The 69,368-nt window shown below is 33.7% G+C and overlaps 10 protein-coding genes and 1 pseudogene across 14 annotated transcripts; 7 read left to right on the top strand and 4 right to left on the bottom strand.

The window, feature by feature from the left end:
• Positions 1-8,978: 8,978 nt before the first annotated feature.
• LOC120199392 (E3 ubiquitin-protein ligase RHA1B-like) lies at positions 8,979-9,846 on the top strand. Its single transcript, XM_039200488.1, has 2 exons — positions 8,979-9,635; positions 9,679-9,846. The coding sequence occupies exon 1, from the start codon at positions 9,111-9,113 to the stop codon at positions 9,615-9,617; it is 507 nt and encodes a 168-aa protein (XP_039056419.1). The 5' UTR covers positions 8,979-9,110; the 3' UTR covers positions 9,618-9,635; positions 9,679-9,846.
• Positions 9,847-11,684: 1,838 nt separating this feature from the next.
• On the bottom strand, positions 11,685-12,227 carry LOC120199449. Its single transcript, XM_039200520.1, has one exon. It carries the CDS (start codon positions 12,225-12,227, stop codon positions 11,685-11,687), a length of 543 nt encoding a protein of 180 aa, XP_039056451.1.
• Positions 12,228-18,592: 6,365 nt separating this feature from the next.
• On the top strand, positions 18,593-20,690 carry LOC120199448. The gene is made up of 4 exons (XM_039200519.1): positions 18,593-18,689; positions 18,852-19,162; positions 19,442-19,510; positions 20,031-20,690. The coding sequence occupies exons 2-4, from the start codon at positions 19,016-19,018 to the stop codon at positions 20,688-20,690; spliced, it is 876 nt and encodes a 291-aa protein (XP_039056450.1). The 5' UTR covers positions 18,593-18,689; positions 18,852-19,015.
• A 1,233-nt stretch (positions 20,691-21,923) lies between these two features.
• LOC120199596 lies at positions 21,924-23,349 on the bottom strand. 2 transcript variants are annotated; one of them, XM_039200636.1, is made up of 3 exons: positions 23,084-23,349; positions 22,724-22,788; positions 21,924-22,524 (listed from the first exon to the last, which is right to left on the bottom strand). In XM_039200636.1, the coding sequence occupies exons 1-3, from the start codon at positions 23,231-23,233 to the stop codon at positions 21,930-21,932; spliced, it is 810 nt and encodes a 269-aa protein (XP_039056567.1). In that variant the 5' UTR covers positions 23,234-23,349; the 3' UTR covers positions 21,924-21,929. The 2 variants fall into 2 exon arrangements, with proteins under 2 accessions (XP_039056567.1, XP_039056569.1); XM_039200638.1 differs by having other exon boundaries at positions 21,924-22,519.
• Positions 23,350-26,334: 2,985 nt separating this feature from the next.
• On the top strand, positions 26,335-33,335 carry LOC120199591. Its single transcript, XM_039200629.1, has 14 exons — positions 26,335-26,639; positions 27,274-27,332; positions 27,494-27,596; positions 27,695-27,804; positions 28,085-28,153; positions 28,687-29,280; positions 29,891-30,420; positions 30,570-30,634; positions 31,121-31,200; positions 31,501-31,605; positions 31,823-31,962; positions 32,053-32,181; positions 32,644-32,793; positions 32,892-33,335. Exons 1-14 carry the CDS (start codon positions 26,456-26,458, stop codon positions 33,028-33,030), a joined length of 2,457 nt encoding a protein of 818 aa, XP_039056560.1. The 5' UTR covers positions 26,335-26,455; the 3' UTR covers positions 33,031-33,335.
• Positions 33,336-38,799: 5,464 nt separating this feature from the next.
• Positions 38,800-39,839, top strand: LOC120199447 (annotated as a pseudogene).
• A 666-nt stretch (positions 39,840-40,505) lies between these two features.
• Positions 40,506-52,309, top strand: LOC120199592 (signal peptide peptidase-like 4). Of its 2 annotated transcripts, none has more exons than XM_039200630.1 (14): positions 40,506-40,752; positions 48,591-48,749; positions 48,893-49,004; positions 49,571-49,687; positions 49,839-49,990; positions 50,083-50,265; positions 50,415-50,449; positions 50,629-50,791; positions 50,981-51,034; positions 51,159-51,251; positions 51,367-51,509; positions 51,663-51,733; positions 51,816-51,899; positions 51,980-52,309. In XM_039200630.1, exons 1-14 carry the CDS (start codon positions 40,618-40,620, stop codon positions 52,093-52,095), a joined length of 1,617 nt encoding a protein of 538 aa, XP_039056561.1. In that variant the 5' UTR covers positions 40,506-40,617; the 3' UTR covers positions 52,096-52,309. The 2 variants fall into 2 exon arrangements, with proteins under 2 accessions (XP_039056561.1, XP_039056562.1); XM_039200631.1 differs by having other exon boundaries at positions 40,618-40,752; positions 50,635-50,791.
• A 1,498-nt stretch (positions 52,310-53,807) lies between these two features.
• LOC120199595 (putative recombination initiation defects 3) lies at positions 53,808-57,145 on the top strand. The gene is made up of 11 exons (XM_039200635.1): positions 53,808-53,883; positions 54,299-54,449; positions 54,549-54,696; positions 54,832-54,966; positions 55,422-55,474; positions 55,584-55,778; positions 56,009-56,074; positions 56,169-56,218; positions 56,295-56,451; positions 56,636-56,714; positions 57,036-57,145. The coding sequence occupies exons 1-11, from the start codon at positions 53,819-53,821 to the stop codon at positions 57,143-57,145; spliced, it is 1,209 nt and encodes a 402-aa protein (XP_039056566.1). The 5' UTR covers positions 53,808-53,818.
• Positions 57,146-59,132: 1,987 nt separating this feature from the next.
• LOC120199594 lies at positions 59,133-62,311 on the bottom strand. 2 transcript variants are annotated; one of them, XM_039200634.1, is made up of 6 exons: positions 62,228-62,311; positions 60,952-61,940; positions 60,725-60,783; positions 60,445-60,573; positions 60,039-60,174; positions 59,133-59,559 (listed from the first exon to the last, which is right to left on the bottom strand). In XM_039200634.1, the coding sequence occupies exons 2-6, from the start codon at positions 61,654-61,656 to the stop codon at positions 59,305-59,307; spliced, it is 1,284 nt and encodes a 427-aa protein (XP_039056565.1). In that variant the 5' UTR covers positions 61,657-61,940; positions 62,228-62,311; the 3' UTR covers positions 59,133-59,304. The 2 variants fall into 2 exon arrangements, with proteins under 2 accessions (XP_039056565.1, XP_039056564.1); XM_039200633.1 differs by lacking the exon at positions 62,228-62,311 and having other exon boundaries at positions 60,952-62,018.
• Positions 62,312-64,148: 1,837 nt separating this feature from the next.
• On the bottom strand, positions 64,149-64,841 carry LOC120199597. Of its 2 annotated transcripts, XM_039200640.1 has the most exons (3): positions 64,525-64,841; positions 64,348-64,451; positions 64,149-64,265 (listed from the first exon to the last, which is right to left on the bottom strand). In XM_039200640.1, exons 1-3 carry the CDS (start codon positions 64,655-64,657, stop codon positions 64,230-64,232), a joined length of 273 nt encoding a protein of 90 aa, XP_039056571.1. In that variant the 5' UTR covers positions 64,658-64,841; the 3' UTR covers positions 64,149-64,229. The 2 variants fall into 2 exon arrangements, with proteins under 2 accessions (XP_039056571.1, XP_039056570.1); XM_039200639.1 differs by having other exon boundaries at positions 64,149-64,451.
• Positions 64,842-66,377: 1,536 nt separating this feature from the next.
• On the top strand, positions 66,378-68,088 carry LOC120199598. Its single transcript, XM_039200641.1, has 4 exons — positions 66,378-66,520; positions 66,605-66,666; positions 66,750-66,879; positions 67,900-68,088. The coding sequence occupies exons 1-3, from the start codon at positions 66,463-66,465 to the stop codon at positions 66,876-66,878; spliced, it is 249 nt and encodes an 82-aa protein (XP_039056572.1). The 5' UTR covers positions 66,378-66,462; the 3' UTR covers position 66,879; positions 67,900-68,088.
• Positions 68,089-69,368: the final 1,280 nt, after the last annotated feature.

The raw sequence follows: 69,368 nt of genomic DNA, 5'->3' as shown, positions 1-69,368 counted from the left end.
ATTTTTTTTGGATTTGTCAAAATGACCAACTAAATCGTAATGTGATCGATAATTCGCAACGCGATCTCCGATATCGCAAATCAGTTTCCAGAAACGCAACGCGAACTTCGACTATCGCAATGCGAACTTGGACTATTGCAATGCGAACTTGGACTATCGCAATGCGAATATGTAAATCGCAATGCGATAGTCGAAGTTCGCATTGCGATAGTCCAAGTTCGCATTGCGATAGTCGAAGTTCGCGTTGCGATTTTCCAAATTCGACAATCGCAACGCGAACTTCGACTATCGCATTGAGATTTACATATTCGCATTGTGATAGTCCAAGTTCGCATTGCGATAGTCGAAGTTCGCGTTGCGATTTATTCCAAATTCGTTGCGATAGTCAAAGTTCGCGTTGCGATTTATTCCAAATTCGTTGCGATAGTCCAAAATCGCAACGACTGTTTCGACATGTATTACCACGACCACGACCACGACCCGACCCGAGACGAGACGGACGGCGGCGGCGACGGCGCGCGAGAGTCTCCCTTGTTCTCTATCACTCAACAAGGAAGTGAGAAAGCCAAGCCTTAAATACCATTCCCAATAGTGTTTCCAATACTATGTGGGATTGAGCATTACCAACACTTGTTTCCAATACAATGTGATTATTCAGGAAACAATTAACAATCATGCACCTTAAAACAACTGAATCAATAACCAATTGCATTAGTATTATACGATTAAATATATCATAATTAAAAGTCAATCTAAAAACAATCGCGATTATTGCAATTTTAAGCAAAACATTCAAAAATAATATCACTATTTAAGGCTCAATTCCACATAGTATTGGGAACAAGTGTTGGTAATGCTCAATCTCACATAGTATTGGAAACACTATTGGGAATGATATTTAAGGCTTGGTTTTTCCACTTCCTTGTTGAGTGATAGAGAACAAGGGGGACTCTCGCGCGCCGCAGCCGTCCCGTCTCGTGGTCGTGGTAATACGTGTCTTCGACAGGTCCGCGCGAATACTATCTTTTTAGAGAAAATTCTTAATAAACAAATGCAATACCGTCGTTGTGATTTTGGACTATTGCAACGAATTTGGAATAAATCGCAATGCGAACTTCGACTATCGCAACGAATTTGGAATAAATCGCAACGCGAACTTAGACTATCGCAACGAATTTGAAATAAATCGCAACGCGAACTTCGACTATCGCAACGAACTTGGAATAAATCACAACGCGAACTTGGACTATCGCAACGAATTTGGAATAAATCGTAATGAATTTGGAATAAATCGCAACGCGAACTTCGACTATCGCAACGCGAGCTTGGACTATCGCAATGCGAATATGTAAATCGCAATGCGATAGTCGAAGTTCGCGTTGCGAATCTGGAAACTAATTTGCGATACCGGAGATCGCGTTGCGAATTATTGATCACATTGCGATTTAGTTGGTCATTTTGGCAAATCCAACAAAAATTGATTAAAATTGTATATTATAAGGCATTTTTGGCCACTGAAATTATTTTCTCTTAAATCAAAAGAAAATGGATGTTAAAGAAAACTAAAAATTTAGGATGGTACAGAACTAATTAGAAAACTAGCGATATTTTAACAACGTAACTAAAGTTATCGACAATTAAATTAAACTTTAACAGAGTTATTAATAACTGTCAACGACTTTGATAAAATTATCAGCGATTAAAAATGATTTATTTTATTCTTTATATTTTTAAAATAAAATTAAAATTAAAAATATTAAGACGAAAGTCAAATTTTATAAAAAAAATATTGTAATAAGTTGACGTGATTAGTTTAGAAAAGGAGCTTAAAATTCATATAATGTTGATTTATAAAACAAAATTGCTTTAGTCTTTTATTTTTATTTCTTTATAATTTGTTATTAAAATGCAAAAGAGAATATTAGAATAAATTCCTTGATGATTTTGCTAAAGTTGTCTTAATTTATTGATAAATTTATCAAAGTCGCCATCATCAATCGATAATATTATTAGAATATCATTCCCAGTTATTTCCAGTTTTCTTAATTTTACCTGACTTAAATATATTCATAGTGTTCTGGAAAATTATAAAAAATATGATGAATCTAAAACAATCTTAGAAAATAACATTCCATGATACACTGAGATGATATTTATACTTTTACAAATGACTTTAGTCTATTTTCATATACTATTAGTTATTACTTAAATATATAAAATATAAGAGTAAACATATTTGATCGATTGATTAAGATATTCATCTTTATTCTCTTATATTCGTTTAGATTATGGATTTTAAATCCATTATGAACACTCAACTTTCTCTCTAGAATCTCATTTTTCTCGTCTCTTCCAAGTAATATTAGATTTAGAAAATATAAAATATATGTGTGTGTGATATACGATAAATGTGTAAAATAGTTTATGCAGTTAATTTTTTATAATTAGTTTAACATTAATACAAAAATAAGTGCTTAAACTATATCTTGAAATACGATTTGGTGTCTAAAAAATTTTTCACTAAAAATAGGTGTATAAAGTTTTCAACATTATAAGTTTAGGTGCCTGAACCGTAACGGTCGTTACATTTGACCGTTATTTGACAAGTGTCTTGCATATAAAATTTCACACATTATTTTCTTTAAACAAATTAATATTATAATTAAACAATAATAATAATAAAACTTCAAATTTTACATTTTTCGTTGCAGACCGGCCACTGTCGGTCCGTGACCAACAGCGTTGACACCTCAGAACTGTCTCGTCACCGTAACCAAAACATATTCATCCACTCACCATGAAATTGTGTCGATCGTCATAAAAAAACGCCGCGGAGGATCATCAAATTTGTAGGTTTTTCGTTAAAGTTTTTCTGCGATTTCAAAGCCTACAACCGCCCGTACGTTATATGGTCACCATCATTGTGTTTCTCGTCATGTTCCGAACCAAACTCAATCGATATGATCGTTCGCCATCAGAGGTGGGACAACAAGAGGGAGAGGGACGACAAGGGGAAGGGTTTCCTTTTCCTTTTTCCTTTTTCCTTTTGAAAAAATTAATAATTTCATTATTAAAATTTTTAAAAATATAACGGTATGCACCTAAAAGTATAACGAAAAAAACATTTGCTATCTAATTTTAGCAAAAAATCTTTAGGTACCGAAATATAAATAATATAACGTCATGTTCGTCATGTTCCGATTCGCGTCGTCTTCCCCTCTTATCAACTCTGCAATGTCCCACATTTTATTATCATTTCCCCGAATTCCCTCTTTACGTTTAAAAAAACTCGTTAGAAAAGGAGAGGAAAATGTGATGAATCGGGGCACAGCTTTTCCTTCTTTTTGTCCACAATCGAGAAACATAGGACCTGAAATTAAGCCACGCATGTTACTTAGATATAAATAATTAGAAGAAAAAAAACAACGTAAATAAATATAAATCAATGCCCTGTGGGGGCATTGTTAATCATTATAGTCCTGAGATTTTCATTGTTTTAGTACCTGACATGGCTATTGGCAAATTAGAGTATTACTCTATAAACACACACGCACGAATCACATGATTATATTGATAATCATCTAAATCATTTTATTTAATTAATAAAATATTTATATTTTAATTCTCACTCGCTTTTTATTAATAATGTTTTAATATTTGATTTAATGGTTAATTCTTTTATTTTTTAAAAAAATGTTTAGGTTCATTATTATTATTTTTCTAAATCAAACAAGTCATGGGATTATATAATTTCCTACTTTGTAAGTTTTGTTACTGCATATCTTAAAAGCACTTTACCTCATGTCTGGAAATGATTGTAAATTACTAGTTGTAGTACTTAATTAAATTTAATAAGTCTTTTAGGGACAGTAATTACAAAAAATTATTATTATTTTAATAATAGTTGTTAATTCATTGAATAAACATAGGATATCTAAAATGTAAAAAGAGTATATAAAAATAATAGTAAATCAATCACTGGATAATAAGGGTCTCCAAAGCAGCTAGAGTCATGGTTTTTAGAACCGGATCGGTTAGCGAACCGGTCATGCTACCGGTTCATTAGTTCAACAGGTCGAATCGATCCGACCGATCGAAAGAATCGGACGACGTCATAATTATTTAAAAAATTAAATAAAAATACAAAAAATATTTAATAAAAAATAATTTTTTATATCACAAGTCATATTCAAAGCAAGTCATAACATATATAAGTTAAAAACCATAAAATCAAGTGAAACAAAATGATTCAAATTAACTACAACATAATATTTAATGTAAAACATATTAAATAATAAATATAATTACATAACTATAATTAAAAAATAAATTTGAGGTTAAAAAAATCATAACAAAATGATATTGTTTGGTTTAATTTTTTTTTTAAAAAACAATCTCAAATGGCTAAGAAACATAAAAGAGCATCCCAAAAGTCTAAAGAGTAAAAATATGAGAACAAAACAATCTCACATTGCTAAGAAACATAGAAGCGCATCACAACTAACTTCTATAAATAATAGAGGTAATTTGGCATTCAAAATCATGGAGCCTTTGGTGAGCATTGAGTGAACTATTCTTTCACTTCAATCAAGCTCAAATTTTAGGCTTCAATCGAGCTTCTAATTTTTTTTTTGAGTTCAAGCCTTTTTGAGTTCAAGTTTCAATATTATATTTCGAGTTTGAGTTGAACTTGATAATTTTTAGCTTATGAGTTTGAGTTGAGTTGAGCTTACTTTTAAAGTTTTTAAGTTCGAGTCGAGCTCAGCAATACTCGAGTTCGACTTGGCTCGTTTAACAAACGACGTTGTTTGGTTTAATTTAAAAAAAAAATTCCGGGTTTTCCCTATTTTTCTCGGTTTTTTCCGATTTTCAGCCGGTCCGGTTCGAACGGTACAGCGGTTCTGGCCGATTCACTAATAGCGGTTCAACCGGTTTAGATTAAACTGGACGAAGCAACGGTTTCCGGTTGAATCGATTGAACCGACCGGTCCAATCCAATTTTCAAAACAGAGGCTAGAGTACGATATTTTTATTTTTTTAATAAAAGAATACTCTCCTAAAAATCGAGTGAACTGTGATGTTTAATTTCAAAAGAATTAAGCCTATACCTACATGGACAATGAGGTGAACTGTTAAGTAAAACCCTAACTTGTCTTAGAAATAATGAGTAAGTTTCAACGAATAAAAGGAGTAGAACATAAATGATAGTATCTTGCTAAGGTTTACCCTGAGAGATAATGCTTTAGCATTATTCGGTTAGGTTTTTGTTATAGATAATTTAGAAGCAACTTAGAAAATTTTGTCGAGCATAATATCATATTCATTAAGGATAAGACATAGGATCTCAAGGTAAACATAGTCATTTAGCCTTGTTGGTAGTTTCATTTGTGTGAGGTCGAATTGTGGTCTTATTTGTGCAACTTTTCTCAATTTACAGTTTTGTTACATCATTTCTCATTTAATCTTTGCTACAACATTTTCTTATAATTGATACTTTTTCAATTACAGTGTGCATCTTATTTTAGTTTGTTTATATGCAAGTTCACGATCTTTACTCGAAATCACTATAATCCTCGTGGGAACAATTACTCACTCACTCTTTATTACTTGTGCGAAAATTAGCACACTATCACACGTAATATTAATTTTGATGTTGGTTATCAATCATATGTATTTTTTATTGTCATTTCATTTTCTTATATTGTATATTTATTCTATTTTTATTTTTTTTATCTTTAATAAGTCTTCCTTTATGACAAGTTTTTATATGCCTTTTATGTCATGTTTTTTTAGTTGTGTGATTGTTATTATGTTGATCTTCATTGTTTTGGACCTTCAAATTGGATTTGGATATTCAATTTGCATGCATGATTTATTCTATTTGTATCTATCTTTGTTCGAGTTTTTTTATTAAATTTTTAATATTTCTTTGTATGGTTCTTATGTAATTTTAAACGATTACTTTTTGTGTAAATAATTATACGAAATTATCCTAATTATATTCTTGCTTCACAATTATAGTTGTAAGTTTTCATTGTAAGTCATAGTATTTCATTTTTTTAATAAAACTAACGAATCTATAAAAAAGAATATCATAACTCAAAATTAAATTTGAATTTTTGTAGCTTTAGAAAAATCGAGACAATACATAATTAATAAAATATTAATTTTGTGTGTTGTGAAAAAGTCGAAACCTCTCTCTCCTTATATATATTTATTTTTTTCTCTAATTGTTCGGAGACTTTCAAAGTTATATTTATCAAAAATAAAAAACACGTATTTCTGAAAATTTTATCATCAAGTTTTATACAGTTGAAGGGGACAAAAGATTCGAATCCTTAACAATAATTAAGGGGGTGAAGCGTGAAGAAAATTGATTAGTGACTGAATGGACAGTTTGGAAATTATAAAAATAATAAGAGTGTTTGGTTAGGGAATGTGAGATTGCTATTAGAATAAAATTTATATTCTCTCGTTTGGTGTCATTCTCGGTAATTTTACATTATTAATAGTAAATTTTTTGGGTATATTATCGGGAATGTCATTACATCTCTTTCCTTAGGTATTGTTGATTACCGATGTTTTGGACTAAAATGCTCTTAAAATTATTTTTTTTTCAAAAATATTCTTATTCTGTCATTGAATAATAAAAATTTTACGAATGTTAAATTATAAATTTATCCTTAAATTATTTTAGATTTATAAAAAAAATCTATAATTAAAATTGTATATGAAGTTCAGGAGTTAAAATAAAATTTTACCCTTTCATTAAACATTTTTATATTTTCAATTTTGTAAAAAAATTATATAAATTTTATGAATTTAATTTTTTTTAAAAAAATATATAAATATTTTTTAACTTGTTAAAAAAATAAATATATAATAAAGATAATTTGGTTAAATATATATTCTAATAATCTTTTATTCTTTTAACCAAACACGGTAATCTTACATTCTTGCTAAACAAACTAAACACAAAATACAACATTCCCAGTAATCCTATTCTCTGATAATCTTTTATTCATACTGATAATTTTATATTTCATGAACCAAACACACTCCAATTATATAATTAGTGAATTGCAGCTTTAAAATCCTATTTTTACTGAGAAATTAATTATTGCTTTTGAATTAATGAATGAATGTTAGTAGCGGCAGTGGAAGCTGAGCTCAGTAGTTAATGCCTTTTGGCGGTCCATTTATTAACTAATATTTTTATTCATTAAAAATAAAGCTGTTTCCTTTTATTTTACAACCAACACATTGAAATATGTTACTTATTTTACAAGCCAATTCTTCTTTAAAAATAATTATTGAACTGTAATGGGATTTTAAAAAATTTTATCTAGATTAGTCTATTAATAAATTAGATATCAATGATTAATTAAAAAAATAATATCAAGACATTGCAAAAGTAATTGCTTACTTAATATGATAATTATTATCTTAATAATTGTTAAGTTACACATTAATGATAGTATTTTTTTATAATTTCATAAGAATAAACACAATTTCTTTAAATTTATATAAATTGAAGGGTAAATTATGTTGATAGTCTCCTATGTTTTCGGTCTGATTAATTTTTGTTAAAAAAAAATTAAGGGGAAATGGTCACTCACGCCATCAATCCTTCCGATTTAAGTCCCTAACATTATCGATTTGTACGATTTTAGTCCATAACGTTATCAGCCCATTCGATTTTAGTAATTCAACTATGTTAGTGACTTCAACAAAAGGGACTTAAAATAAAAGGGTTTAAACAAAATTAATAGCATAGAAATTTAAAATGGACGGACCGATAATGTAAGATACCATTTTCTCTTAATTTTTTTCGGTGGCCAAAATCGATCAGACCGATAATAAAAAGGACTATCGACATAGTTTATCCTAAATTGAATTATGTGAATAAAGCTTTTATTGACTAACCCTAGTCACCTCTCATTTCTTTCTTTTAACCTAATTTTCTTTTAATATTTTATGTCATATTTTTTTCTCTTTGATTTTTGTTTAGTCGGTTGCGACACTCATCTTATTGTTGATTGTCGATCGTCAGTGACTATTGGTTTATATAAATATATATATATATATATATATATTATGTCTTTTACTATTTTTTGCTTGAGTTTTTTTTAAAATTTTGAATAAGATTCTCTATCCTTGTAATATGAGTTTTTTCTGTTTTTGTGACATGTGTTTTCTCTGCTCTTATGGCACGATTCCATGGTTATTAGAACGTTTTTCGCATGCCTTTGCGGTCGTTTTGATTCTCGTACAAAAATCATCACGACATTTATTTTTTGATTTGGTCAGTTGATGTTTAAGTATAATTAAATCCCCTCTTTTGGTAAAAGGTTGTTGGTTGATTTAATCAAATTGTGTAACTAAAGAGGATGTCAGATTATTTAATTCACTCTTTAGTTCTTTATCACTTCATCAAGCGTTTCATTCGACAGGAATAATAATTTTTATGAAGATTATTGAATTTTGATGTTGATCATCATTTTCATTAGAAGGTTTTAATTTTTTTCTTAATTTTAGTTTTAATTTTTATTTTTGTACGAATATTTTAATAATTATTGTTTCTAAATTTATCTTTATATTTTGATAAGTTATAAATTTGATTGGTTTCATTATTAATAAAATCATGTTACCATTTCTAAAATAAATAAATAAAATCTGTGATGATTGCTAATTAGGCGGACCCACACTTCCACTTCCTCACCTATGTTTCGAAAGATTCCCCATTTTAATAAATATTTTCGAAGACTGCCCCAAACGGCAGCGTTTCCTATCACCTGATTTCACCGCCAGCTTACTGCTTACCCAACCTCACCACCAATCACAATTTGTCGATTCGTGTCACAGACAGTGACTGTATCACTCGCGTCTTAAGCATGTAGGATGTACTATAAATAATTGAATTAGTGTATTTCCATACAAAACCCATAGGCCATAGCTAGCTGAGGGCAGGAGCTTCCTTTTCTTCCCCAGCTTGTTTCCAGTTTCCCACTTTTCCTATCTATTAATCGTACACAAAACCTTTCTCTTTATATAATTTAATCCCATTGTTCTTCATAGAATATATATTTTCTGTTGTTGATTATACTTTAATGGGGTTCCCGGTTGGTTACACCGAAGTTTTCTTGCCAAAACTCTTGTATCACACACTTTCCTTTCTGGGTTTCATCCGAAATCTGATTTTCACGCTTTTGAACTTCCTCGGCCTTCCCGACTTTCTGGAAACAGACCCGGTCTGGCCGGACAACCCGACCCGAACATCGCCGGAGAATCCCCCCGTATCGGCTCTCTTGATCCGGGAAATCCTTCCGGTCATAAAGTTCGAGGAGCTTGTCGTCGTGGGGGACCCACCGGAGAGCTGTGTCGTTTGTCTGTACGAGTTCGAAGGAGGGGAAGAGATCAGATGGTTGAGGAACTGCAGGCACGTTTTCCATAGGGCGTGTTTGGACCGTTGGATGGACCATGACCAGAAAACGTGCCCGCTGTGTAGAACGCCGTTCGTGCCGGATGAGTTGCAGGACGAGTTTAATCAACGGCTCTGGGCTGCTTCCGGGGTTGCTGATGTTTACACCGACTACAGTTCGGTTCCGGGATTGTAGATTTTTTTGCATGGCCGACAAAGAATGGTGCCCTCTTGTCCCCCCCTCGGAATAGTGTTCCTTTTTTCTTTCCGGTAATAAGCTTATGAAAATTGTACATATTGCATGGCAATTGGAGCACGACCAATAAAAATGGAGGAATTGAAGTTTGAACGTTGCAATTATGCTTTGTTTGATGAACCTGTAATTATCCCCACACCATAAGATTAGTGAGACTGAATTTCAATTTTTATGTTAGATGAAAGAGCTGAAGCTTTGTACTTTAACAGTGGGATCATATCATCAAAGGTGATATAGCTTAATTACAGTATAAGCTTTGAGAATATAAACTATATTAAAGAGAATTTTTGAAAAGTTCTAGCATTATATATACAAACTATGACAGTGATGAATTATTGATAGGGAGAGTGATCGTATTCCAAAGACGATGATTGATCTTATTAAGAAGAAGAAGAATTTGAGTTTGAGTTGCATAAATATTTAACAGGGTGGTGATGGTCTGACAGCGGTGGCATTCATTATTTGGGTTTGGTTATAGTGAAGTTGGGTTCTGTGCTCGACACATCTTTTTCTCAGGTACTGTTTAATAGCAAAAAAGGGCTTAAATTCAAACTAGGCTGTGCAACATCGACGTAGAAAATAATCTGAAGTTCTGAATCGGTCCCCGTTGGTTGCCTCAACCCTAGGGTCCCCTGCCTGCGATCTTCTATTCCCTGTATACAACACAGAAACATCATAAAAGTTAAATGGGTCCCAAGTGAACCTAACTTTCTTTATCTCAACCCTTTTGTTAAAGAAAATGGACCCATAAAAAAGATTAAAGTGACGTGATCGGTGCAGATTTTACTGTTCAATGGGAAAGAGAATAGGGTTTTGTGTGTGTGTGTGTAGAGGAATTGGGCATTTGGGCTAAATAAAACTTCGGTTTTTTTGTCCATTAGATTAGGCGAAAAAATTAATTGGTCCAATAGTTAATTCAGAATTTATTTTGTAATCTACTGTAAGGGTTACAGTACATGATAAATTTATCTCATCGACGTGATGGGTCTATTTAAATAATATTTTTTATTTAAATTTATTATCTCGAAGTGATGAGTTTTAATAAAATATATTTTTTTATTAAAATTTATTATATTAGGAAAAAAATTAAATAAAAATATTTTTTTTATTGAAACTGATCATCTCAAGATGAAGTATTCTCATATACTATAGTATTTGCCGTAGATTATAAAATAAAATTTAAATGATCCTATTGAGTCAAAATTTTTATGCCCTCGTATTGGGTCAAAAAAACCTAAAACTTCATACAAGTTAGGTATATAGCCCAATATGTTGATAAACTGAGAGTCCAATTGGGTTTTATTGGGGTCATTTGAAAGAGATTACAGTGACGGGTCTACTACTTTTGTGAGAGCGAATATTGAAATATATATTTTTTAAGTTTATTTATTTTATTAATGATGTTAATTATAAAAATTATTTATGATTAATTTATTTAAAAATTTATATTGTTAGTATGTATATTTATCTTGAAAAATAAATTTGGATCCGTCATTAATTACACACTCAAATTGAAAGATTGCTATAAAACGGAAGATTCTCAAAAATTTTAAACCAGTCAAATTAAAAGGCTAAAGATGACTCGGAAAATATAAAACGCTCATCGGCATACGGCGAACTATACCGGAATCAAGTTTGACCACAGGGAGAAATTAACTTTGACCAAACAAAATAAAACTGTGCTAGAAATAAGATTTATGATACGGCAGGCAAACGCAGCACGATTTTGAACAAAGATTTTCCTCTCGCCACGTCACCCAATCTTTAAAAGAGCCCATAACAAATCACAGGAGATGATGAAGATTACGAAAATGCCCTACATATTCAGACATTGACTAATCATAACCCCTGTTGGTCTAAGCGACTTAAAAACCCTAAAAATCAAAATTAAGAACACAATTACATGAAAAGGGGAGTCGAAGCAAAATACGATAATTTCAACCAAGTTGTACACAGAAGAGAAAATACAAAATCAAAACCCAGACCTTTTTGTTTTTTGTCCCCCCTTCACATTAGGGACTTCAACGATCTTGCTTTAATGGGCTTTCTCATTCGTTTCTTGCCACTGTCCTCATTCTCATCGTCATCGACATAATCAAATTCTTCGTTATCATGGATTTGTGAGGAAGACGACAGCGCCGAATTGTTTTGGGAAGTGATAACGCTTCCGTTGTTTTCGACCTCTTTAGGATCAATGCGATTAATCTTTCTGATTCCCTTTACTTCATCTCCTCCGCGTCTCTTTTTCCCCCACGACGGCCCAAACCCAGAATAATAGTAAAATTCATACGGATTTGACGCTGATGACGAGCCTTTCCTGGATGCTCGTGCTCGTACTTGGCCGCTCACGGTCGGTTGATTGTTGTAATTCTCGGCTTTCTTGCCGACACTGATATAATCCCCACTATCGCCGCTGTTGTTGCAGGATTTCAACGGACATGGCTCTTGATTGGATTCCTTATCCTCTTCATCTTCTTCGCATTGGCTGTCGAACCCAAATTGCTTGGCTGATTTAGTCTCATTGTTGTCGTTATTATCATCGATAGACATGCTTCCCACTTTCGTTTCTGCTTCCTCTTTACTCCCCACAATTGTCGCTACGCTGCGTTTGAGTAATAACGCAACACTTTTCAAGTAACACAAACTGGATTTTCACTTTCAATAACTAGTCAACCCCATTCAAGGGCATCAACAAAACACATTATTCGACTATTTATTTAAACGGATACCAAACTCTAATGCAATACCGCAATGCAAATTGATAAAGGGGGGTCGATCGAAGAATATGAAGTAAATTACCTCTCAACAGCACCGATAGAATCGCCAACACTCCCATTTCCATTAAAGCTATCTTCACATTCGAACTGGGTTATTTCAAAAAAAAAAAAAACCCCAGTAAACTACGCTAGAAAACAAATAAAACCTCGAATCAGGAAATAATACACGGAAACGACGAAGACCCTTTAACCTAAATCGGGTATTTGGAAGAGAAAACACACACGATAACGAGGGGATTTAGGGTTTTGTGAAAACCCTAAATGAAGAAGCCCTAAAAGGAAGCAGAAATGTAGACGAACGGAGGCAATGGTGGAGGAGGAGAAAGCAGATCTACCATAGGGAAACAAACAAGGAGAATAACGGGAGCGAGGAGTTTTACCTGGTGATGAAGATGCGAAGGGTACGGTTCTGGAGATAAAGGAATCGCATCCCATGTCGACTGGTTCAGCCGGCAAACGTGAACACCGTCGGGCCTTGAACCCTGCGTGCATATCAGCGACGACAGCTTCTTGTTCTTTCGAATTCTCATGATCTTATTAGGGTATGGATTTAAATGCTGAGGAGTGAATATAAAAGATAAATAAAACCAGCAAATGGTGTGGAGTAAGAGACAAGGAGAGAAAATAAATATGAAACGAAACTGAAGCCCAGAAAAGGAAAGAAAACCAAAATTATCGAAAAAGGAAGTGTTAATTTATCCCTTCTCAGCCTGTCGCTTCTTCCTTTGGTGGCGATATCGTGGGTTTTATTCTATTTTGCAGATCTCAAAGCCACTGTATAATAAAATTTTGGGTAAACTATCTATTCCGGTCACACGATTATTATTATTTTAAAATTATATTTAATTATACATTTTATTTTTATTTTTATTACTAGTTATTAAAAAATAAATAATGATATTAACATAGTATTCTTAAAACTATTTTTCAATACTATCATGATACTAATTTATGATGACACACTAATATCACTTTTAATTTTTTAATGGAAGAAATTAAAATGTAATATCATATATGATTTAAAAATAATAATAATTTAATAATTAAAATAAAATCAATTAATAGATGATTGACCGAATGAGTAATTTACTTTAAGTTTTTTTTATTGTTTTCTCGATCTTTTTTATTTGTCGTGGCATTCACCATCTCGTCCTTAGGTTTTCTTTTTCTTTGTTTATTTTTTAGTATGACTTGGGATAAATGAATGTTGGCTTACAAGGGATGGGTACGAGACTTGAATTCGATGGGTTTCAATCATATCTGATTATTTTAGGGTTTTAAAAAAATTAGGGTCGGGTCGAGTCAATTTTTAAAAAGGTTATATTCAGGTTAGATTTAGTTTTAGGGTAAAAAATATCTGATCTGATCCGACCTAAAAAAATAATTTTATCTTATATATTTAGGAATAATTACAATAATACCCTTATATGTTATTTTTTCAATTAAACACTATTTTTTTGAATAAAAATAATATTTTTTATTATTTCGGGTCAGGTGGATGGTATATATATTTTGGGTCAGGTCGGGTGAATGGTGTAAAATTTTCGGGTTGGGTCTGGTTAGCCGAAACCCGACACATGTCCATCCCTATCCATTACACGTCAGGAGTTGTCTATTTATTTTGGGAAAACTACGTATTTAGTATTTAAACTATTAATTTTGATCCGTTTTAGTATTGAAACTTTTAATTTTTTTAAAACTAGACCTAACACGCGTTTACCTTTTGTTTCATTTTAGTATCTCATCATCAGAAACTTGACAAATTTAGTACATAAACTATCAGTTTCAATCTCTTCTAACACTTAAACTTTCATTTTTTTTCAAAATTTAGCGTTAAATTTTGAAAAGGGTACTAAAATAAAATAAAAACTAAAAATTGGTATGGTTTTAAAAAATTGAAAGTTTATGTACTAAAATGGATAAAACTAATAGTTTAGGTACTAAATGCATAACTTACCTATTCATTTTTATTTATCTTTAATTTTTATAAAATGAAATTAAACTACTTACCTTATTTTTTTTATTAATTTGAGATAAGTAGAATACAATATTTGTTCAAAGATAAACTTGAAGCGTTTGACATTGAACACTCACACATTTATTTCTTATACTCAAATCTAATACTTCAAGAAATAACAACAATTACTTTACCACTGAGATCGTTTGGTTCATGTAATGAAAAAAATGACTGTCCCTTATTCTCATATGTAAAGGGGTAAGGGGAAACATTTATTTCTTATACTCAAATCTAATACTTCAAGAAATAACAACAATTACTTTACCACTGAGATCGTTTGGTTCATGTAATAAAAAAAATGAATGTCCCTTATTCTCATATGTAAAGGGGTAAGGGGGAGGTAAGTTAGTAGGTTGCCCCCAACACCAAGTTAAAAGCAACTTTCGTAGAAGACCTCCGAATTATGAAATGCCATCCGTGAGACTCGATCCCACAACCTCAAAGTTAAGAACATTGTGCTCTACCATTTGAGTTGTATGGTCATTTCTCATGTAATAAAAATACTTACCATATATTTTCAAGATAAGCGGTAATTTTTTAATAAGATATTCAAATCAATAATCACATACATATGTCCCTTCGTTAAGTTCCTTCCTCCATTAATATCTACGATTCATAAGATAGAATTTAAATTCTTTACTAATATGAAAAGACTTTATCGAAAAGGTAATAACCGTTTACTAATTATTTATCTACCAGTTTCTTAGATAACTTTAAAATAAAGAGTTTTGTTTATACGAATCTTTTATTTCATTTTTAATTCGTTATATATTTGTTTATGGTGTAATTTTATTAAATATTTTACTTCATATTTTTAATATTTAACTAGTGTTCTGTACATTTAAATAGTACTTTAATCTTTAATTTTTTTAATAATATTGTATTTGTGACGTTTCCATGGTTGCATGATTGTTGGTTAAGAGTGAATGAGTTAATAATTAATATTAATAATTTTATCATTTGATTTATAATATATATCTTATCTTAACAAAATATTTTAGTAGGTTAAATTTATGATATAATTTTTATATTTATTTTATTATTTACAGATTTTTTTATAATTTATTTAATAAACTATAAGAAGCAATAAAAATTAGAAGATTTTGAACATATTAAAATTTTAGCATTCGACTAGTCTTAAAACATATTTTAAAGAGTAACGATAGTATGAAAATATAATTATCTATTTTCTAATATATTTAATATACTAATTATATTAATAACATAATAAATATAAAGATGTAATAAATTTTAGATAGTGTAACGAATATTTTATTGAGGACGTCGCACTAAAATTTCATTTGTATGTTAATATACGTCTACCCACCATAAAAAATATTTTTAAATCTGTTATTGGGCGATTGAAATATATAATATTTTCATAAATATTTTTTTATGGTGTCTAGCAAGCAATTTTGTTCTTTAAATTAGTCTAATGTATGTTAGGTTATGGCATCTTAAATTTACTTTTTCCATGGTTCAAGTACTTTCGCCTTTCAAGAACAAATACCCAATACCAAACAGTCCCTCCGAATGGGGTGGCGCGTTTTGACAGATTCCTCTTGCTCGAGCGTGGTCTTTCTTTCGTCTCCTTTTGCTTAAATTGACTCGCACTATGGTTGCAGACTTGCAGTCAATAAGTTGGCATCACAAAAAACAATTTCCATTGAAATCTAAATTAGGGACTTTAGTGAACAGTCACCAAAATCCAAATAGCACTTTTGTGATTTTAATTCCTTTGATTTTAAGTTATCTCCTGGATGCTATTTTTTTTTTTTTTGATAAGTAAATTATATTCCATCCAAAAAAAAGAATACAACTTAACTGCAACTGCAACAATACAGGCAAAAAAACAGCTTTAAAACAGACCTCAACTTATGCAAAGACTCCTATTAACATCATCAATCATATGCATGCAGTGATTATACAATTTGATTTTAACAGATTCCCTGATTCTATTTACAATACAATCAACAGAACGAGAAAGACCTCTGAAGCTTCTGTAGTTGCGTTCCTCCCAGATATAATACAAGAAGGCAGTCCAAGCAAGCTTGAGGATCCGCACACAGAGGGAATTGCCTCTCAAGTTATCAATCAGCCAGTTGAGGCGATCATCCCAACTGAGCATATCAGATCGAAAACCACATGAGCTAAGAACAACATTCCATACTTCCCTGGAGAAAGGACAGTCTGCAAATAGATGGTCTCGAGACTCCAAACCAGTCCCACACACAACACAACCAGCATCCATAGTCAATCCAAACCGAATCAGCCTATCCTTGGTAGAAAGTCTATCAAGGATAGCCATCCAGGAAATAAGGGAAAATTTAGGAATATGGGCAGGGAACCAAATGATCTTGTGCCATCTGACCTTATCCCTACAAATCCGAACCTTATCCCAAATCCACTTGCCTCTAACTAGGTTCCAGTCAACAGAAGGAAAAAACATACACCTCGCCACCTCCATAAGCTTCAAAAGCTTCTTTAGAATCCAGCTAAAGTGGGCTCGGACTTCAGCCTCCCAGAAGCTCACTGTTTTGAAACAATATTCTTGGATCCAGGCAATCCAAAGAGAGCCTTCATTTGCCAAAATGTTTCTAATGAGCATCAGGCAACATCCTTTACTCCACAGGGCAAGGTCCCTAAGACCAAGGCCTCCCTCAGATTTCAAGGAACAAACCTTATGCCAGCCAACACGAATACCTCTGGCAGGGGTATCACAACCTTTCCAAAAAAATCTCATGCAAAGTCTCTCAATGTCGCTGATGATGCCCTTAGGGAGGATGAGCTGCCTGCTCCAATAGTTAAAAATGCTAAATAAAACAGTTTTAACCAATTGCAACCTATCCCCAAAGCTTAAATTCTTGTTGGACCATTGTCTCAGTTTGCCTTTAACCCTCTACAGCAGGGCAGAACAGTCTCTCCCTGTCAACTTACGAGTAACAAGGGGTACTCCAAGGTACCTAACAGGGAGGTAAGCCAGCCTAAACCCAGTAGCTGACTGAATCAAATCAAGGGCATAATCATTCAAGCCACATGCAAAAAATTCAGTTTTCATAGCATTCAACTTGAGTCCAGAAATGTCATAGAAAAGCTCTAGGGTACTTTGCACACCCAACAAAGATTCAAGGACCCATGACAGAAAACTAACAAGTCATCAGCAAAGCTAAGATGAATGAGAGGAATTCTTTTACATTTAGGGTGATATCTGAAAACTCCTTGCTTGGCAGCAACGTTCAGTAGAGAAGATAACACATTCATCACTATGACAAAAAGATAAGGGGAGAGAGGGTCCCCTCTGATTGCTATTATTATTTATTGGTTCTCTGTTAAGAATCGCCACAGAAAGAAAATGGCAGAAAATTCGATTCTTTGCTCCGTTTCTAGCTTGATCATAAGTCTTTTCACTCTCTTTTCTTGTTTATTTGGTCACTGCAATTCAATTGAGCAACCTGGTGACTATAACACCTTCACTATATATAGCTTAAAATACCCAGAAACCCAGATCAGACCTTTTGACATGCGTTATATGCGTGGTACGTAAAACTATTTTTCGCGGTCTGTTTTTAATTAGCCATTTCGGGTCAATTACTTTCTTTTCCCCCCCTTAAAGATTTCGTTACAGACTGCTCTGACTAGTGGGTAGTTGTCAAAATTTTTAACTTCAGCTTAAGCGATTGGATTGCTATTTCTGCTTATTGTTGTTAATTTCTATTTTAGCATTCTTTGATTTTTATCTTAATTGTCTATTGTAATGATGGAAGCAAGATATTAGAATTCTCAGTCAAATTTGATTGTGGGTTTAAGTTTTCTTTCTTTTAACTAAAGTATTATGTCATATTTAATTGTAATTTTGCTGCAGTAGGACTAAGTTAAATTAGCTGTAGGGAGAATGATTCAGAGCTATCAAGTTTGATGGTGTTCCTTTCTGCCATGATGGTTATTAGATTGGTTTCCTTTGATGGAAGGCTAGGAAATATTATTCCTTGCAACTTGTATGCAAGAGAAAAAAAGTTGCATTTTTTTTGCTTTTTCAGTCAAATCTGTTGTGAATTAGAAATGAGATTGGTTCAAAACTATGATGATGAATCAGAGAGTATTAATTTTTGAGTTACTTTACTGTAATGTCTCATTGGGTTTACAATTTGCCTTTTCTCAGTTGATTTACCCCCATGGTTCTCCTCTATGTCAATAGCATTGAAGTCAAGTGTCAACCTTGTAAGTATGCTTGTCCAATATGATTAGGTTTTTAGGTTAATCAGTATTGTTGAATTTCTTCTGTTTGTTCATACTACGTTTCTACACTTTTATTGATGCAAATCGTTAAAAAAATATCAACTCCTGCTTATTTCTTTTGCTTATGCTTCGAACTGCTTGCAGGATATTAGAAGTGTTGAAAAAGTTGCTAAAAGTGTGCTGCCGATGATATGTTTCAGAGAAGGCAGCCTCGCATTGCCAGATGTCTCAAACACTTCATTAAAAGCTATCTTGCAAACAAACATAAAATATTATTTCTTCGATAATTACTAATTTCATCAACCCGAATGACTAGATGTTTTAAGAGATATTCTTATCTTGCAGAACTAGTTTCACTATCTAACAGCTCTTTTGAAGGAGCACAAATACTTCAAAATTCAGAGCAATGTTATCCTGTACCTAGAAATATGACAATGAAGTTGACTAATGAGCAGGTTTGCTATCATTATCAAATATATTTTTTGCCACAGAGATGCCATCCTTACGTTCTTGGAAACATTGGATTCTTGTGTAATTTGTTTAACCGAATCCTTGGGCAAATATTTCACCACATCATCCATTTGGCTTATTTCTAAACACAATCAGGGGTGTGAGATGGTTGGGGTAAACATATTTAGTTTGGCATTATTCCAAAACTTCCTCATTTATTCTTTTATATGTTTTTAATAAACTCAACCATACCATTGGCGTTAACTTTAAAATATGTGTTTCAGATATCTGCCACGGTTCTGTATTTTGGTCTTTTCAATGGTGTTGGGCCTACAAGAACACAGTCGAAGATGGTAATAATACTAGCTCCACTGTTTTGCACCTTACACACGACTTGCTTCTATGTCATTCTTGCCTGTATCATGTGGTTAAGCATATTATTTGCTGATCATATATACCTGTGTTGTTTAATTCACTTCAGAGGAATATAAATGTGTTTTCTTTACTTGTGGAAGATGCTTATAAACTCCTAAAGAACCACATATAGAACTTTGTTGACAGATGGATATTCTAATGGTAGTATATGCATGACAGAAACTTGTTAGATGGTTATAAGGAAATATCCAGATTTGTTTGTGATGCCATATTACAAGTTTTCTCTTCCAAAAGAATCCTTGCTTGTATTTAAGTTTGATGGAACAGAAATCTTCTGCTGAACCCTCAAATTCTTGTTTGGCAATGTTAGCTTTTGCTCCTATTTATCTCATTCTTGTTCTTTCATGCCAGTTTATCCTCTTTGAGAAGAGGCTTTCGTGCATTTGTTCCGTACATTCTGCTAGAAATTGACTTAACAACCACTGCTTTGGCTTGTAGATTGTACGAGGTCCTTCTTACTCCTTTGCGGCCAATATCACCGTGGAAGGATGTGCAACCTCAACAATGCTGGGGCAATATTGCAACGAAACTGTTGAACAGCTTTCATGTGGCCTATCTCGCAATAATTCTGGAAATGGTTCTGCATCTGGGTTCTTCAATCAAAGCATGGTTTCTTGCAGGAACAATTTTGAGACCTCTTGCCTTGGAGATGAAGAAATAATGATATACACCTTAGAGATTCTGCGAATTGCTGAGTTCTTAACCATTTCAGCTGAAAATGTTAGGTTAAGACCTTTAAGTAGCACTGGGGATGTTAGCGGAATTGACTTGATATGCTATGCTCGCTATGGTGCAATGCCTTCAACTACTGTACATGATTATTCTGGTAACTTAAATACATCTCCGTTGGTCGTTAACTCACCAAAGGTTGGTCAGTGGTATATTTCTATTATAGCCCTTAATCTCTCGAAGGTATTTGGTGGGTCTCTAAGTAATGTCTCAAAAGTGTGTTATTCCCTTGAACTGCAAGTGCTTGAATGTCCAATGGGGAAGGCTGGACCAAACCGTTTATTTGAAAGATACATGCTTCAGGTGAGCATTTTCAAGAAATGTGTTATGTGTAGTAGCTATTGCTTGCTTCTTTATAAGTTTTGTTGATTCATTTTATTTTTCCATTTGTTTGAGCTTTATACTCTGATGCTCTTCTGTGAAATTCTGTACTTTGAATAACATCATTCATATATTTGATGATAAAGTAGATGTCAGGTTTGAAGGAAAAAGAAAGAGATAGAAACGGTTTACTTGCTTGTTACATACACAAAACTAAAGATAAGATGACATCGTGAATTTCAATCGTGGGTGATATGACATCGTATCTTGACAATAAGATGTCATGGATTATAACGAGTTTGTCTAAATAATATTTTTTATTTAAATTTATCATTTCAATAAAATATATTTTTTTATTAGGATTTATTACATTGGGACAAAAAACTTAAATAAAAAATATTTTTTATTAAAATTTATTATCTCGAAATGATGTGTTCTCTGTAGCATTTTCCGTAGATTAAAAAGTAAAATCTAAAGTGTCCTATCGAGTCAAATAATTTTGACGCCCTCAGTATTGGGTCAAAAACCTAAAACTTCAAACAAGTTAAGTATATAGCCCAATATGTTGATAAACTGAGAGTCCAATTGGGTTTTTTTGGGGGTCATTTCAAAAAGATTACAGTGATGGATCTACTACTTTTTCTAGAGCGAATATTGAAATATAATTTTTTAGATTTATTTATTTTATTAATGATGTTAATTACAAAAATTATTTATGATTAATTTATTTAAAAGTTTTATATTGTTATTATATATATTTTTCTTGAAAAATAAATTTGGATCCGTCATTAATTATACACTCAAATTGAAAGATTGCTATAAAACGGAGGATTCTCAAAAATTTTAAACCAGTCAAGATGACTCGGAAAATAGAAAACGCACATCGGCCGACGGCGAACTATACCGGATTAAGTTTGACCACAGGGAGAAATTATATTTGACCAAACAAAATAAAACTCTGCTAGAAATAAGATTTATGATACGGCAAACGCAGCACGATTTTGAACAAAGATTTTCCTCTCGCCACGTCACCCAATCTTTAAAAGAGCCCATAACAAATCACAGAATAGGATGAAGATTACGAAAATGCCCTACATTTTCAGACATGAACTAATCATAACGACGCCTATTGGTCTAAGCGACTTAAAAAACCTAAAAAGCAAAATAAGAACACAAATACATAAAAAGGGGAGTCGAAGCAAAATACGATAATTTCAACTAAGTTGTACACAAAAGAGAAAATACAGAATCAAAACCCAGACCTTTTTGTTTTTTGTCCCCCCCCCTTCACATTAGAGACTTCAACGATCTTGCTTTAATGGGCTTTCTCATTCGTTTCTTGCCACTGTCCTCATTCTCGTCGTCATCGACATAATCAAATTCTTCGTTATCATGGATTTGTGAGGAAGACGACAGCGCCGAATTGTTTTGGGAAGTGATAACGCTTCCGTTGTTTTCGACCTCTTTAGGATCAATGCGATTAATCTTTCTGATTCCCTTTACTTCATCTCCTCCGCGTCTCTTTTTCCCCCACGACGGCCCAAACCCAGAATAATAGTAAAATTCATATGGATTCGACGCTGATGACGAGCCTTTCTTTGATGCTCGTGCTCGTAGTCGGCCGCTCACGGTCGGTTGATTGTTGTGATTCCCGGCTTTCTTACTGACACTAATATAATCCCCACTATCGCCGCTGTTGTTGCAAGATTTCAATAGACATGGCTCTTGATAGGATTCCTTATCCTCTTCATCTTCTTCGCATTGGCTCTCGAACCCAAATTGCTTGGCTGATTTAGTCTCATAGTTGTCATTATTATCATCGATAGCCATGCTTCCCACTTTCGTTTCTGCTTCCTCTTTACTCCCCACAATTGTAGCTACGCTGCGTTTCGAGTAATAACGCAACACTTTTCAAGTAACACAAACTGGGTTTTCACTTTCAATAACTAGCCAATCCCATTCAAGGGCATCAACAAAATAAATTATTCGACTATTTATTTAAACGGATACCAAACTCTAATGCAATACCACGATGCAAATTGATAAAGGGGGGTCGAATCGAAGAATATGAAGTAAATTACCTCTCAACAGCACCGATAGAATCGCCAACACTCCCATTTCCATTAAAGCTATCTTCACATTCGAACTGGGTTATTTCAAAAAAGAAAGAAAGAAACCAGTAAACTACGCTAGAAAACAAATAAAACCCCGAATCACGAAATAATACACGGAAACGACGAAGACCCTTTAACCTAAATCGGGTATTTGAAAGAGAAAACACACACGATAATGAGGGGATTTAGGGTTTTGTCAAAACCCTAAATGAATAAGCCCTAAAAGGAAGCAGAAATGTAGACGAACGGAGGCAATGGTGGAGGAGGAGAAAGCAGATCTGCCACAGAGAAACAAACAAGGAGAATAACGGGAGCGATGAGGTTTACCTGGTGATGAAGATGCGAAGGGTACGGTTCTGGAGATAAAGGAATCGCATCCCATGTCGACTGGTTCAGTCGGCAAACGTGAACACCGTCGGGCCTTGAACCTTGCGTGCATATCAGCGACGATAGCTTCTTGTTCTTTCGAATTCTCATGATCTTATTAGGGTATGGATTTAAATGCTGAGGAGTGAATAGAAAAGATAAATAAAACCAGCAAATGGTGTGGAGTAAGAGACAAGGAGAGAAAATAAATGTAAAACGAAACTGAACCCCAGAAAAGAAAAGAAAATCAAAATTATCGAACAAGGAAGTGTTAATTTATCCCTTCTCAGCCTGTCGTTTCTTCCTATGGTGGTGATATCGTGGGTTTTATTATATTTTACAGATCTCAAAGCATCTCTATAATAAAATATTGGGCAAACTATCTATTTAGTCACTCAGGTCACGTAATTATTTTTATTTTAAAAGTATATCTAATTTTATGTTTTATTTTTTATTTTTATCACTCGTCATTAAAAAATAATAATGATGTTGGCGTAGTATTCTTAAACTATTTTTCAACACTATCATGATACTAATTTGTGATGACACATTAGTGTCATTGTTAATTTTTTAATGTGAAAAATTAAAACGTAATATCATTTATGCTTTTTAAAAAATAACAATTAGATAATTAAAATAAAATTAATTAATAGATGAGTGACCAAATGAGTAGTTTATTTACTTTTTTTACTGCTTTCTCGATCTTTTCTATTTGTCGTGGTATTCACTTTAGATTTTCTTTTTCTTTGTTTTGTTCCAGTATAACTTTGGGATAAAAGAATGCTGCCTGTGTTACTAGGATGGCTCAAATTCGACAGGATTCGACCTAATACGATTATTTCATGTTTTTTAAATGGGGTCAGATATTTTAAATGTGATATTTAGGTTGAGTCGAATTCTGTTTTGGGTGAAAAATATTCGATCAACCTGAAAAAAATAATTTTACTTTATATATTTATGAATAATTACAATAATACCCTTATATATATTATTTTTTTCAATTAAATAACAGTTTTTATTGAATAAAAATAATATTTTTTTTATTTCGGGTCAAGTAGGACCGGGTTCGGATTTTATCTCAAAAGTTCGGGTTGGATTGGGTCGGGTGAAGGATGTAAAATTTTTGGGCCGAATTGGCTGAAACTCGACCCATGCCCATCCCTATCTATTACACGTCAGGAGTTGTCTATTTATTTTGGAAAAACAACGTATTTAATATTTAAACTATCAATTTTGATCCGTCGTGAGAAACTACAAAAAGGGATTAATCTATTGAAAGATTATCCAAAACTACAAATTAGAGTCGAGTGTCGTGAGAAACTATTCATAAACGCAAAATCATATACCCAATTTCAATACGAGGGGCCATAACAAGGGAAATTAACATGATTACAAGTAAGTGTCATCTTGATCAGTCGTGACGACAAATCTCACCTCAAGAAAACATAAATAAAAGAACGCCTAAACAACCAATAAATAAAATGAAAAATTTGTCACAAAGGTATAGAAAAATATACCATCAAACAGAGAAAAACATGTCATGAAGATATAGCTACTTTTATTAAAAAAAACTAAGAAACAAAGAAAAAAAAGAATCGACAGATAACAATCAATATCAAAACCGTTGTCTCCACCGACTTATTTACGAATAATATTATATTTCATAACTAAAAATCTAAATATTACATTTCTATCAAATATTTTATCTAAACATAACAAAACCTCATACTTAATTTAATGGTTGGGTATTGAAATCCTTTCCTTAGAGACCTATGTTTGACCTACCACAATTACATTTAATATTTTTCCTAAATTTTCCACTAATGTGTCATTACCTTATTAGAGTAATAATTTTCCAAGAAAAAATCGATTTTAATGACTAAAATAAAATTTCTTAAAGGTTAATTGACCGCTTCTGTAGTTCCCCAGAAATTAAATAACGAAATGAATGGTCTAACAATAAAGTACGATGGCAGGAGAAGGATAGTGACTCAAACGCGCGCGTGAGAGGTGTGTGGCAAATACAAATAAGCTACATAATAAATAAATAATTATCTAATTTTCTATATATTTTTATTTTTTTAATTCTATTGAAATATTTGTTTTTCCCCTTTGAATAAATTTAGGCGCATTTTATAAATAATGCCATTGAATTTAAATTATGGCGAAAGAATTATCATCGTATATAAACTATTACTTTTTTTTCAGTTTGTTCATGTAATAGTTTATGTATTATATATTAATTCATTTATGCACAACCATTTTATTTATTAGGTTGTCCTTTTCATTGTTTCCACAGAACAAAAATACATGGTGAATTAAGATATACCATCCGAAAAATATATATAAAATTTAAAAATAATTCAAAAAAATAAAAAGTATCATAAAAAAATTGTATATTTTGAAATTATACTATTATTTCAAGTACAACTAATCAAGTATAACTTATAATTAAAGTATCATATAAGATAAAAAAAACGAGCTCAATTAAGTATATTTTTCATAAAACGACGATAACTGAACACATCGTTATCATAGATGATTGCAGTGGTCGAGCAATAATTCGGTGAGGGTGGACATTGAAATTCGAATTTTTATCGAGTAGTTACTTATTTTATTGATGGTGTTTATTCTGAAATTTCATTTGTAAACACCCTATTTAAAAATTTTATGCCGTTAATATACGTGTACCTACCATAAAAAATATTTATAAATTCGTTACAGGGTGATTGAGATATATAATATTTTCATAAATATTTTTATGGTGTCTAGCAAGCAATTTTGTTCTTTAAATTAGTCTACCATAAAAGCATGCAGAGTAAATTTTATGCCGTTAATATACGTGTACCTACCATAAAAAATATTTATAAATTCGTTACAGGGTGATTGAGATATATAATATTTTCATAAATATTTTTATGGTGTCTAGCAAGCAATTTTGTTCTTTAAATTAGTCTAATGTATGTTTGGTTATGGCATCTTAAATTTGCTTTTTCCATGGTTCAAATACTTTCGCCCTTCAAGAACAAATAACCAAATACCAAACAGTCCCTCCGAAAGGGGTGGCGCGTTTTGACAGATTCATCTTGCTCGAGCGTGGTCTTTATTTCGTCTCCTTTTGCTTAAATTGACTCGCACTATGGTTTCAGACTTGCAGTCAATAAGTTGGCATCACAAAAAACAATTTCCATTGAAATCTAAATTAGGGACTTTAGTGAACAGTCACCAAAATCCAAATAGCACTTTTGTGATTTTAATTCCTTTGATTTTAAGTTATCTCCTGGTTGCTATTATTATTTATTGGTTCTCTGTAAGAATCACCACAGAAAGAAAATGGCAGAAAATTCGATTCTTTGCTCCGTTTCTAGCTTGATCATAAGTCTTTTCACTCTCTTTTCTTGTTTATTTGGTCACTGCAATTCAATTGAGCAACCTGGTGACTATAACACCTTCACTATATATAGCTTCAAATACCCAGAAACCCAGATCAGACCTTTTGACATGCGTTATATCCGGGGTACGTAAAACTATTTTTCGCGGTCTGTTTTTAATTAGCCATTTCGGGTCAATTACTTTCTTTCCCCCCCCCCCCCCTTAAAGATTTCGTTACAGACTGCTCTGACTAGTGCGTAGTTGTCAAAAGTTTTAACTTCAGCTTAAGCGATTGGATTGCTATTTCTGCTTATTGTTGTTAATTTCTATTTTAGCATTCTTTGATTTTTATCTTAATTGTCTATTGTAATGATGGAAGCAAGATATTAGAATTCTCAGTCAAATTTGATTGTGGGTTTAAGTTTTCTTTCTTTTAACTAAAGTATTATGTCATATTTAATTGTAATTCTGCTGCAGTAGGACTAAGTTAAATTAGCTATAGGGAGAATGATTTAGAGCTATCAAGTTTGATGGTGTTCCTTTCTGCCATGATGGCTATTAGATTGGTTTCCTTTGGTGGAAGGCTAGGAAATATTATTCCTTGCAACTTGTATGCAAGAGAGAAAAAAAAAGTTACATGTTTTTTGCTTTTTCAGTCATATCTGTTGTGAATTAGAAAATGAGATTGGTTCAAAACTATGACGATGAATCAGAGAGTATTAATTTTTGAGTTACTTTACTGTAATGTCTCATTGGGTTTACAATTTGCCTTTTCTCAGTTGATTTACCCCCATGGTTCTCCTCTATGTCAATAGCATTGAAGTCAAATGTCAACCTTGTAAGTATGCTTGTCCAATATGATTAGGTTTTTAGGTTAATCAGTATTGTTGAATTTCTTCTGTTTGTTCATACTACGTTTCTACTCTTTTATTGATGCAAATCGTTAAAAAAAATCAACTCCTGCTTATTTCTTTTGCTTATGCTTTGAACTGCTCGCAGGATATTAGAAGTGTTGAAAAAGTTGCTAAAAGTGTGCTGCCGATGATATGTTTCAGAGAAGGCAGCCTCCCATTACCAGATGTCTCAAACACTTCATTAAAAGGTGTCTTGCAAACAAACGTAAAATATTATTTCTTCTATAATTACTAACCTCATCAACCCGAATGACTAGATGTTTTAAGAGATTTTCTTATCTTGCAGAACTAGTTTCACTATCTAACAGCTCTTTTGAAGGAGCACAAATACTTCAAAATTCTGAGCAATGTTATCCTGTACCTAGAAATATGACAATGAAGTTGACTAATGAGCAGGTTTGCTATCATTATCAAATATATTTTTTGCCACAGAGATGCCATCCTTACGTTTTTAGACACATTTGATTCTTGTTTAATTTGTTTAACCGAATCCTCGGGCAAATATTTCACCACATCATCCATTTGGCTTATTTCTAAACACAATCAGGGGTGTGAGATGGTTGGGGTAAAAAATATTTAGTTTGGCATTATTCCAAAACTTCCTAATTTATTCTTTTATATGTTTTTAATAAACTCAACCATACCATTGGTGTTAACATTAAAATATGTGTTTCAGATATCTGCCACGGTTCTGTATTTTGGTCTTTTCAATGGTGTTGGGCCTACAAGAACACAGTCGAAGATGGTAATAATACTAGCTCCACTGTTTTGCACCTTACACACGACTTGCTTCTATGTCATTCTTGCCTGTATCATGTGGTTAAGCATATTATTTGCTGATCATATATACCTGTGTTGTTTAATTCACTTCAGAGGAATATAAATGTGTTTTCTTTACTTGTGGAAGATGCTTATAAACTCCTAAAGAACCACATATAGAACTTTGTTGACAGATGGATATTCTAATGGTAATATATGCATGACAGAAACTTGTTAGATGGTTATAAGGAAATATCCAGATTTGTTTGTGATGCCATATTACAAGTTTTCTCTTCCAAAAGAATCCTTGCTTGTATTTAAGTTTGATGGAACCGAAATCTTCTGCTGAACCCTCAAATTATTGTTTGGCGATGTTAGCTTTTGTTTCTATTTATCTCATTCTTGTTATATTTTCTTGTTCTTTCATGCCAGTTTATCCTCTTCGAGAAGAGGCTTTCGTGCATTTGTTCCATACATTCCGCTAGAAATTGACTTAACAACCACTGCTTTGGCTTGTAGATTGTACGAGGTCCTTCTTACTCCTTTGCGGCCAATATCACCGTGGAAGGATGTGCAACCTCAACAATGCTGGGGCAATATTGCAACCAAACTGTTGAGCAGCTTTCATGTGGCCTATCTCGCAATAATTCTGGAAATGGTTCTGCATCTGGGTTCTTCAATCAAAGCATGGTTTCTTGCAGGAACAATTTTGAGACCTCTTGCCTTGGAGATGAAGAAATAATGATATACACCTTAGAAATTTTGCGAATAGCTGAATTCTTAACCATTTCAGCTGAAAATGTTAGGTTAAGACCTTTAAGTAGCACTGGAAATGTTAGCGGAATTGACTTGATATGCTATGCTCGCTATGGTGCTATGCCTTCAACTACTGTACATGATTATTCTGGTAAATTAAATACATCTCCGTTGGTCGTTAACTCACCAAAGGTTGGTCAGTGGTATATTTCTATTCTAGCCCTTAATGTCTCGAAGGTAATTGGTGGGTCTCTAAGTAATGTCTCAAAAGTGTGTTATTCCCTTGAACTGCAAGAGCTTGAATGTCCAATGGGGAAGGCTGGACCAAACTGTTTATTTGAAAGATACATGCTTCAGGTGAGCATTTTCAAGAAATGTGTTATGTGTACTAGCTATTGCTTGCTTCTTTATAAGTCTTGTTGATTCATTTTATTTTTCCATTTGTTTTAGCTTTATACTCTGATGCTCTTCTGTGAAATTCTATACTTTGAATAATATCATTAATATCTTTGATGATAAATTAGATGTCAGGTTTGAAGGAAAAAGAAAGAGATAGAAACGGTTTACTTGCTTGTTACATACACAAAACTAAAGATAAGAAGATGACATCGTGAATTTCAATCGTGCGTGATATGACATCGTATCTTGACAATCTGATGTCATGGACTGAAAGGGTGAAACTTCACCAACAAATTCATGGCCTTAAATATTGAGGATTGTTAGAAGTACTCATTTTAAGCAAAGAGGGGCCAAATTTTGGTTTTGTAATTTTGCCATCTAAGTGTTTACTTAGGCATTGGAGTAATGGGATGCATCGAGTGATTCCTGATCTCCATTTTAGTTTTATTATTATTTTAATATATTTATGAACAGTTTTATTCCTGGACTATCTTTTCTTTTCATTAATGCTCAGAGAAACTCATTCGCAGGAGTAAGTTATTGACAAGCTCAGAATGGTTGTTTGCAGACAGTTCTCAGGAAAGAATCCACCCCTTTCGAATCCTATTTTTTGCCATATGGTGAGGAGGTGATGTTTGATGCTGCCAATTTTCTTCTTGAGCCCGTTTTAAGCAACTACTCATTTGGAGGAGTAGATACCTGGACTTATTTTATTCTGGACATTCCTCGTGGTGCGGCGGGTGGAAATCTCCATATCCGCCTGATGTCAGATAGAAAGATAAATTATGAAGTATATGTTAGAAACGGTGGATTGCCATCACTTGTTGACTGGGACTTTTATTATGTAAACAAGTCAAGCAGCAGTCATGGCTCCATGTTTTTTGTATTGTACAGTTCAAGTGAGGAAAAAGTCGATTTTTACATGTTGTACGTTAAGGAAGGAGTCTGGAATATTGCATTAAGACATTTAAACAACACTAGTGGCACTTCCAACGGGCAGACTACTATGTCTATTTCACTTGAAAGATGCCCGAAAAGGTGCTCCTATCATGGTGATTGCAGATCTGCTCTTGATGCAAGTGGATTAACATCATATAGGTATTAGCCATCTCCGCATTTTTATACTTTTTTTATTAAAAATAATTTATTTATTAGATTTAATTGCATGTGATTCCTTGTTTAAGGACACAATGAATGTCTGAAGTGCATTCTTCATTTCCTTGTAACTGTACTATTCTGTTTCTCAGCTTTTGTGCTTGTGATCGGAACCATGGAGGCGTTGATTGTAGCATTGAGATTGTATCACATCAAGGTAAATTCTTTTGTGATTGAATGCAAAAATATGACTGACATCCCTCCTATTACCTTTCAATTCAGCAACGTTATTGTTCATGGTTCCGAAGTAGGTATTTATTCCCTCTTTCCGGGAAATGATAGATTCAGAAAAATATTTAGACCATATGTCTTGCTTAATTCAAGTTTATTTTTTATTTTATTTTTTCTTGGGGGTGTTGTGGAGGGGCAAAGCTTGTAATGATTGGCTCAATCTGACCAATTCCAGCTAAAGTTTATGTTCAGACACTATAGCTTTTGGGTTTTCTCTAATCTATGCTTGATCCCTGAGTCAAGTACATCAAAAAGCTGCATATGCTTTTAGACGGGTCTTGTACTCTTTAGCTTAGGAAAAGGTTTATTAGTACTTTTTTGCATTTGCATTTGAAATGAATTCCACGGGGTTGGTATTAGGTGATGCTATTAAATCAAATTTAGCCAATCATGTACTTGGAAACTGATGCAGGACATATATGGCAATCAATTGCTCTAATAGCGTCAAATGGTGCAGCTGTGCTTCCTGCTTTTTGGGCTCTCAGGCAGAAGGTAAAATCCATATATGTCATGGACTCACTCGCATTTGCATACGATTTAGATTTCTGACAAAAATGTTGATTAACTTTTTTTGATGAATCATTAGAACAGTTCAAAGGCACACATAACCATTAATTGGAAGGGTAATTCTGACATGGTTACAGTATTTTGGAGATAATTGATATCAACCAACTCTTGAGTGAAGGAACATTAAGCATTGGAATTGAACTGATTCTAATCGTCCAACATGAACTTGCTAATTCATTCTTCGATAGTCATTATTTAGTAAAAAACTTGGTTGTTTTTATGCAGGCTTTTGCAGAATGGGTGGTCTACACAGTTAGTGGGATTTCTAGTGGATTATATCATGCATGTGATGTGGGCACCTGGTGTGCATTACCCTTTGGTGTCTTACAGGTATATGTTGGTATTTCCCTCCCCCTAAGACGGATGATATTATTTATCATGAGAAACTTTGAAAAAGCATATGATAAGTATGCTATGCAAAAACACAAATCCAACTTATATATAAACCTGTGGGCATATTGCATACCGTTGCTACTAAAGTTATCTATCATATTTTCAATTAATCATTTTGAGCTAATACTGAATTACAAATTGCGAAATGTTTCAGTTTTTTGACTTTTGGCTCTCATTCTTGGCTGTGGTGAGCACCTTTGTATACCTTACCACAATTGGTGAAGTTTATAAAAGGGCAATCCACACGGTGGTGACTATCCTTACTGCCCTGATGGCCATAACCAAGGCAACAAGGTATATGGATCTCATTGCATTTTTATTATCTTAAATAACGACCCTGTTCTAACAGATAAGGCAGGTGTTTGACCGAGCTAAGTTGTGCAGGTCTTCGAATATTATTCTAGTGATGGCGATTGGGGCACTAGCTCTTCTTGTTGGGTGGTTGATAGAGTTCTCTACCAAGTATAGGTCGCTTTCATTTTCAATGGATTTATGTTCAAATACACTCGAGAGGTGAGATTCTCTTCTTTATCATCGTGCAGTTCATGCATATTGTTTTTTTCGGTTACTGATACAAATATAACGCATATTTGGGATTTCATGCACTAGCACACAATAGGCCTTTAGTTATTATTAATTTATACTGAGAGGGTCGATACTTATGGTTCTTTACAATTTTGAACAATTTTGCTTACTATGCTTTGAACATTGGTGGTGTTACTTTGATTTATTATCTGACGTTTCAAGTGCAAGATTTTCACCTGAAACTGGAAACCGTGCTTGTCATTAGAAAAGTTGATTCCAAAAGAAACATCACCGTATAATCAGAAATGTTATAGCCGAAGACTGTGCACTAGTGTTCACTGGATGAAATATTGAACTTTCTCTTCCAAGAAAGAACACATTAGTGTTTACCGGATGCCCTAGTTAACTTTCTTTTCTAAGAAACTCGAGTACCCTTGTTTTTAACCGCAGGTGGCGGATCAGAGAATGGATAAATAATCTAGTAAGAACTATAATGAAACGATTTCGATGGGGCTTTTTGCTTGCTGGTTTTATAGCACTGGCCATGGCAGCAATAAGCAGGAATCTCGAAAACAGTCAAAATTATTGGATTTGGCACAGGTTTGGGTTTTCCCATCCTTTTTGTTTTATAATATCATCCCAGTCTCTCTCTCTCTCTATTCATATATATTGTATTTGATTGTAAAACTTGGATGCAGTGTTTGGCATGTCACCATATACACGTCCTCTTTCTTCTTCCTCTGTTCAAAAGTAAATACCATAAACAGTGGGAATGAAGGACCAAGTGATGGAAACTATCGGTTAACTGGCCAAGATTCTCTCTCAAGAGGTTCATAGGAAGAGGGAAGACTTGTAGAGAATTAAAGTTGAAATAACAAGGGAAAAAGGTTCCTGTCAAGACATGCAAGCAAATAAAAATCATACTTTTCAATAGCTTTCCTGTAATATTTGCCCGTTCGTCTCCTTTTTCTGGAGCCTGTTTTCCTTTTGTAAATACATGTATAAACATATATATGATTGTATACCACCAGTAGGTAGGGAGGAGAACTGAGGCAGCATAAAAAGGCGAGCCTAAACCTTTTAGCCTTTAGGGTTAGCAGAGTAGAATGTGAGGGCATAGATGCAGGTGTTCTTTTCTTCATGTAGTTATTTTTAGGATTTGATATTCAACAAATCTCTATATTTTTTATATTAGGGTTATGTCAGCCTGTTTATATAAAAAATGTTGCAGGTTTTCCCATAATGTAATAGCTCTAAATATTTGATAGTTTTCAACATTTTTCATATTTTTACTTTTCATGTATTATTTGTCCGACTTTTAATTATGTTTCAAATTCACCATTTCCGTTAGAAAAATGACAGTTGTTTAGGTTGGAAGTTAACATGATGATTGTGTTGTGATAGTCGTTTGAAATTCTGAGATCATGTTTTATCATATCACAAGCAATAAGTAAATGTTCAACTCAAAATATCATCTATTTTTTTAAAGGATGAGTACGAGTTTGGAACATAATGAATAGTTGAGTGATCATTTTGTAATTTTTAATAATCGATTGACTCAATAAAGCAATATTCTATAATAATATAATTATTTTGTAACTTTTAATAGTCGAGAAATTTAATAAAATAATACAATATAGTTGGACCATTTGTCTACTTTACCTTTTTAATAATTGTGTGCTGAGTTGGGCTAGATTGTAAATGGCACCGAGGTTTTTGTCTGGCGAATTTGGTGCCTCACATTACATGGTATGCTTAGTAGGGTTCGATGAGGACCCACAAAATGTAGTGTTCAAGTTTTTGAATGATGGGGATATCTAGGGATAAATCTAAGAGGCACAGGAAGAGATAATCCTCCTCTTAAAATTTTTAAATTAATATATATTTTAGATTTTTCTTGTATTTTCGATTCATAATCTATTTCTCCTTAGAATTTTAAAAGTTTATCCCTTCTAAAATTTTGAAAAATTGCCCCCATGAGATCCTGTGTCCTGAGTATATCAGACTGGGTGAGAGGATGGATTTAATTAATTGTTTAATTGTTAACAGACATAATTTCATGTAAGGGTTGATAATCCTGACAAATACAACTTAGCATCCTTTGTTTTTCAATAAATCCTTGAGGTTTGATTCTAAAGTCAGTTGACGTTATAAGTCACTATTGTTTAACTCCTTGCTTATAAATGCATGTAAATAAGTCGAGATTTCTATGTTTCAGAATGTTGAGGTTGACGAGGAACTTGTTGATGATCTCGTCTTTTATGAATGCAGGCAATGGAACCCATCGATTGATTTTAGTGATTAAAATGAATGTTGTTATTTTTTGAAGTCTTAGGTTCGAGCAGCTGCGTCTATAGAATGTATATATCGTTAATGATTAAAAAAAAGATCATAAGTAAATATTGTTTAAAAAGAATAGAAACGATGAAGGTATGGTTAATTTTTTTGGTCGAATGTAGGTTGTCTGCATATATTTAGTTTTCTATCCCAACAATTATAGTTCTATTTATTTCGATTGGTTTGCATGCTTAAACTAGCAGAGATTATGGTTTCATTGATTAAAAAGCTTCTCTCTTAAAAAGGCTGTATACTATATCAAATTTATTTAACTTGTCAATTTATAATAATTAATATAATCTTAAATATAATCTAATACCAATATTAGATATAATATGCAAATCACTATGCAATATTGATAAGATATTTTCATCTCTCAACAACTGTTCATCATTCCATCTATTCTCTTTACGAAATAGTCGGTCGCAGCTTTTTAATTAAATCGAGGAGTCATGATTGGCTGGGCTTTTAAAATCGACAGTGGTATGTTCGAGCTTGGAAGCTGAATTGTGGGACCTTTACGTAGGACTCACCCATGCTTGGAATTTAGCAGAGAAGGAAATTATTGCAGAAACATATAACTCGGTATTATATTTTCAATGAGATGAGATATTAGATGGTGGTATCCCTCTTCCATGCTAGGAAGGGGTTTACACGTGTCACATCCACGCGTGTGATCCAACTATTATAACTATTGCCTGTGTGAAGAGCCGACCATGACTGGTGTCCATCTGGGACCCCTCTCCTTCAGTGCTGTCTGCCTAGAGAAACCCATCTCACATCTTGAGCTCAGTCCATCTTTATCAACACGTGTCTGATTTTGAATGGTTGGGAATGGTGTTCCACCAATAGTTACTTGAAGTGTACCAAGGAATCAGTGAGGTTGATATCATCTGATCTATATGTAGTAATAATTTATTGTCTTGTTTTATCTGCACGGTCTCTACGGAAACTTTCAACTAATCTAGGCGGTAGCCGGTAACCTTTGAAGTCCAATTTGTAATTCTCCCACGCGTTTCACCCTTTTCAACCACTCTCACTGGGGATGGGCATGACCGAACCCGACGGATTCCGACCCGACTCGATCTGATCATATCAGGTAAAATATTTTTAAAAAAATTAGAGTCGGGTAGGGTCGAATTTTTAAAAAATATAATGTTCGAATCGGATCAGATTCAGGTTTAGGGTGAAAAATATTCGACTCGACCTGAAAAAAAAATAATTTTACTTTATATATTTAAAAATAATCACAATAATACCCTTCTATATATTATTTTTCTCAATTAAGTTAATATTTTTATTGAATAAAAATATTTTTTATTATTTCGGGTCAGGTTGGGTCAGTTTAGGATTTTCTCTCAAAAAATCGGGTCGAATTCGGATCGAGTGAAATGAATATATTTTTCGGATCGAGTCGGATTGGGTGAATGATATAAAATTTTCGGGTCATATCGAGTTTGCCGAAACCCGACCCATGCCCATCCCTAACTCTCACCACTAAACATGGAAAAAAGAATAATTCCCTTGTTTGTGGCCTCCAATTTCTCTCTATATTTTTCCTTTTTATTAAAAATTATTATGAATGAGACGAAATATTAAATTTATCTAATATAATTAAAGATTTCGATTTTATCGTTTATGAATAAAGTAAATTGAATTAAGAGAATCACTTCATATTAGACTTAATACTTAATATAGATTATCAATTAAAAAATAAGATAATAATAGTTATAACTATAACAACTATATTAATTTAAAATTAATAATACACACAATATATATTTTCTGATTCTATTTCAATTTCTTTTGTAATCCTCATAGTAGTTAATTATATACTAATAAAAGGGTTAACTACACAATTGATCACCACGAGTTAACCTTGTTAACAGTTAACAAGTTAGGTGACATGATAATTAAATATTTTGGTATAATCACATATTTGGTCAATGTTATTTACATATTCTCTCAATTTAGTTATATTTTTATTAAATTAAAATAAAATTAGTTTTCCAATTGAATAGTGACACATGTCATTTTCCACCAATAAGAAGGTGACACATGTCAATACTTAATCTAAAGCAAATCAAGGTCAAAGGGATTCAAACTTAAGTCACTTGGGAAACCAAATATATACCAACTATCGAGCCAAGTCAATACTTGGTCTAAAAGAAACAAAATGATCTATATATTTTACATCTTAGTGTATAAATATCTAACTTAATTTTATAATATTATATATATATTAACTTCAAAAAATATTTTTATATTAGATTATCAAATATATTTTATTATTAACTTAATTTAAAAATAGTTTATTTTTATTTTAATTTAAAAATATATATTTTATGTGAAAATATTTTAAAGTTAAGATAAGAATAAAATATATTTAACAAGTTAAAGTAAAGATATAATATATTTAGTAAATTAAGATAAAATATATAATTTTTGAAAAGTTAAAATAATAATACAATATATTTTCAAAAGTTATATACAAATATAAAAATATATTTTAAATTAAATTTAAAATAAAATAATTTAAATCAAGTTAATAATAAAATATATTTAATAAGTTATATAACAAATATTTCTTAAATTTAATATATATATATAATATACCAACAATTAGTTGGTATAGTGGGATGAGGTACTATATCCCTTAAGCAAAGTCAATGGTTCGAATCATGACGATTGCGAATAGAGTAAACTAGGTTGGGAGGGTTGCCATTGCTTTTGCAGTACTCGATCCGGATTAATCGATCAATAGATCAGATATTGGTGGTTATATATATATATATATATATATATATATATATATATATATATATTATGAATTTAAGTTAAGTATTTATATAATAAAATATAAAATATATATATCATGTTGTCTATTTTAAATTAAGCATTGGTTTTTGTTCAATGATTAGGTACATGTGTCATCATTCGCTTCAACTCTGATAAACTTTGTGAGTGCCATGTAAATTGAACTTAACCTAATTTTCTTTCATTGATGTATCACTCATATATTTTTTATTGTTTTTTGTTCATTGGTGGTGACACAAACTTTAACGTTGATTGCCGACCATCAATATTCATTATTGTATTTTTCTTTATATATATTATATATTTATTTTTTTTCAATAGGTTTGCCTGTGATGTACATTTTCACATGCCTTTGTGACACTTTTTCTTATGTTTTTTTTATTTGGCTGTTTTTCATATTTTTCTTATTCTAAGGATTGATTTGACATCGTCACGACTGATCAAGATGATGTTTATTTAATATATTGTACCTATCATTGTCAATCAGATTGGATTTGTATACTCGATTTGCATTTGTGGATAGCTTTTCATGTTGTTCAAGTCTAATTTGTGGTTTATCAATAGTCTTTCAATAGCCTGATCTCATTTTATGGTTCGTTTACCGATGCGATCAGATCTTATTGTATCTATCATTGTTCGAGTTTCTTGGTTAGATTTAATATTTCCTTGTATGGACCTTATGTAATTTTAAGTTACTAGTTTTGTTTCAATATTTATAAGAAATTTTTCTAAGTATGTATTTAATTTACGATTATGATTGTAAATCTTTATTGTAACTTGAGATATTTCATATTTTGAATAAAATTAATTGATTCTATAAAAAAAACTTTGCTAGAGCCATGTCTCATCATTTTCTTAAAGATGAGAGGACTACATTTATTTTAATTTATTAAAAGTAGAGTAAACTATACCAGTGACCACCCAACTATAGCTTATTTTTATTTTGACAACCATTTTTAAATTTTTGTCAATCGGATCACCCAACTATTTAAATGTATTCAATCAGGTCACTTGACGTTAGCAGTTAACGAAAGTACAACATGACAGTTAGTAAAATTGATATAATTACATATTTGATCACTCTTACTTATATATTCTATTAATTTAGTCCTAATTTTAATAAATTAAAATAAAATTAATCTTCCAATGAGATGGTGTCATATGCTACCATTCTATTTTATGATTAAATTTACTTATTTATTTTAATTTAATATAATTATTTTCTACCAATCAAAAGTGGCACATATCACCCTATGGTGAAAAGAAAAAAGAGGGGGCAAAGGAATCAAACCCAGGTTTCTTGGGTAAGAAGAAAAGAGACCAGCCGTTGGCCAAGCTATTAGTTTGGTTTAAAATAGACTACATAATATATATATATATATATATATATATATATATATATATATATATATTATCGCTACTGTTCACTCGGGCTGAAAATGACACTCACTTTTTACTGCCGACTAAGCTCTTCATTTCCTCGTGAAAAACTGGTGGAAACTGTTTCCCTCCTCCCCTCAAGGGTTATTCTGTCGACTTTTTCTCCATCTGGGGTGAAGAAGCTGTTGGGTAGAACCTTTGAGGAGCTGACCTTGAAGGATACTATGAAGTCGATTTTGATACCCTGCTACGATCTTTGTTCCAAAGTGTTGTTCTTGTTTTCCCACGCTGATGCATTAGAAATGGATTACTCTGATTTCAAGATGAAGGACGTGTGCTACGTGACATCGGCTGATCCTACGGTGGTGGGTGCGGTGAAAGTGAGATCGGTCGATGAGAGAACGAAGATCCTGGCGGTGGAAGGTGGGGTAGCGATGAACAACCCTAGGGGCGGCGATAACACACGTGCTGAATAATAAGCAGGAATTCCCGTATTCCAACGGAGTAGAGGATCTATTGGTGTTGTCTTTGGGGAACGGAAAGCCTAGTTTATGTTCCGACGACGTTACTCTTACTCCGACACGAACAAAGTTTCCTAGAATTGCCGACGAAGGTGTTTTTGACATCGTAAGTACCAAAATCAAGCTCAATAAATACACAGAATCCAAAATATATTAATCATAAGCAAGCTAAAGCTTCCATGACCAAAATTAACGAACACTAGCATTTATATACTCATTTTATAGGTTGATCAAGCAATTTCAATGGCACTAGGAGAAAGTGGAAACGGAAGCAACAACGTGGGAATTCAGGGGAATGGGTTGAACTTGACAACGACTCCCAATATTCATCCAAAATGTAAAAACGATGCCGTAATAAGCATTACAAAGGAGATGTTTACGCAAAGAAACGTGTAATCTCATATCTTCAAAGGAAAAAATAGGAGTGAGGCGACGAAATTGAAGATACTAGAGATGATGGGAGATGAGTTACTGAAGGAGCAAGAAATACGGAAAACCAGTATGTCCGCGGTAGTGTTAAAGCAGAAGCGGTTATCGACGGCGACGCCGAGAAGGTCATCGGCACCATCAAAATTAAATTTAAATAAATAAATAAATTTAATCATGAAATAGAATTTCCCATTGAAAGATTAATTTTATTTTAATTTATTAAAATTAAGACTAAATTAATAGAATATATAAATAAGAGTGACCAAATATATAATTATACTAATTTTATTAACTGTCGACAAACGACATGATTAAATGATTTTAAATAGTTAGGTGACCTGATTGACAAAAATTCAAAAATAATGGTCAAAATGAAAAGAGACTATAATTGGATGGTTACTCTCATAGTTTACCCTTAAAAGTATGATTAAATTAAGATATATGTACATAACATAGATCAAATATATGATTATAATAAAATATTTAAATATTAATTAAATAAAAATAAAATTGATCATATATTATAATTTTTGAAATTAATGAGAAAAAGTATATAAAAAACAAGCATAAATGATTAATGATGTAGTTAACCCTTAATTTTGTACAATAATTTTGCTCTACATTATGTACCAAAAATGGTAGCAGCGTGAAATGCACACTTGGACAAGAGCGTGAAGAGCACAGAAAAAGAGTACAAAGGCATTCCCACTAGGTGTTAATTTCATGTCCGGGCCTCAGAACAGAACGAAAACCCACCCAAAGTTTAAAAACAAATAAATAAAAAGTGATATGTCCCCTACCTTCCTTCCTGCTTCCTCGTCTGTACCTTGTATCTGTTTTTCTTTTCTTCTTCTTTAATTCTCTGAATTAGTAGTAAAGGAACAGAAAAACCACAAGAACATCTCTATATTTGTTTTCTTTATGGTGAATCTTTCCAAATATGGAAATAACTCTTGGGTTATTGATATTAATTTTGATAGTAGTTTTGAGTGCTGGGTTGAGTTCAGCTGGGGACATAGTTCACCAGGACAACGTTGCTCCAAAAAGACCTGGCTGTGCTAATAACTTTGTTCTGGTATTCCTTCACCATCTTAGCTTTCCTTTTTTTTTACTTGTTTTTCTTCATTCTTGTCTGATTGGTTGCTGAGAAAATGGAGGGGCGATGAAAGAATCTAGTTTTTTCCTCTTGATTTTAGTTTATGTTTTATCAGATTTTATAACTAGTTAATTTTTTTTGGGATTCATTCACTTCAAATTATGACTTTGTCTTTTAGTTCTTCCTGTTTGATTACTGAGAAAATGGTGGGAATTTTGTATTTTTAGGCTTATTTTTGTGGATTGATCGTGATGGAAATGGTTTATTTAGTGGATTTGGTCTAACTGTGCCACTATTCCCCTGTACTCTTTGACCTTTTAAAATTTAGTCTATCTGCTTTTAGTTCCAGGAATTTAGTCCCTCAGCTTCTCTGATTTATAAATTAAAGACCAATTGATAACATTATTGATTGAATTTCATTAAGTTGGACTATGTTTTATCAATTAGACTCTAAATTTTGAATCATATCTTTGAATTTCATTAAAATTTAGTCCCTCAGCTTCTCTATATAAAAATTAAAGACCAATTGATAACGTTATTGATTGAATTTCATTAGATTAGAATATATTTTATCAGTTAGACTCTAAATTTTGAATCAGACATTTGAATATTAGGATTCCATTCATTCAAATTTAACAAAATTTCATTAATGGTGTTATCAATTGGACTTTAATTTTAAATCTGACAAGTAGAGGGACTAAATTTCAAAAGTCCGAGTAGGAGGATGTCATGGTTTGGGGAGAAGAGGAGAAGCATGTGACAAATGACATTGGTGATTTAGAAAATGAATTAGGGATTGCGAAAGAGAAGAAAAGAGAATTAGGGATTAAAATTTTGAAATTGAGGGAGAAGAAAATGGGTCACCTGATATGCTGGCTAGGCCTGTAAACGAACCGAACGCACACGAACGGAGGTATGTTCATGTTCGTTCATTTAATAAATAAACGAATATAAACGAACACGAATATAAACGAACAATTTTTTTTTGTTTATGTTCGTTCATTAAGGAATATAATTTGTTCATGTTTGTTCATTTAAATGATAAACGAACATAAACGAACACAAACGAATGAACATAAACGAACAACACAAACACAAAAAACAAACTTATTTGAACATAACAAATGAATGTAAAAAAAAGTAAACAACAAGAATAACAACTTAAAATTTATTAATATAACCTGCAACTTTAGAGTTAATTTGTTCGAATACGACAAAAATATACATAAATCATAAATAAACTATATGAACATAATAAAGTCTTAAAGTTAATTTATTCAACAAAATAATATTCTTGAAATCTAAACAACTTCAATAATCTTCGTAACATATTAAACTTGCCCTCTGTTCGAACATAAATGAATGAACATAAATGAACGAACATAAATGAACGAACATAAACGAACATATAATCGAACGTTCACGAACGTAAATAAACGAACGAGTACTTTGTTCGTGTTCGTTCATTTAATTAAACGAATGCAAAATCTTGTTCATGTTCGTTCATTTAATAAATAAACGAACACAAACGAATTTTCCGCCGCACGGTTCATGAACGGTTCGCTGAACATTCAGTTCATTTATAGACCTAATGCTGGCAGATAAGATGAAGTTAGAGAAAGGAGGCCCAACAATAATTTAATTAGCAGCCCAAGAGAAGAATTTACCCTAGTTGTCAAGCAAACGCTAGCCTTAGTACACTGTAATTATATAAAACCATGTACTAGAGGAGGAGAAAATCATGCTTTGATTAAATGAATTTTAAACTTCTTTGAGTCTCTTCGTCTCTTTCCTTAATCTTTATTCTCTTAATTCTTCTTCGTCTATTTTTCTTCTCTAATCACACAAGGGTCATAAAAAATTGTCTATTTTTCTTCTCTAATCACATTAGGGTCATAACATATTGGTTTTGAGTCTCTTCGTTTCTCTCCTTAATCTTTATTCTCTTAATTCTTCGTTTACCGCTTTTCTCACTTCTTCGTCTATTTTTCTTCTCTGATCACATTAGGGTTATAACAAATTAGTATCAGAGCATGATTTTCTCCTTATTTAGTACATGGTTTTATATAATTATAGTATTCTAAGGCTAACGTTTGCTTGACAGCTGGGGCAAATTCTTCTCTTGGGCTGCCAATTGAATTACTGTTGGGCATCCTTTATCTAGCTTCATCTTATCTGCCAGCATATCAGGTGATCCATTTCCTTCTCCCTCAATTTCAGAATTTTTAATCCCTAATTCTTTTTTCTTCTCTTTCGCAAACCCTAATACATTTTCTAAATCCTCAATGCCATTCGTCACATGCTTCTCCTCTTCTCCCCCAACCATGACAGAGGAGTGGAGACAAAATTAAACCTTTTTATTTTTCTTATTTGGTTATTGAGGCTGGGAGGAAATATATTAACTTTATTGCTTTTCATGCATTAAAAGGGAAAACTTGTTTAAACTAAGCTAAATAGTGATTTTGACATAATTGAGTAGGTGTGTTAGTTCGACTTTGGTGTGAATGTTAGATATGGGTACCTTTAATTTTTATAGTCTTTTCATTTATTTGGAGGGTCATTATGGAAGGTCCTTGAAGGGTCATATATCCCCAAATGCATTGGATATGGGAGTTAATCACATATAGTTCAAGGAAAAAGACAAAATAGTCTAAAGTATATACTCCATAATTCATTTTCTTCTTCACTTCCCTTTAAAGTTAGAAAGGCTGCTTTTGTTTATGTTGAAAGTAATCAAAGGTGGGGCCCAGCTGAATTGTTTTCAGCAGAAATTTTCAAAATTGGGGGGCACAGCACATTCATTTTCAACAAAAGGGGCACCGAATTCGGTGCCCCAATATTTTATTGAAATTGTAAATGAGTTAATTACCTTTTTAGCCATTGCACACTTTAGGGTATTTACAAGATTAGTCCTAAACTTCAACTATAAATACCCTAGCTCATTTAGCTTCAAAATTATCCCAAAATCTTCTAGTTCTCTATCAGGTGTGTTGTGTAAACACCTGTAAATTTTCTCTTAGTAAAAGATCTGCAGCAGCCCGGAGACGTAAGCACAATTGGCTGAACTCCGTTATCAATTTCGGGTATTATTTTTCCGCTTTTATTTCGCATTCTCACTAATCTGGTTATAGGAAAATTACTCGTACTCGGTTTATTTCCTAACAACTGGCATCAGAGCTTTTTTTGTTGTGAATTCTGTCAATTTTTTGCAAGGTTACTATTCTGGTTACTATTCACGTGAATAGTAAATTTCGTGAATAGTAAAATTCGGTCGGCGATACGAGTTTGTCGACGGAGGTGTTCTAATACACGGCGGTTCGCAGAAATTGTCAGAAACGATCCAAACGAAGCCATATTCGAGTGGGAGCGATGGCTGCAGACGAAGGGAAGGTGAAAATTGAAAAGTTCGATGGTGCGGACTTTGGATTTTGGAAGATGCAAATTGAAGATTTTCTGTACCAGAAAAATCTATATCAACCCCTCTCAGGAAAACAACCAGAGGGCATGAAGAATGAAGACTGGGCTCTTCTCGACAGACAAGCCCTCGGAGTTATCCGACTGACGTTATCCCGCAATGTTGCTTTCAACATAGCAAAGGAAAAGACCACGGCGGGTATTATGGTTGCTCTCTCTAGTATGTATGAGAAGCCATCGGTCTCAAACAAAGTTCATTTTATGAGGTGATTATTCAATTTGCGGATGGTGGAAGGGGCATCGGTGGCACAACACCTAAATTGAGTTCAGTGAAATTGAGTTCGATGATGAAGTTCGAGCTTTAATTCTCTTATCATCTCTACCAGACAGTTGGAATACTACTGTTACAGCAGTCAGCAGCTCGTCGGGGAACAACAAATTGAAATTCGACGATGTTCGGGATCTGGTATTGAGCGAAGAAATTCGACGGAGAGAATCGGGTGAAGCATCAACCTCCTCAGCCTTGCACACGGAGTCCAGAGGGAGAACTTCAGAAAGAAATTCAAATCGTGGCAGATCGAAATCCAGAAGGAGAAAATAAAGAACAGGAAATAAAGATTTTACCTGTTATAATTGCGGCAAGAAGGGTCACTTCAAAAGAGATTGCCGAGCACCGAAGAAAAATACCGGCGCACAGGAATCTGCCAACATGATAGAGGAGACAGGTGATGCCATGATTCTAAGCGTCAACAGTCCAATTGAATCGTGGATCTTGGATTCAGGGGCATCTTTCCACTCCACCCCATGCCAAGAAATCATGGAGAACTATATCAGTGGTGATTTTGGGAAGGTTCATCTTGTTGATGATGAAACCTTGAAGATCGTCGGAAAAGGAGACATCCGACTAAAGCTGCCAAACCAGACCACCTGGAAGCTGACAGGAGTGAGACATATTCCTGGCTTCAAAAGAAATCTGATTTCTGTTGGACAGCTTGATGGAGAAGGTTATAGTACAACCTTTTCAGGTTGTGAATGGAAGATTACCAAAGGAGCACTCGTCATTGCTCGTGGTAAGAAGACTGGTACTCTCTATGTAACCTCGAATTTAGAGAATATCATTGCAGTAGCAGATGCTGACGGAAAATCAAACTTATGGCACCAAAGGCTTAGCCATATGAGCGAGAAAGGGATGAAGACCCTTTTGTCAAAAGGGAAGCTGCCGAATCTAAAGAATGTAGATGTCGGACTAGGTGAGGATTGTATCTTTGGCAAACAAAAGAAAGTCAGCTTTACGAATATTGACAAGACTCCAAAGGCAGAAAGGTTAGAATTGGTTCATACTGATTTATGGGGACCATCCCCAGTTCCATCTCTTGCAGGCTCACTATATTATGTCAACTTCATCGATGATTCAACAAGGAAGGTATGGGTTTATTTTCTGAAGAAGAAATCAGAAGTCTTTGATACCTTCAGAAAATGGAAGGCCATGGTGAAAAATGAGACTGGTTTGAAAGTCAAGCGATTGAGGTCTGACAATGGAGGAGAGTACAGAGACAGTAGATTCAGAGATTTCTGCACAAACAATGAGATCAAGATGGAGACAACAGTTCCCATAACACCGCAGCAGAATGGCGTAGCAGAGCGCATGAACAGAACTCTGAATGAACGTGCCAGAAGCATGAGGATACATGCCGGATTGCCCAAATCTCTATGGGATGAAGCTATCAACACTGCAGCTTACCTGATCAACCGTGGGCCCTCAGTTCCTTTGGATGGCGGAATACCAGAGGAAGCTTGAAGCAAAAAAGAAATAAACCTTTCACACTTAAGAGTGTTTGGTTGTATTTCTTATGTACACATAAACTCTGCTGAAAGAAGTAAACTTGATGCTAAGTCCAACAAATGCGTCTTTGTTGGTTACGGTGGTGATGAGTTCGGTTACCGATTTTGGGACTACAAAAATCGAAAGATCATCAGAAGCAGAGACGTTATTTTCAATGAAAATGTGATGTACAAAGACAGGTCAACCGCAGAATCAAGTAATACTGAAGCTGAAACAAAGGAATTTGCTGAGTTCGAGGAGATTTCTGGAAATGATGTTCAGATCAGTCATGAAGCAGTTCAAGAGGAAGAACCAGGCACACCAGAACTGAGACGCTCCTCCAGAATTCCTAAACCAACCCACCGGTATTCGCCTTCTTTGCACTACTTGTTGCTGACTGACAATGGTGAATCAGAGTGCTATGATGAAGCGATGCAGGTGGATGATTCATTCAAGTGGGAGTCTTCCATGAAAGATGAGATGGACTCGCTTATATCAAATCAGACGTGGGAATTAGCTGAATTACCACCAGGCAAGAAAGCGCTCCACAACAAGTGGATTTACAGGATCAAAGAAGAGCACGATTGGAGCAAACGCTACAAAGCAAGATTGGTAGTCAAAGGTTTTCAGCAAAAAGAAGGTATTGACTACAATGAAATTTTCTCTCCAGTAGTAAAACTGTCTACAATCAGACTGGTGTTGAAAATTGTAGCTGCAGAGAATTTACATCTTGAGCAGTTAGATGTAAAGACAGCTTTTCTTCATGGTAATTTGGAGGAAGAAATCTATATGAGGCAGCCAGAAGGCTTTATAGAGGCAGACAAGAAAAACCTGGCATGCAGGTTGAAGAAGAGCTTATATGGTTTAAAACAAGCTCCTAGACAGTGGTACAAGAAGTTCGATAGTTTCATGGGTAGCAGTGGTTTTACCAGATGCCAAGCAGATCATTGTTGCTACATCAAGAGGTTCGACAATAGCTTCATTATTTTATTGTTGTACGTTGATGACATGCTCGTTGCAGGCTCAAACATGCAAGAGATTATACACTTGAAGCAAAAATTGTCGAAGCAGTTTGCTATGAAGGATCTGGGCGTTGCAAAGCAGATTCTTGGGATGAGGATCAAGAGAGACACAAAGTCGGGGACTTTGATGTTATCACAGGCTGAGTACATCAACAAAGTACTCTCCAGGTTCAACATGCAAGATGCTAAACCAGTAAGTACACCTTTAGGTGTTCATTTCAGACTCTCCAAAGACCAATCACCAAAGACGGAGGAAGAACGTGCACACATGGTGAAGGTGCCGTATGCCTCAGCAATTGGAAGTCTGATGTATGCCATGGTTTGTACCAGACCAGATATTGCTCATGCAGTGGGAGCTGTTAGTAGGTACATGAATAATCCAGGCAAGGTACACTGGGAAGCAGTCAAATGGATCCTCAGATATCTGCGGGGTACCACAAACAAAACACTTTGTTTCAAAGATGGAGATACGATACTGACAGGCTATGTAGATGCTGACTTAGCCGGAAATGTTGACATCAGAAGGAGCACTACAGGGTATGTCTATACTCTAGGAGGTACTGCAGTGAGTTGAGTTTCTCAACTACAGAAGATAGTTGCTCTCTCCACAACTGAAGCAGAATATGTCGCTGTTACGGAAGCCAGCAAGGAGATGGTTTGGCTCCAAAGTTTCTTGGAAGAGTTAGGCAAGAAACAAGAAAACAATATTTTGTATTGCGACAATCAAAGTGATATATCCATCTAGCAAAGAATCCGTCTTTTCATTCCAGAACGAAGCATATACAATTGAGATATCATTTTATTCGGTCTCTTCTGGAAGATGGGATTTTGAAACTTGAAAAGATTAGTGGAGCTCAAAATCCGACAGACATGTTGACAAAGACGGTGACCACAGACAAACTGAAGTTGTGTTCAGCTTTAGTTGGCATGCTAGAATAACAAGACTAAAAATACTGCTGCACTGATCGAGGTGTGAAGACATTAAAATCAATCTTCAAGTGGGAGATTGTTGAAAGTAATCAAAGGTGGGGCCCAGCTGAATTGTTTTCAGCAGAAATTTTCAAAATTGGGGGGGCACAACACATTCATTTTCAACAAAAGGGGCACCGAATTCGGTGCCCCAATATTTTATTGAAATTGTAAATGGGTTAATTACCTTTTTAGCCATTGCACACTTTAGGGTATTTACAAGATTAGTCCTAAGCTTCAACTATAAATACCCTAGCTCATTTAGCTTCAAAATCATCCCAAAATCTTCTAGTTCTCTATCAAGTGTGTTGTGTAAACACCTGTAAATTTTCTCTTAGTAAAAGATCTGCAGCAGCCCGGAGACGTAAGCACAATTGGCTGAACTCCGTTATCAATTTCGGGTATTATTTTTCCGCTTTTATTTCGCATTCTCACTAATCTGGTTATAGGGAAATTACTCGTACTCGGTTTATTTCCTAACAGTTTATTCATATATCTTTTCTTGGTTTAATCATATTCTTTGGTATATTGTTTTCAAAATTATGAATATGGACCTAGCATATTAGATTTGATACAAATATGTTTTGTAGGTAAAAGTCCCAATCTGTATTGATGGTATAGAAAACAATGAGTATGTTGGTGTTGGTGCACGTTTTGGACTTACTTTGGAATCGAAGGAGAAAGATGCAAATCATATCAGGCTTGCTCTTGCAGACCCTCCTGACTGTTGCAGCAAGCCTAGGAATCAGGTTTTCGAATTTTGATCTTTTTACAATGTCCACCCAATTTGGCTACTTGATTTATTCTGTCTGACATGTGCATGTGCTTTCATCTGATCGATTTTCACTTGTTCCTTTACTCCATAATTTTGAATTATCTTGTCTGTTGGTAGCTTACAGGGGAGGTCATTCTGGTGCATCGAGGTAACTGTAGTTTCACAGTGAAGACAAATGTTGCTGAAGAAGCTGGTGCTTCTGCTATCCTCATTATAAACAACCAAACAGGTATCTGATGTCCTTTGACCACTTATGCGACTCTAACAGTTTGACCATTTTGATGGTATTGTGGAGTAAAAATTACCCCACATCCAATGCATGTAGGTATTGCCTTGATGGATAGATCTTCATTTTATAGTAAATTTTTTGTTGCTTAACCAGAGGAAAAGAAGATATTCTGTGCAGAATACGTGGTAAAATTATTGCTTCAAGTTGGAAATTTGAAGAAATTTTGTGGATATATTTTTGTCTTTGGTATCGTTACATTTTACAACTATAGCCATCATCATGAAACATGTCAAATGTCAATTCGACTGAAACTGCAATCGGAAATTACTCATAAGATTGCCTTTTTTTGTGATATGTTTGTAAATATCAATCAGTTTATCCATCCAAATGTTCTATGCAGCTGTTTTGATATCATTTTCGATCATTGAGCCATTAAAAGATGGGAAATGTTATATTAAAAATGATAGAATTTATTATAGTTACCAATTACAATTATGAGCAGTTATGAACAGCCCAAAACTTATTTTTGCTTTCTAAATACTGAACCAGTTAATCTTGTTCTACAGAACTCTTCAAGATGGTTTGTGAATCAGATGCTGATGTAAATATAAAAATACCAGCTGTCATGCTTCCTCAGGATGCTGGTTCCAATTTGGAAAAATATATAAATAATAGCACACAGGGTATGTCTTTCTTTCTTCCCCATTACCGTCCTCTTTGTTCTTCGGGAAAAATGATAATCTCTTCTACGCTTTTTCCTTGCTTGGTAATACCTCATATGGAATCACGTCGGGATTGAATTATAAATTGTCTGCACTTTTCATCTTTATGTAGTTTCTGTTGCGCTTTACTCCCCAAAGCGTCCAGCAGTTGATATTGCTGAAGTCTTTTTGTGGCTAATGGCGGTTGGTACCATTTTGCTTGCTTCTTATTGGTCTGGATGGACTGCAAGAGAAATTGCTATTGAGCAAGATAAGCTACTAAAGGTTTGTTTTAAAAGCAATTTTGCATGCACTCTTTGTTAAATTCAATAGTATTCGTTCATTCGCCCGATGATGTGCTGAGTGATTTTGCGCAGGATGCATCAGAAGAATTTATACAAGTGGGAAGTGCTGGTTCAAGTGGTTTTGTTGACATAAATACAATGTCAGCAATTCTCTTTGTTGTGTTTTCTTCATGTTTCTTGGTCATGCTTTATAAGCTTATGTCATTCTGGTTTGTTGAGGTCCTGGTGGTTCTGTTTTGCATCGGTGGAGTAGAGGTGCGCCTTTCCCTATACATTTGTATGCTTAGTTCAGTGTAGCTTATTTCCTCCGTCTTTATTGGTAGTTGAAAAGTTATCAAAATGGTCAACATAATTCATTAAAGACAGAATCTTTACTGTCTGTGCAATTCTTTTTGTGCTTCCAGGGTCTGCAAATGTGCTTGGTGACTTTGTTATCAAGGTATGCGTTCCCCCCACTCCTCCCAGGGACTCTTTTTTCCATGTTTACATGACCATCTTAGTTTTTCTGCTTTCTGAGGACTATAATTGAACATCATTATACCGATGCCTCTTTAAGAAATACATGGCAAAAGGAAGTCAGCAGCTTAATCTTTGATACTGACAGCTGAATATATATAGTTTCAGGTGTTTTCAACGCTTTGCTGAATCATTTATTAAAGTACCCTTCTTTGGAGCTGTTTCGCATCTGACGCTAGCTGTTTGTCCCTTCTGCATCACATTCGCTGTTGTTTGGGCAGTGTACCGACGAATCTCCTTTGCCTGGATAGGTCAAGATATTCTCGTAAGACCACTTTTCTAGTATTCTTATCTTCGCATGTTTTCAGTACCTTGTATTGTATCTGATAACTATATTTGCATATGCTACATTCCTTTTCATTAAGAATCAGTATGCTTGGAAACTAGTTTGATTGGCACTCTTATCATGGTGGGCTTCTGATATTTAATCCTCCTTTCTTTCCCTCTCAATCAGGGTATTGCTCTTATAATCTCGGTCCTTCAGATTGTTCGTGTTCCAAATCTCAAGGTTTGTACCTCGGTTTTGCTATTATGTGTCGTGTGTCTTCTCCGTGTTTATTTACACTAGAATAACTGCAATGTCTTGAAAAGTTATTTATGCTCTTTGGTGTTTATTTTTCTTATTGAATCAGGACGGAACGGTTCTTCTCGGCTGCGCTTTCTTGTATGATATCTTCTGGGTGTTCGCTTCCAAACAGTTGTTTCATGAGAGCGTGATGATTGTGGTAAGTAATTACAAGCATTATTTCTTCAGCCCAAAATTCTGATAATGGTTGATATTATTTCTGTATACCTGTTAGACCATATAGGGAACAACCTTATTTTTTTCTGATATATTAGGTAGCTCGTGGCGATAGGAGTGGTGAGGATGGCATACCGATGCTTCTAAAAATTCCGCGTATGTTTGATCCTTGGGGTGGTTACAGCGTTATTGGATTCGGAGACATAATCTTACCTGGACTCCTAGTTGCGTTTTCTCTAAGGTTTGAACGTTTGAGCCATATTTTTATTGTTTGTTTCATAGTAATCCGATATGTTTTTCTGAACGTTACAGTAATTAGATGTGTTCCTAATGAAGAATTTGTTTTCCGATGTTTTGTTTGCTCGTTGACAGATGGTTTTGATGATTTTTGCAGATACGATTGGCTGGCAAATAAGGATCTCCGAACAGGCTACTTTGTGTGGGCAATGACGGCCTATGGTTTAGGTATCGAGAAATAAGAACCACCCTTAAAAAGCGCTTTAATGGCTACTTCTGGCTCGTAAACTACTTAAACTTCATTCCACAGGTCTTTTGGTCACGTATGTGGCCTTGAACATGATGGACGGACACGGCCAACCTGCATTGCTTTACATCGTTCCCTTCACACTCGGTAAGTAGCTATGGCCTATGAGATTAAGAACATCATGCATCTGATTTCTCTTACTATGAACGGCGTGCTCGGGAACGCAGGGACCTTTATTACACTGGGGAAAAAGAGAGGTGATTTCGGGACTCTGTGGACTAGTGGAGAACCGGAACGGCCTTGTCCGCATGTGAAACTTCAGCCCTTGCAACAAAAAGATTAATTATGGTAACGAGCCATGAGAAATAAGTGTCCTCAAATGTGTGCCGATTTCAGTTTCTGGTAGAGAAGCAAATGAAAAGGCCTTTTTTAACCCTTTAGGTTGTAGATCTGAAGAAGCATGTAATGTTTGCTTTCTAGTTATTTCGTCACCGTTAGAACCTGACCCTAAGTACTTCTAAATCAGTTCGTAATCAAGTATAAGCAGTACGTGATCATTGAAGTGGAAAATCTGGGCAGTCTATAACAACAAAACTAAGCTGATTTTAAGTGCCTAAACGTGTATACGAAGGACTACTAAACTGATCCCAACAGCACGAACTAAGTGAACTCAATGGTAAAAGAATTGTTATTTATTGAGGTATAGGGTTTGAGCATTATAAATGCCAAATGGACCATGACATTTTTAAAAATTGTCACGCGGCCTATGAAATTTGAGATCAAACGATCATTATTTACAATGATAGAAGACGGTCGGTGGTAGTGTAAGCCATTTTTTGTTTTTATTTTATATTTTAAATTATTTTTATATTAAATAATAATAAATGTCACGTCATATGAAAATAATAATAAAACAATTTAAAGTGACCAAAACAGTAATAGTTCAAAAGTTCAGTAAATAAATTAAAAAAATTAAAAATACAATAAATTAAAATAGAAGAGAAAATAAAGTTACACTTTTTTTAATTCATCGTCATTTTACCAGTTGAGATAATAACATAAATTTACTAAAAATAGTTTAAAGGCTTGGTGCAATCAAAAAAAAATAATTTAAACGCTTAAATAAAAAAACAAATATAATTTAAAGGACGATGGATAAATTAAGGCTAAATAAAATTTACCATGTTTTTTTATATTAAAAGGCTATTCAAAATCCAATCGTATTTTAAAAAAGATATATATTGTCAAATTTAGGGGCTGTTTGTTTGTCTCTTAATGGAAGTATTCAGCGCTGAATACTGAACCGTTCAACATTCAACGCGTTTGTTTCGCATCTCTGAATGATTCAGTGTTGACTGATTCAGCAAAATAGTGCTGAATGATTCAACACAAAAATTCATTCTGAAGGATTCAGAGCTATTATCAAACAACATGTCACATTCATAGCTAATTCATACAGAGCTTCTGAATCATTCAACGCTTAATCATTATGAAGTAAACAAACATCCCCTTAGTTCCTAAAGCTTATCAAAATAATCATTTTGATTCATAATTTTTGGAACATTTTGGACCTTAACGGCTAACGCTTCATTTTAGAGTAAAAAGGTTTCTATTTTAGAGTGTTAATTATTATGTTAATTAACGGTTTTCATCCATAGAGGGGATTTTTGTCCCAAAATAAAATATTCTGAAAAGATAAGGATCAAATTATTGATTTAATAAATTTTGAGGGTTAATTTTAACATTATACCTTTAAAAAAACTTGAGCAGGATCCAATTGGGTCGATGGGTAAGATTCTGGATACGGATTCGGATCAAATTGCTCGGGAATTCGGGTCCAAACAAACAAGCTACCGTCCCGTTACTTTTTGACTTTTCCGGTTTCCCGCCATCATCCATGGCTCCTATTTAAGCATCGGCGTTTCGTCTTGTTAGAGCTTTTCACTTGTAAGTTGTAACTAAATCCTTCTTCTCTAATTTTTTTTATTGAAATTCCAACGACCACACTTCTTTAAATGAGGTTCTTGAATTCCTCCCTCTAAAGGATTTAATCGATTCTGGAATAAATGAAGTTGAAGATCAACAAAGCCTGCGATCTTGGCTCCACCTATGTTTTTCCTCCTCATACAAGGTTCCTTTTCACTTTAAATGTTTATCGTTTGTTTCCCGAGAAAGTGCGTACAGTAACTATTTAATTCGTGAAACTTTGCTATCATCACGAAATTGTAATTAGTTTAATCGAGTTTATTCTGCGGTTTTCTCTTTCTATACGGAAGTGTAGCGGTGAGCCGGTGATCCTATTTCTAATTTCGTTTTCCACAGAAAGGAATCTCTTGTTTGAAGACATGTTTGACTAGAGGGATTTTTTTTTTCAAATTTCCAGTTTCATGTTTTTTCGTACTATCTTTTAGGGAAATAAGAATCAGTTACGAAAATTTTGTTTTACAAAGAAAATCATGTCTAGACAATTTCGAGATTAGCATCATCTAAGAACTAGGAGTTGAATTTAAAATCTGAATCTCTTTTTTTATTTAATATATGTGAAGGAGATCAAGCCTGCCACCGAGTGTACCGCAATCATCACAGCTTAGATCACAGCCATCACAACAATCGTTCTCACAGGGGATTTCTTCTCAGCATGCCTTGTTTTCTCAGATTTCACAAAACTCACTCGATGAAATCGTGACAACTGATCAGGTTGAATCTCATCTCCCTTTTTTCCAGCATTCTAGTTTGTTTATAAATCTCCTTATTTTTTCTTATGAGAAAAATGCATTATGCACTTCATTTCTGCAGAGATTTGGTTCCCAGGAACGAGAGAATGCTGCCAACAAGATTTCTTGTTTGGTTCCAAACAAATTCACAAGAGAAGATAGTCAAGGGCCGATTTCTAGATCTTCCACTGTGCGCAAATGGAATTCTGTTTCTGCTCAAGAGCATCGATGTAAGATTACTATTTAGTTATTTACTACGTTTAGTATCACCAGTTTAATGATCTTACATTTAATGAATCTTTTGCACTGCATTTTTTTATAGTACAGCAATGGATGGATGCTGAATTTTTTATTTGCTTGACTAGGTCAAACTTCAGAAGAACTTGAGCACCGGATGTCAGTGATTGAAACCTCATTGAACAGATTTGGAATGATCTTAGATTCTGTTCAAAGCGGTGTAATGCAGGTGAACAAAGGAACAAAAGAAGTGTTGCTGGAAAGTGAGTAATTTAGTTACTTGAGGTTACAAAATTCAGAGAGTTGATAACTTATTGTGCCATGGTTATAACCATTAGTAACTTGTTTGTCTGCACTCCGCATAAGATTGTTATAGGCCTGTCATTCTAGGATATATGTAAACAAAGAAACCAAGCTTTACCTTTCGTAATTCTAGTACACAATGTTGAATCATCTGACTTAAAACCAATTGGTTATATGTGGCGAGCCCTACTCTGATATAAGAGTATCCGATACCAGGCATATAGGATAAACTGCATATGAACAACATTGCCTGGGATTAGGCAAAAGAAAGGAAACACAACTTCAATACAAAATCATAAGAAACCCAAACGCAGAAGATATGGGATAACATTATATAACACATATAATTAGACGTAAGGCAATAAAACCTAGTTTTCCATTACTTAAATGAAGTTCCTTACAATTTTTTTTTCAGTGGCAGGGATGCGGCAGAGGTTGATTGCTGAAGTTACCTATCTACATCTAATGGTAACTAATAACTCCTCATTCTCTCCTCTTTTACTTTGTAAATTGACTAGCCTTGTTATGAGCATGCATAAATATAGAAATTTTAAGACAACTGAGATTTGGTAAACAGAACAAGGGACAAGAAGATATCAAAGCCAGTCTTGATGGCAGCATGAAAGCTATATCAGATCAACTAAACAATGCTATATATGGTGACAAGTTACAAAACATCTTCTTGGTGCTTTCTACTTTACCAGAACAGATGGAAGCTTCTTTAATCAAATTACAAAACGAGCTTTGCAACACCTTCACCAACGAAATAAAGGCATGTATATGCTGTAAGAGTTAAACTCCAAAATGCATAGAACATTTAGACTTTTAAATGATACATTCATTTCCATGGTCTTGAATGGCATGAAATTCTCTTCAAGTAAATCATCATTTCCTTTTCCCAATATAAACAACACTTCGTTGTTCCGTATTTTCAAACATTTTCTGTCAGTCATGTTTCTCAGCTTGTAAAGCATTTTATTATCATTGTATTGGAACCTTCAGGCAATCACTGGCAATGCGAAGACCCTCGTCCAAAATGGTCCAGTTGCTACTGGTCTTCCACCTAAGGTGCTTTTATGTTCTCATTGAATAATTATGTATCTTTAAAGAAATCATGTAATGACAACAGAATTTCTCAGTAAAACTATTTGCGAACATTCAGCTTTCTGGCTGTTGTGAAACACCAAAAACCAAACCATTAGCAGATAAGAAGTACGCAATACTCGGACCATTGGCTCTACTGTTACTGTCTTCACATCAAAATTCTAAAACATTCTCTTGCTTCTAGACAAGCTGTGCCTCAAAAGGTTTATGAGCAAACCTCGGTAGCTCCAGAGGTATACAAAGGAGGCTGGAAATATGTAAAAATGAAGCAACCTGCTACAAATGAAAGGGCATACCGCAAAGAAAACGACAAGAGGAAAGGAGTTTCGTCTGTGGAACAGGTAATTCTTACTTCACCTTTGTTTTTATTATTCTCCTCCACTTTTCCCCCGGCTACTATTCTTCAAGCTTATTTGCACTATTAACGAGTTGCACGGACTTGCATTCCTTCCCCATTTGATTGTTTTAGCTTATTTGCTGCCTTGAGTTGTTTGTGCTCAATTGAAGTAACAATCCTCAATTCAGGAAACATACAGAATCTTGATTGAATCAGATGAAGAGATTGATGCAGGGTTTTCCTGCTTGCTTAGCGGCAAGGAAACAGGTAGTATCCACTTATCAAAACACGAGACTACATGATTCAATTTCTGCTTATTAGTTACCGATAGATGATTTCAAACACTAATATGTTTAGGATATGTTGCTCCGACTCATCATCTTCCTCGAAATAACACATTCGTGAAAATTTAGAGAAAAAAGTATACCTATCAAAATAGTTTGGAATACATCTTTCTCCCCTTTAATTGTTTTCATTTCAACTGATGCAAACTGGATAACATGCATATCTGTTTCCATAACTTGCTGCTGTGTAAAGGTTCTAATTTCTCTTATCATCTTCTTTTTTTTAACATAGTTTTTTTTAAAGATGGCACAACAAGCATTTCGATAGAGGAGGCAAAGGAAGAGACCGAACGAATTTTGAGGAAAGCTAGGCGGCGAAAGAGAAAGTCCCATAATCCCATAATTATCAACTGAAGGTAAAAACACAGATAATAAGCATAAAAAAAATGCAGGGGGTGCTTATTTCATTCCACACAAATTGCTGGTCTTGAATTTTTGAGAATCATAAATATATGTTGACATCGATTGTACTTAGCTAGATAATGTTCCACCAATGATTGGAATCGACTTTCCTTAGACCTACTTTGATTTTGTAACTAACACCGTTACATTTTAGTCTCCCATCTTGAACTAGTCTAAGTCCCATCTTGAACACCGTTACTTTGATTTTGTTTCTTAAGAATTTTCTCTAAAAAGATAGTATCCGCGCTTCGACACGTATTACAACGACCACGACCACGACTCGAGACGGGACGGCGGCCGCGGCGGCGCGCGAGAGTCCCCCTTGTTCTCTATCACTCAATAAGGAAGTGGGAAAACCAAGCTTTAAATACCATTCCCAATAGTGTTTCCAATACTATGTGGGATTGAGCATTACCAACACTTGTTTCCAATACAATGTGATTATTCATGAAACAATTAACAATCATGCACCTTAAAACAATTGAATCAGTAACCAATTGCATTAGTATTATACGATTAAATATGTCATAATTAAAAGTCAATCTACAATCAATCGCGATTATTGCAATTTTAAGCAAAACATTCAAAAATAATATGCTCAATCCCACATAGTATTGGGAACAAGTGTTGGTAATGCTCAAATCCCACATAGTATTGGAAACACTATTGGGAATGGTATTTAAGGTTTGACTTTCCCACTTCCTTGTTGAGTGATAGAGAACAAGGGGGATTCTCGCGCGCTGCCGCCGCCGTCGTCCGTCTCGTCTCGAGTCGTGGTCGTTGTAATACGTGTCGAAGCGCGGATACTATCTTTTTAGAGAAAATTCTTAAGAAATAAAATCTTTTTTTTACTATCACAACGAATTTGGAAAATCGCAACGACAACTGTAGACTATCGCAACGCGAAATGGAAAATCGCAACGCGAATTTGCGATAGTGGAGATTGCAATGCGAATTAGAGATCGCATTGCGATTTTGTTGGTCATTTTCGCAAATCCAAAAAAAGTTGGTCAAAATCGTATATTATCTGAGATTTTTGGTTACTGAGGTTATTTTCTTTTTTTTAATAGGGTGCTTTTTGATTTTTTTAAATAATTATATTTATAATTATTATAAATTTATAATTAGAGGGTATGATTCAAACACTGAACAAAAAGGACATTAAAATAAATATCTTAAATCAAATAACACTAAGTTAATTAAAAATTGGGTAAAGTATACAAATGGTCCGTCGATTATAGGGTATTATTTTATTGAGTCATTCGACTATTAAAACTTACAAAATAGTTCTCTGAATATAGAGTGTTGATTTATTCGATTATTAAAAATTACAAAATGGACACCCGACTATTTATTATGTTCCACACTCATCTTTTCGCGTTAAAAAATTAACAGTATTCAGAGTTGAACGTTAATCTGCTGACTGCGATATGATAAAATCTGATTCTAGAATCTCAAAGACTATTATGTCTCAGTTGTCATAATAACATACAACTTAGCCAACCGTCAATTTCTTAACGAAAAATAACGAGTTTGAAACATAATAAATAGTCGAGTGACCATTTTGTAACTTTTAATAATCAGGAGAGATAACAAAATAACATTATGTAGTTGGTGGATCATTTTATAACTTTTAATAATCAAAAGACTTAACAAATCAACCTTCTATAGTCGGAGACCATTTATGTGCTTTACCCTTAAAACTTACACAATATTTTTCTCATGTTATAAATAAAATTTATTAAGTCTTCACCGCAGGGGAAGCGGTTCTTCATTCTCACTGAGAATTTCTCAGGTATAGCAAGGCGTAGGAAAGCGCTTAAAAAATATACCATTTTCATTTGCCTCTAGACAATTATTGCATGTTAGGGAATAGTGTATTCCTAGTTAATAGAACAAACACTTTCTGTACAAATGAAATCAGCATGGAATGTTTTGATCAAAGACTAAATCATGAATGTTTACTGGGATAAAATAAATTGCCTATTATGTACATAACTTTTTTTACCATTCTTTGTAACAATTCCATATCATGGTAATCAAGCAAAAAACCATGGTGCACATGGGGGAAAAAAAGGAAATCATTTCTAGAACATATCTGCGAGCTTGATTTACTTTCCAACTCTCGAATCTTTTCCGAGGTGAGAACTCGGAAACCTCTCACTTGATCCACCAGAAGATTCAGCTTCTTCCATCTCACTGAACGTTCCGTATGTGGAAGGCGAGTAAGCTTGAGGGATATCCAAAGCAACTGCTCTATAAAGAGCTGCCTTGTGCTCTTCACTATGTTCTCGAGCAAGAGACTCTTGCCGCACCATTTTCTGCTTTGCAGGAACTCGCATCAACCCGTCTTTCTCCAGCATCAACTACAATAAACAGAATGTGAGCTTTGATATTTTGTTGGAATAACGAAACTATTTTCCTATTTCTACCAACCTAAAGCATTCCACCTTTAACAGGTCAATTCTTCTTATTTGTGGCTAAATGCAAAAATAACGAATAAGCTCATCAAGATACAAGTAGAAGAGAGTACACTAGATGCAGAAAAACTATACATATATGACTTTTTGCTGTCTTGTTAGTTTCTTATTCTTGATTATGCTCAAATGCTTATGTATATGTTTATGGCATCATACACATAACATCCTGATTCTAAATACACAATTTGGTGACGCTATTCATATTGTTCCTTCCGGCACCTCCCAGGAGCCAGGGTTCCTAAAATTTTGACTCCAACTAGTTTAAGATTCAAGCTCCCACTTCCGTGCTGAAACATTTTTTTAATTGCTTTATTTGTTATCTTAGATACATGAAGATTTTAAAGGGCAAGAAGCTGTTAACTTACATCAAGAGCTCTTTGGGACTCTCTTTCTATCCAAATAATGGCATGGTCGGAGGTAGCATTGCAGGAAAGAACTATATGGTCAAATCTCCCATCCACCGGTACCGCCGTCCTCACTACTGGAGGAAATCTTCCTATACTGTAACCAGGGTGAAGAAAAATGCATGTTAAGCACATCTCAATCAATCACAATCCAATAAATGTGATGATGATACGAAAGATATTTATTTGACCACAGCTGGGAGTCTTAGACTTATTAATCTCTTTTATCGAGAACTCCAATCCGAGTGTTTATTCACATAACACCATTAATTATTAAGGGAGTTTGATCCCTTCTGTAAATAGCATAAAAGAAAACTGAGTAATTCATGATATAGTGTTCAATGATTTACAAATTTGTCAATGTAACCTGCAGGGCCTTCTTTCAACAATGTGGTATAGGCGTCCGGGGGCATAAAGCCGTCTGGGATCTTTAAGCTTCTTCTCCTCCATGATGCAAGTGTCTTTCAAGCAAGTTAGGCACAAAAGACATGGTAAACTGCATAAGAAATAAAACCAGCCCCTGTTATGGAAACATCAAATCATTTTCGAAGATCGCATTTTGAAGAACTAAAGTAATTAAACCTAAGGGAAACCCCCTATTCAGGAAACTAGTAATGAAAAGGTGACTAAGACATACTATATTTTACCAGAAGAGTGATTTGAAAACATCTTCCAAAGCGGTGGTCGTTCGAGGTAAAAAATCATCCTGGTTCATTACAATAGCACATGTTAGGATCTAAGCCTACAATATATTATCAATAGACATTCGAGTATGTTGATCTAGCCCTAAACTTTGTAGCCAAATTTGACATGATCAAGTCAAAGATCAAGTCCACATATACAACAAATACAATGTATAGTACGAAAAATTTACCTGAAGCACTATCGAGTTTATTACATCTGCATATCGAACTGCCAAGTTGAGTGACATACACCGAGCAGGCGCAATGGTATAGCATCTAATCCGGTTCCTGTCCGTGATTCCCAATTTGCTACGATTTTGAACTACAACCATTGCCAACAAGGCCACCAATCCCGCCCCAAGGGAATGACCTGCAAATGTCAAAGTGTAGCTAGGATGATTCTTAACCAATTCCCTTAAAACCTCACACTCAGCATTGAAAACCCACTCGGCAGCCTTCAATAACCCATTGTGCACATATCCACCATCAAATTTTGTCTGCCCCAATTTGTTATCAAGCAAAACAGCATAATCACTTTCCTTTGCCAAGTTAAGTCCCCTAACAGCCAAGACAATATCAGCGTTATCATGATCCAAATAAATGAAGTAAGGCGGGGCTCGGCCTTGAGTTTCTTGGTCATTTCTTCTTAAGAAAACCCAATCAGGATCGATTCCATAGCCTCCAGGGGGTGCCCAAAGAGGGTTATGAAGATCATCTTCATAAACAGCTAGAATTAAACGACAAAGGCGTGGTATCGGCTCGAATTCTTCCACTGTGGCTAAACCCCAGTGCTCGCTTTCATGGCCTGCAGTATATAGACATTTCTTCCATACCCAACGAGCACAGGCTAAACAGTAAACACATTCAAGGATGGGACAGCAACAGGCGATTGACATGGGCTCCCCTATGAATCAAACACATTTAATAACATGCAAGGGATCAATCTAAAGATTAAGTAACATGAAACAGATACAAAAGCAGGGTTTTTCCCCCCCTGAATCAATGGTGGAAAATTGTACAAGGGCAACTTAAGGTCAGCTAAAACTGGTTTAATAAAGCGATTTAAGTATTCAAAGGAAGCATTCAAAGGGGATTACTAGTAGGCTCTGAAATCCCAAGTTGGTCCAACCATCAACCAAAGGAGAAGATGAAGAAGGAATCCCAGCTGATCAACAGGAAACTACAAGAAAACAAAAGTTACCCACATAAAAGCTCCAATAAAAAGTGAAAATAAAATATAAAAAAATAAAAAGGAGAAAACTTTGAAACATAAAAGGGGATTCAAGAAAGCAGAGAACGGTACTAGGATTTGGGGTAAGTGAGATTGGAGAAGTTTAGTGGTGGGGTTTGGGTTTTGTTCTACAACTACCCTTCTGATAGCGGTTGGATTAAAATTAGAAAAGGAAAAGAAGAGAAAAATATTAGAAGAAAAGCCATGGATGAATCGGCTAGAGAGCTTGTTTCTACCTGCTAGTCAAACCCATTTTTGCTTGTTTTGAAGACTGTGAGTTGGCTATCCGGAAAGTATGCAATCTGGAATGATTCCATTCGCATCCATGCACATATACACTCACTTAACTATTGAGTGAAAATAAATGGATCCAACTGATTCGGTCCATTGTTTTATTGGGCCAATGTAGAGCCTAAAGATTGTTTTTGAATTATTATTTTTTCAAGTGAGAGTTTTATAATATTTTATTTTAAATTATGTGTCACGTAACTTTAGTTTATATAAATATTTTATAAGTATTCTAGATGTTTTATTTTTCTAAGTCATGTTATGTTTTAAAATGAAAAAATAGTAGTTTCCTCAATAGTTTGATGTGACATCTTAGGCCTATATAATGATAATCATATTTAGGATGTTATAGTAATTAATTATAATGTTATGGCATTGATTAGTTCTAATTTGAATAACTCTTTCTAAGTATATAATGTATATTTTATAATTTTATGTGTAAGTAAAACTTATAATGTTATTTAATAAATTAAATATCATGTACAATTTTACAATATATTTATAATGTTACTTTTAAATAAGGAATTTTGAGGTAAAAATATCAATAAAAAGAATTTTTAAAAAATTACAGTTAGAAAATCAAATTGAAAAAAACATAAAATTGATGGATTAAATGATAAAAAAGAGAATATTTAATAAAAAAGAAGAAAAATCAATGTTATATATTTTACTGTGGTTGAGGAGCTTGTGATTAAAATTTAATAAAAAAAATAAACTTAAAACGAATGAGGAATGAGGAATTAAAGAAGAAAAAAAACTAAGAATCAAATAACGAAACAATCAAATAACTTAACTAAAGATAAAAACATCGTTTTAATTTTTACTTTTTTGAACTTTTCTAAACTAAAACTTGAAAATAATTCAAAAATAATAAAGGGTAAACTACATATTTAGTACCTGAACTATCAATTTTGATTCATTTAAGTACTTAAACTTTCAAATATTTCAAGACCATACCTAATGTTAATTTTTGTTTCATTTTAGTACCCTATCGTTAAAAATTTAACACGTTTAATACCTAAACTATCAATTTTGGTCAGTTTCAGTACATATACTTTAAAAAAAATCAAAACTTAAAATTAAGTTTTAAATGGTGTACCAAAATAAAAAAAAAAACTAAACTTTGGGTATAGTTTTGAAAAAAATAAAAAAATAAGGTATTAAAACAAACCAAAACTAATAATTCAGATACTAAACACGTAATTTACCCAATAATAAAAACAAAGTTTTCGACTTAGAATATAGTTTTGCTCTCCTGTTGATTGTTTTGATGATTTGCAGGTTGTTTTATCTTAATCTCAAGAAGCACCGCCTAAGATAAACCAAACATCCCACCCCCACTCTTCCAACACTGCGGTTGAATCAAAGCTTTAAAACTGTGCATGTATTTGTTTTAATGAATAAAACAAGTTTTATGGTTCCAGTAATAAAATGTTCATTTCAAGTTTGAGTTACAGTCTATTACATCGTAGTGATTCAACTACCGTTGTGAATAAATTTAATAATGTGGAACTGGACGAGTCTACCATCAGAGTCTATTTACGTTCTACTCGTGATCAATGTAGGAACTAGCAGGGTGGTTTATATATGTCGAGAGGCTAATAGAGTGACTCATGTTTTAGTTAGACAAGCTCTCTTGCATCATGTTGCTTTTTTTTTCTCCTTTGATTCTGATTATCCCGAATTCATCGAGGTTGATGTAAAAACGATACGGTTTTTTGTGATTAATTGATTGGTGGACATTCTTTTCTTTTTATAGGACCCCAACCTTATGTTGGTAGAAGGGGTTTTTAATACAAACAAAACCCCCCAACTAGGGTTGAGAAAATAAGAAGGAATCGCATTTCATTACAGCCAATGATACTCCCTATGTAATATTATCACATTAAAAACCAACATCTTCAAGTAATTACACCATAACCATACCTGCAATGGGGGAAGGGGCGCAATCTACATATACACCTCCATTGATTCAACCAATGTTCTCTGTTTAAAGCCAGGATGCATGATTATTCCATTGCAAGAGTCTAGCTTTCTCAATCCTGGAAATACACTCTTTGATCCTTACCAAAACAACCGGCATTGCTGAAATGTTGCTCGGAATTTTGCCTTTGACTAACCGTATCTTCTCGTCCGTCCTTGGTTCTTCATCTAATTCCATCTCTTTTGAATCTATTGAAAGCAAAACTTAGTTCAGTCATCAAGAAGGGTCTATCGATCCCAATTTTTTTTTAAATAATCGTACCTGCGGATGGTCCAGACTCCAACCCATCATCAATGTGGGGCAAATTGGGTCTTTGACTAGAAAGAATTGAATCGAGAGCGAGCTTTAGCTGATCTGGTTTAGCAGTTCTGTATTCTAGAATCTTCTCCGTCATTTTCTTCACTTCCGATTCCAGCTCCTCCAAGTCCTCATCGGACTCGGGTCCGATTCAGCCCGTTGATTTCCAAACCGGGTATCTAGGGTTTTGAGCCTTTAGTGCCATCGATTAAAGGAGAAGATTAGAGTTAGCTTGCAGAGAGCTATGTGTCGGACGTCAGGGTTTTGAAATTAGAAAAATTTTCCAGCCTCTTCCATATTTTGTTTGGCTTTCAGCTTATTATCGCGTTTTGAATCTTTTGACCATAATGAGCGGTGAAACCACTTAAGCGAACGAAACGTCGTCGTATAAACCAGGTCCACTAGAATAAAACAAGTCAACGGTGTCGTTTGAGCGCTTGCGGCCCCATTAATAATTTAAAACTAAGCTAGAAAAAATTAAACAATTTCTTGCATTTAGGGATGGCAAAAAATTTCGAACCCGACTGGGAAAACTGAAAATCGAATTAAACGGGTCGGGTTCAGGGATGATAAACGGGGACGGGGACGGGGAAAACCCATTTATTTTAAACGGGGATGGGGACGGGGACGGGTTTGGTAATCCCCGCCCCGATTACCCGCCCCGATACACGACCCGATAAATATTAAAAATAATTATTTATATATATATAATATTAATAAATTTAATTTAAATAAAAAATATATATTTATATATTTAATTTAAATATATATATATACCCGACCCGATTCTCGGCCCAATACCCGACCCAATACCCGGCCCAATACCCGTTTAAATAACCGTTTATGCTAAACGGGGATACCCGTTTCCCCGCGGTTCTTTAAACGGAGACGGGTACCGATTTTTTAAACGGGAACGGGGACGGGGGGACCAATACCCGACCCGAACCCGGCCCGTTGCCATCCCTACTTGCATTCAAGCCATAGGTTTAATTTTCTAAAGAAAATTCAATTTCGTTTTGTTTTTTTTTAAGAAAACGATATTATTTGTCTTTCATTTGTTAATCATATAAGCATTTCACAAAATAAAAGCAAAAGCTACATTACTAGCACTAGTAAATAATCAAGATTCTATCATTCCAACTTAACATGTATACATCCTACAGACGCAACTACTCGAACTTAAGATTTCTAAGGATGACAATACTCATTTTCATCATTGAAGTCACTTGATGAGTTCATTAGAGTAACTAATTCACATTTCACTAGATACTAACCGCCAACATTTTACAAACTAAAAGATTTGTTTTATGAAGTTGAAACACTAAACTAATAACTAAATTGCATGAACAAATTACCTCACTGGTTAAAAAATGATTGTTATTTTTAGAAATTATGGGTTCGAGCACTAGTAACATAATCAAGAGTAATTGAACGTTCATTGTTGCAATGTTAGCACAAATAGTCATTTTGGCCACTAATGTTTCACGTGGAAGGAAAATTTTGGTACCTATTTTGATTAAAATGATAATTTTAGATACTTACTTTAACTAAAAAATATTTTAGATACTTAAATAAAAATATAGTATAATTTAAGTATTTATTTGTGATGTTAGCCTAAAATAATTACTAAACTTATCAAATTATTAGAAAATTATCATTAAATTTATCAAAATTTATTATTGTTTATAACATTACATAGACCATTTTGTATCAATTTGATAAGTTTAATAATTATTTTGTAACATTTAAAAGTTTAAATGTCCAAAAACATTATTTTGAAGTAGTCCAGTGACTTCTGCTGTTCTTTAGCCTTCTCAAAAATCAAATAAAGGCGAGGTTAGGGTTTAGGCAAAAAAGAGGAAGAGAGAACAGTCGCCTCAAAGGCGGAGCCAACAGAGGAATATGTCGAAGAAGAATAGTTTAGCTCGTCGAAAAAGACAACACGATTTCGATCTCAGAAGTAGGAAATTCTTCAATTTACTCCTCTCTTTCTCTGTTTTTTTATGCAGTGATTTACGATTTTGTATTTGTCTTGGAAAATTAGGGGAGAAGGAAGAGAAGGAGAAGAAGGCTAAGAAGCTTCAAGCAAAGAAGAATAAGATGAAGGTGAGACTGTTACTCTTTCATTGGGTAATAAATTTCTGTTTTAATTTTGTTTATTTAAGGATTTATATAATGGGTATGTGTAGGTTGATGGTAATGGGAAGAAAAAGAATAAAGGTGGAAGCGGCTTTCAAGTAGGGAAGAGGAAATTGAAGACCAAGTTAACTGAAGCTGCTAAAGCCAAAGCAGCTCAAGCAATGGAGCTCGACAAATGAGGTTCGGTTCATTCATGTTGAGCTTCATGGTTATTTCATTTTAGAGGATATATATTCTTGTTAAAGAGATTAAACCATATGTGGATCTGAGGATAAGCTTTCAGTAAATTTTACTATCTGTGGCTAGAGAAATTGGATCTGGATTCTGGCATGGCAGTTTACCCTTTTAATTTGACAGATACTCACCTCTATTGATTGAGTTTTATGATCTATGGCCTATGCTATAGCTTTAGTATAACCTATTTGTCTAAACAATTGAACCGAATCCAAAAAAAAAAAAGCTTTCAAGTCCCTTCCACAATTGACTGCAGTAGTATATATGACAAGCTTGATAATTTTAAGCTTGCTGGTTGTGTTGCCAGCTCAAAATTAAACTTTTTGAGTCAGCTCGACCTTAGCAATTAGCATTGAACTTTTCGAGTCAAATCGAGCATAACAATATTCGAGCTCAACTTAGCTCATTTACAACCCTATTACGACAACCTAGGTTAGACTATAATGCACTTTAAGAAGAAGAAAAAGTTGCAAACGAGACAACAAGACTTGGGCTTTTATATTCTATAATTTTCAAAACTGTTTTTAGGACTAAAAATAATAAACATGTAATTTTTAAGGTCATTTTTTCCCAAAAGCTGAAATTTATAGTTTTTAGATTTTGCACAAAACATTTATATCACCAGTTCTTTATATTCGAGTGAATTACAAATTTGGTCACTTTTGTTTTGATTCTGTCTAGTTTTGATAATTAATTTATAAAAAATTATATTTTGGTTACTTATATTGTCAATTTGTTATAATTTAATTGTTAGATCGTTAATTATTGTTAGTTTGATGATGTGATATGGTAACAAAAAAGATTTATTTTTAGGTGGGTCTGATAATTGGGATTTGTTAAATGATTAATCCATGTAAATTTGTGTGGGTTTTAGGTTTCCCCCTATTTGGGTATTTATATATGAAACATTTTTTTAGATTATACATGATGGAAAGGTAAGAGAAAAATTGATGTTTCTGATTGCAGGGAAATGTGTTCACCATATGGGTATTATGCAAGGATTTTGCTTGATGATTGGGGTATATATTTTTTGAATTTGTTCCAATGGAACTCCATTTGATCAAGTTCTTTGTTACCATCACTTGATGAAAGCAACAATTGAAAGAATTGTGAATTCAATATATTCAATGGCAACCAGTTCCTCTCTAAAATCCATGCAATCCCCTTCTTCAAGGACAGTTTAATCCAAAACCTCCATTTGCGGCAATAAATCCTTTTTTCCATGGGTATAACCATCGATATATGATTTATTGATCGACTAATCCGGATCGAATATTATAGAGGCAAATGTTACCTTTCTAACTCAATTTATTCTATTTACAACTGTCAGGATTCAAATCTTGCTTAAGAGATCTAGTGATTTATCCTACTAGATCGATTAATTCAACAAATTTTTCAATGGGATTCTCTTTATATCTTACACCCTTCCCACACCAACTCTACCAAAAGAATCTTTGTCATCTTCACCGTTACTATTGACCCACCAGAGGATATTTATGGGAGTGACTCTGTTAAGGGTTATTCTCTCAATTTAATTTAGAGTAAATTATGCATTTAATATCTCAGTTATTAATTTTGGTCTATTTTAGTACTTAAATGTTCAATTATTTTAAACTCATATATAAAATTTAGTTTTTGTTTCATTTTAGTATCTCGTTTAAAATTTAATTTTATGTCTTGAAAAATATTGAAAGTTTGGGTACTTAAATAGATCAAAATGATGTTTTAAGTATTAAATGCGTTAGGTTTTTAATGGTGTAGTGCTAATATGAAACAAAAATTAAACTTTAGGTATGATTTTTAAAAATTAAAAGTTTAGGTACTAAGGTGTTAATATGAAACAAAAATTGAACTTTAGGTATGATTTTTAAAAATTAAAAGTTTAGGTACTAAAATGAATCAAAATTGATAGTTAAGGTACTAAATACATAATTTACCTTTTAATTTATTCACAATTTCAAGATTTTAAGTTTTTCATTTTATTTATTTAAAAAATCTAGTATATCATCTCACTTTATCAATTATTTGTTGATTATTTTATTAATTAATTAAATATATATATATATATCAAGATTAAAATGTAGTATTATTTAAGTAGTTTAACGAAATAATGATTTCAATATATATAACAATATATGTATTAAAATTAAAACTAATCAATTTAAAAGAGATTGTAGGTCTACTTTGTGATGTAACATGTGAATTTAGTGGCACCGACCTTTAAACCCAAATCATCATGATCTCTTAGCATGGAATTTAATATATCCCAAGCTCCTCGATCATAAAAATAATAATGATAATTGAAGCAAAATGAGACTTCATTTATACATAATCGTGATTAGGTTCAAATCCGGGTACCTGGGTTTTTTGCTACTCGAAGTTTTGGGTACCCAGATTTTCGGGTACTGGGTTTGTTGTTACTCGAAGTTTTGGGT

The sequence above is a fragment of the Hibiscus syriacus genome, unplaced genomic scaffold (assembly GCF_006381635.1).
Source record: "Hibiscus syriacus cultivar Baekdansim isolate YM2019G1 unplaced genomic scaffold, ASM638163v2 tig00005459_pilon, whole genome shotgun sequence".
Lineage (NCBI taxonomy): Eukaryota > Viridiplantae > Streptophyta > Magnoliopsida > Malvales > Malvaceae > Hibiscus > Hibiscus syriacus.
The sequence above is the reverse complement of the archived record's forward strand: the minus strand, read 5'-3'. Positions and strand labels throughout refer to the sequence as shown.

Coding starts and splice junctions, on each gene's coding strand:
- LOC120199592 (XM_039200630.1), top strand. CDS start 40,618: ATGGAAATAACTCTTGGGTTATTGATATTAATTTTGATAGTAGTTTTG. Junction 51,035..51,158: donor TTCGTGTTCCAAATCTCAAG/GTTTGTACCTCG, acceptor TTATTGAATCAG/GACGGAACGGTTCTTCTCGG. Junction 51,510..51,662: donor CTAGTTGCGTTTTCTCTAAG/GTTTGAACGTTT, acceptor TGATTTTTGCAG/ATACGATTGGCTGGCAAATA.
- LOC120199596 (XM_039200636.1), bottom strand. CDS start 23,233: ATGAGAATTCGAAAGAACAAGAAGCTATCGTCGCTGATATGCACGCAA. Junction 22,789..23,083: donor CTTCGCATCTTCATCACCAG/GTAAACCTCATC, acceptor GAAATAACCCAG/TTCGAATGTGAAGATAGCTT. Junction 22,525..22,723: donor TCTATCGGTGCTGTTGAGAG/GTAATTTACTTC, acceptor CTCGAAACGCAG/CGTAGCTACAATTGTGGGGA.
- LOC120199392 (XM_039200488.1), top strand. CDS start 9,111: ATGGGGTTCCCGGTTGGTTACACCGAAGTTTTCTTGCCAAAACTCTTG.
- LOC120199597 (XM_039200639.1), bottom strand. CDS start 64,657: ATGACGGAGAAGATTCTAGAATACAGAACTGCTAAACCAGATCAGCTA. Junction 64,452..64,524: donor GGAGTCTGGACCATCCGCAG/GTACGATTATTT, acceptor TGCTTTCAATAG/ATTCAAAAGAGATGGAATTA.
- LOC120199449 (XM_039200520.1), bottom strand. CDS start 12,227: ATGTCTATCGATGATAATAACGACAACAATGAGACTAAATCAGCCAAG.
- LOC120199591 (XM_039200629.1), top strand. CDS start 26,456: ATGGCAGAAAATTCGATTCTTTGCTCCGTTTCTAGCTTGATCATAAGT. Junction 27,333..27,493: donor TGAAGTCAAATGTCAACCTT/GTAAGTATGCTT, acceptor AACTGCTCGCAG/GATATTAGAAGTGTTGAAAA. Junction 28,154..28,686: donor CAAGAACACAGTCGAAGATG/GTAATAATACTA, acceptor TTTGGCTTGTAG/ATTGTACGAGGTCCTTCTTA.
- LOC120199448 (XM_039200519.1), top strand. CDS start 19,016: ATGACTAGATGTTTTAAGAGATATTCTTATCTTGCAGAACTAGTTTCA. Junction 19,163..19,441: donor TGAAGTTGACTAATGAGCAG/GTTTGCTATCAT, acceptor TATGTGTTTCAG/ATATCTGCCACGGTTCTGTA. Junction 19,511..20,030: donor CAAGAACACAGTCGAAGATG/GTAATAATACTA, acceptor TTTGGCTTGTAG/ATTGTACGAGGTCCTTCTTA.
- LOC120199595 (XM_039200635.1), top strand. CDS start 53,819: ATGAAGTTGAAGATCAACAAAGCCTGCGATCTTGGCTCCACCTATGTT. Junction 56,075..56,168: donor CTACTGGTCTTCCACCTAAG/GTGCTTTTATGT, acceptor GCGAACATTCAG/CTTTCTGGCTGTTGTGAAAC. Junction 56,452..56,635: donor GAGTTTCGTCTGTGGAACAG/GTAATTCTTACT, acceptor TCCTCAATTCAG/GAAACATACAGAATCTTGAT.
- LOC120199594 (XM_039200634.1), bottom strand. CDS start 61,656: ATGTCAATCGCCTGTTGCTGTCCCATCCTTGAATGTGTTTACTGTTTA. Junction 60,784..60,951: donor TAAACTCGATAGTGCTTCAG/GTAAATTTTTCG, acceptor GTAATGAACCAG/GATGATTTTTTACCTCGAAC. Junction 60,175..60,444: donor GTTGAAAGAAGGCCCTGCAG/GTTACATTGACA, acceptor CCCTGGTTACAG/TATAGGAAGATTTCCTCCAG.
- LOC120199598 (XM_039200641.1), top strand. CDS start 66,463: ATGTCGAAGAAGAATAGTTTAGCTCGTCGAAAAAGACAACACGATTTC. Junction 66,521..66,604: donor ACACGATTTCGATCTCAGAA/GTAGGAAATTCT, acceptor TTGGAAAATTAG/GGGAGAAGGAAGAGAAGGAG. Junction 66,667..66,749: donor CAAAGAAGAATAAGATGAAG/GTGAGACTGTTA, acceptor GGGTATGTGTAG/GTTGATGGTAATGGGAAGAA.